The sequence below is a fragment of the Rosa rugosa genome, chromosome 7 (genome assembly GCF_958449725.1).
Source record: "Rosa rugosa chromosome 7, drRosRugo1.1, whole genome shotgun sequence".
Lineage (NCBI taxonomy): Eukaryota > Viridiplantae > Streptophyta > Magnoliopsida > Rosales > Rosaceae > Rosa > Rosa rugosa.
This window is the reverse complement of record NC_084826.1, coordinates 19529784-19580729: the sequence shown is the minus strand read 5'-3', so window position 1 is coordinate 19580729 and position 50946 is coordinate 19529784. Positions and strand designations below refer to the sequence as shown.

At 39.6% G+C, this 50946-nt stretch overlaps 5 protein-coding genes across 6 annotated transcripts; 4 read left to right on the top strand and 1 right to left on the bottom strand.

Moving 5' to 3' along the window:
- The first annotated feature begins 8483 nt into the window (after positions 1-8483).
- Positions 8484-10397, top strand: LOC133721720 (probable mannitol dehydrogenase). Its single transcript, XM_062148412.1, has 5 exons — positions 8484-8730; positions 8816-8929; positions 9032-9545; positions 9644-9797; positions 9917-10397. The coding sequence occupies exons 1-5, from the start codon at positions 8633-8635 to the stop codon at positions 10120-10122; spliced, it is 1086 nt and encodes a 361-aa protein (XP_062004396.1). The 5' UTR covers positions 8484-8632; the 3' UTR covers positions 10123-10397.
- A 14629-nt stretch (positions 10398-25026) lies between these two features.
- On the bottom strand, positions 25027-29741 carry LOC133722093 (uncharacterized). Of its 2 annotated transcripts, XM_062148911.1 has the most exons (10): positions 28861-29741; positions 28234-28713; positions 27893-27984; positions 27685-27759; positions 27546-27588; positions 27304-27341; positions 27106-27161; positions 25771-25829; positions 25501-25651; positions 25027-25102 (listed from the first exon to the last, which is right to left on the bottom strand). In XM_062148911.1, the coding sequence occupies exons 2-7, from the start codon at positions 28410-28412 to the stop codon at positions 27142-27144; spliced, it is 447 nt and encodes a 148-aa protein (XP_062004895.1). In that variant the 5' UTR covers positions 28413-28713; positions 28861-29741; the 3' UTR covers positions 25027-25102; positions 25501-25651; positions 25771-25829; positions 27106-27141. The 2 variants fall into 2 exon arrangements, with proteins under 2 accessions (XP_062004895.1, XP_062004896.1); XM_062148912.1 differs by lacking the exons at positions 25027-25102; positions 25501-25651; positions 25771-25829 and adding an exon at positions 27416-27456 and having other exon boundaries at positions 27100-27161.
- Positions 29742-37897: 8156 nt separating this feature from the next.
- On the top strand, positions 37898-38123 carry LOC133721678 (uncharacterized). Its single transcript, XM_062148358.1, has one exon. The coding sequence runs from the start codon at positions 37977-37979 to the stop codon at positions 38121-38123; it is 147 nt and encodes a 48-aa protein (XP_062004342.1). The 5' UTR covers positions 37898-37976.
- Positions 38124-38226: 103 nt separating this feature from the next.
- LOC133721677 (putative pentatricopeptide repeat-containing protein At5g06400, mitochondrial) lies at positions 38227-41387 on the top strand. Its single transcript, XM_062148357.1, has one exon. It carries the CDS (start codon positions 38227-38229, stop codon positions 41323-41325), a length of 3099 nt encoding a protein of 1032 aa, XP_062004341.1. The 3' UTR covers positions 41326-41387.
- Positions 41388-42331: 944 nt separating this feature from the next.
- LOC133722988 (uncharacterized) lies at positions 42332-44497 on the top strand. The gene has a single exon (XM_062149825.1). The coding sequence runs from the start codon at positions 42332-42334 to the stop codon at positions 44495-44497; it is 2166 nt and encodes a 721-aa protein (XP_062005809.1).
- Positions 44498-50946: the final 6449 nt, after the last annotated feature.

The following is a 50946-nucleotide window of genomic DNA, read 5'->3' as shown; positions in this document are numbered from 1 at the left end:
ATAAATGATTACATGAATAATTTACTGCCTTCTTTTAATGATTTGAAATAAATGAATATTTGAATAATTACTGCCTTCTTTTGTAATGTTGTTTTGCTATATAATCACTTCAAACTGTTTTGCTATATCTCTAATCCCTACTCCTAATGTAAATTCATCAAAAACCAAAATTAAGAACTGAAAACTAATATCTGATACAAAAATACATGGATTTATCAGCAATGATGGCTGACTTTAAGATTTAACTCTAAAGGCTGAATTTCTGCTCTATCACAATGTCATGAACTAAAATTCAAGAGATTTAGTTTTAGAGAACCCGGAACAACTATCAGAAGTGCCATATGAACTCCCACTAGAATAATCGATAGGGGTCTGGTTTAGACATTCTAAAACCAAATACCTCCGCTTTTGCAGCTCTATTGAGAAGGTTGTTGCCTCAAGAATGACAGGAACCTGTGCAGTAGAAATTATTAGTGACATTAAAAAGACATATTAAGCAAAACAGAGTATACACTCAAATAAACAAAATGTATGATTTCAAATAAATAATTTCATCCTGATTTTATTGTTATAGTATAACTTTCTAAGTTTCTCCCAGTTTTTCTTGTACTTTTGTTCTTTTGATCAATGATCGATTGAACTTGCTAGTTGTTTAGTAAAACTCTACTTGCATCCAACACCAAGTTCCAAAGAAGAAGGCCCAGTTTGTTTACGAGCTTCTTGTTTGGATCCAAAATAAACATTTTGGCCTGACAAGGCGTGTCTTGGAGAAATTGAGGCGTGTCTTGGAGAAATTGAGCCAATGTCAGTGGCTCAAGCTATATATTGTCGACAAGCTCGAAATATATATTTAGAGGCTAAATAAAGACTACTATGGAAGCATGGAAGCATGAAAAATTAACTTTAGCATATTTTCCTACTTCGGCTAGAAAAAACCGAGCTAGACAAGGAAGGAGGGGTGGCAGACTGACCAAATGAACTTGAAATGAGCTGAAACTCTGCAGATCCATTCTAGACAGCCCAAGGATAATTTCTTATGAAGAGTGCCAGAGATGTTTTTGAGTGGAAGACCTTCAAACAATCAGTCCAATCTTTTGCAGAAGCAAAACTGGAAAACTGGACCTGTAAGAGGTCCAGCAGCGTTTTCGGCCCAACCACTATACCAAAAATTCTGAAATTTTTCCAGGGTGATCTACACTCATAATGGAACATTTTTTATGAAGAGGTCATAGTGAAAGTTGGAATTCTTGTTGGAGAAATAATTGAAGGAATAAAGGGGCAGAAACTGACCTAAAACCAGCTCAATATTCACATGTTCATGTTTCCTACCCACATGAAGAAAGCTAGATGCTTTTCTTCTTTTCCTTGGATATATTTTTCAAGACAATCTCTTTAATAGATCATCATCACTTCCATGTTGTTGCACCTTCATGCCTTGCTTTCATTTCATCATTTCTCTATCTTTTCCATATTTTACAAATCACTTTCATATTCCACTTTCATTATTTTTCTTCCACTCATCATTTCACTCTTCTTTTTCTTCCCTATATAAACACCTTCTCTTCTCATTCTAAAACACACATTCACAACACAACAACAACATCTCTAAGATGATCTAAGTTCTCTCTAGAGCAAACCTCTCTAAGAGCAACTCCTCTTCCTCTCCTTTTCTTTCTCTTAGCGGTGATCTCACTCCTAGTCCTAGTCTTCTCAGAAGCCGACTTTCAGTGCCACCAAACCCTCTGTCAACGTGCTTCGGTCCTAGTCTCCTCGGGAGCCGACGGTAGTGCCGCGACCACAACGGTTACTGAACCAGCTAAGCAAGGGTAACGCCCTAGCAACCCAGCCAAGCTAAAGTCACGCTTTAGCAAGATCTCAACACTTCCCGGTGATGTCGCTCTGCTCGATCTACAATATTGAGTATCGATTGTGTTAACAAGAAGAAAATTCAGCAAAGTCCTCACCACGAGGCAGAAAGAATCCCCACGACGAGGTTGGTGCTCTCCTCGTCTACAATTGCTTGATAGAAGTCAGGTCAAGGGACACCCCCGACGACCGCACCCGAACGGTGCTGGCACGCCCGCGCAGAAAAGAGACTGTTGACCAGCTGCAGCAAAATTGGAGCCAAACATTTTGGCACGCCCAGTGGGATAAGGTTAGAATTTTTCAACCACCGGGCTTCAAAACAAACATTTTGGCACGCCCGGTGGGACAAGGTTAGAATTTTTTTTTTTTTTCACCATCATTGGGATGCCAAAGGAAAATCTTTACCAAAAGAAATTCCTGAAGTCATGGCGACGATAGAAGGCTATGTGCCCATTCCCATTCCGGAGAATGCGAGCATAGAGGAGCGACTTGCTATCTTTCAACAGAACACTGCTTCGTATTATGCGAATTTGAAAAAGGTCCTGGCGGCGCAGCAGAAGAGGAGGGATGAACTTTTCCATTCAGCCCAACAAGATTCGTGGCAGACTTGGGAACAGCTGGCCGACGTGACCCAACCAGCCCAAGAAAACCACCAGCAGTCGATGAATGTCGTTGCGACCCAGCACAAACAGACCTCATCGGAGTTCGCGACCTTGCGCAAAGAAGGTTCCAGCTTGGCTACTCAAGTCAGTTCGCATCAAGACAAATTGGAACATCAAGAAACTGCTCGCGAAGAGGTCGTTTCTGAGACTAACTTGCTTATAGGTGGCAATCAACCTAAGGGTCTCACTGGTGAGTCACAGCCTTACACAGAGGCTGTGCATGGAAAAGATCATCCACAAGATTGTTCTTCTGACAATACAATTGTCGCTGAACAAATATCTGATTTCTCCACTGATCAAGCCAAATACGTGGCTACTGATCAGATGCATGGGGGGCAAGATGGAGCCCATGTTCATTCTGTTGATCACCAAAAGGAATTTCTTAAAAATTCTAATAGCCAAGCGGTGATTAAATATGATCTAGGCGACCTAATTGTTGTTTTTGAGGCTCTTGATCATGAGAATTCAAACCAACAAGTGGTCGTCTATAATGGCCAATCTGTGGCTAATTCTATGCCAACAAAGATACTTGGGGGCAAGATTACTCCTCCTACGAGCCAAATTGCTTCCAATTCTTCGACGAGAAGTATCTTTGTTCTTTTCCTACAAGCTCTCACAGGAGGGATTTTTACCCTACAAATTTTGATACATCGGAGCTTGGAGTGAAGCATAGATGGCCTCCCCCGTGGCCTTCTGGAGGTTAGCCAAATATAGTGCTGCTAACTTCTTTCTTTGTTTTTAAATTTCCTGTCAATTTTCACTTTTCATTTTTTTTTTCGTCATTTGAGAATCATAACGGAATAGGTGAAGTCTCTTTTGTTAATATTGGCCTAAACTCCTTATTGGTGCCTAGTTCAGATCCCTTAAGGTTAAGGGCGGCTTTTATTAACACTTGTTGAACTGTCTTCATACTTATGACCTTTCTCATCTTAGTAAGTATAGCCTATGTGAAATGGTGTCTAGAAAGGGGACAACGTTCATGACAGGTTCTTGAATCCAAAAGTGCGTGCAAATGGGCCTAAACCACTATGTGGGAGTAGCTCATGCCAAAATGGATTCTGCCTCTCTTGTTCGCCCTCCCCCACCTGGCCATTTCAGTAAGGTTGCCCAAAGGATTTGAAAGAAAATTTGTGTCTAGACGACTATACTTGGGCCGCATGTCTAAACCTTGATTCACAATGTCTTATTAAAAAAAAAAAAAAAAAAAAATACAAAAAAAAATACAAAAAATTGTGTTCTTGCCTAATAGTGGCTGGAATTTGCTAATATACTTAAGAGGCCATTGGTATTGGTCTGGGCACATATACAAGAGGCATTTAATATGCCTAGTATGGTATTAGCAGTGGAGGAGGTCAAATCAATATTTTTGCCAGTAATTGTGGCGAAAGCTGGGTTGCGAATTGTTGGCAGCGAAGTGGTTTTAATTACATGGCCTTGCAAAGGATGGTTCGCGAAGGAAGACTGGCGATTAATATATGTATGCTCACTATGTATAATTAAGAGGGAGAGAGGCTACTGTTCAAGTAATTTTAGTCAAGCCAATACAAGTGGCTTTGGAGCAACGACATTATAAGAGGAGTGCTGATTCAAGACCTCTTTAGTCAAGACGAGGACCTTTGACTTCGAGGTCTGGGGGGCAATGTTTGGACCCAAAATAAACATTTTGGCCTGACAAGGCGTGTCTTGGAGAAATTGAGGCGTGTCTTGGAGAAATTGAGCCAATGTCAGTGGCTCAAGCTATATATTGTCGACAAGCTCGAAATATATATTTAGAGGCTAAATAAAGCCTACTATGGAAGCATGGAAGCATGAAAAATTAACTTTAGCATATTTTCCTACTTCGGCTAGAAAAAACCGAGCTAGACAAGGAAGGAGGGGTGGCAGACTGACCAAATGAACTTGAAATGAGCTGAAACTCTGCAGATCCATTCTAGACAGCCCAAGGATAATTTCTTATGAAGAGTGCCAGAGATGTTTTTGAGTGGAAGGCCTTCAAACAATCAGTCCAATCTTTTGCAGAAGCAAAACTGGAAAACTGGACCTGTAAGAGGTCCAGCAGCGTTTTCGGCCCAACCACTATACCAAAAATTCTGAAATTTTTCCAGGGTGATCTACACTCATAATGGAACATTTTTTATGAAGAGGTCATAGTGAAAGTTGGAATGCTTGTTGGAGAAATAATTGAAGGAATAAAGGGGCAGAAACTGACCTAAAACCAGCTCAATATTCACATGTTCATGTTTCCTACCCACATGAAGAAAGCTAGATGCTTTTCTTCTTTTCCTTGGATATATTTTTCAAGACAATCTCTTTAATAGATCATCATCACTTCCATGTTGTTGCACCTTCATGCCTTGCTTTCATTTCATCATTTCTCTATCTTTTCCATATTTTACAAATCACTTTCATATTCCACTTTCATTATTTTTCTTCCACTCATCATTTCACTCTTCTTTTTCTTCCCTATATAAACACCTTCTCTTCTCATTCTAAAACACACATTCACAACACAACAACAACATCTCTAAGATGATCTAAGTTCTCTCTAGAGCAAACCTCTCTAAGAGCAACTCCTCTTCCTCTCCTTTTCTTTCTCTTAGCGGTGATCTCACTCCTAGTCCTAGTCTTCTCAGAAGCCGACTTTCAGTGCCACCAAACCCTCTGTCAACGTGCTTCGGTCCTAGTCTCCTCGGGAGCCGACGGTAGTGCCGCGACCACAACGGTTACTGAACCAGCTAAGCAAGGGTAACGCCCTAGCAACCCAGCCAAGCTAAAGTCACGCTTTAGCAAGATCTCAACACTTCCCGGTGATGTCGCTCTGCTCGATCTACAATATTGAGTATCGATTGTGTTAACAAGAAGAAAATTCAGCAAAGTCCTCACCACGAGGCAGAAAGAATCCCCACGACGAGGTTGGTGCTCTCCTCGTCCACAATTGCTTGATAGAAGTCAGGTCAAGGGACACCCCCGACGACCGCACCCTAACGGTGCTGGCACGCCCGCGCAGAAAAGAGACTGTTGACCAGCTGCAGCAAAATTGGAGCCAAACACTTCTATAAGCAGCAACTTAATTGTGCAATTTTTAAAATAGGCTGCTTTTTAAAATTTCAAAAAACACATTTTGCTACTTAATTTATAAGTTAAGCAGATTTTTGCACAATATAAGCTGTCTCAAACTGGACCGAAGCCAACTGTAGCTTGCCACATCTATAATTCCGGGCCTAGATTCCATGTGGCAACTGGCAACAACCATAACATCAGCCATAATGTAACGCACTCAAAAAACAATCACTTAAACCAACAAATAATTTACAAAACAACTGCAAAGCAAGGTCGACACCCATCGGTATATCGTAAGAGAGCTCGCGCCAACCACCTCTAATTAATCTTGGATCTAGAACGGTTTTGCGAGTCTCTAAAAATCAATGTGAGAAACTTTCTGAATGGACCCATCAGTATTCAATACATTTTCATACTTTTTCTTTAATTTATAAATTAAATTACGTGATTATGTACGAAGAATAAAGGTAAGAAAAATGCATATAAATGAAGTATTTCTCTTTATATTCAAGTTTAAATGTTAATTTTCATTTTCTTTTAATGATTTTCCTATAACTACTGTGTTAGATTAAAAAGCATCTAAATTATTATATTTTGGAATTTATTTTCTCAATTTAGTATCACAAAATTAGTGATTTCAATTTATTTTGGGGGCCGTGACCACTTACCCAATTTTAGAACAAAAATTGCCCACTTACTCCAGCAAGAGTTTTTTAACCCCATTTACCCAATCTAACCTCTAGAGACAGTTTTGCCCCTATAATAACTCTTTCCTCTCAGACTCTCTCTCTCACTCTATCTCTCTCTGTGCCGCGCACCACCTCAGGCTCCCGTCTCTCTCTATCTCTCTGCTCCGGCACACCACACCAGGCTCCGGTCTCTCTCTATCTCTCTATCTCTCTGCTCCGGCGCCCCACCTCAGGCTTCGGGCCACCACCTCCATCCAGTCCCCACTGCCATCAGAAACGATCGTCAACCGTCATAGGTCCCTCAAGCCAGCCCCCAGATCGGAGCTCAACCCCCAAGCGCCGCCGTCACCGAACCAGACTCTCTCTCTCTCTCTCTCTCTCTTACTGCCATGGCTGTTCCGGCACCCCACTTTCAGCTTCAGGCCAACCTCGATCGATCCACCTCCGGCGTCACCAACAACCAAACCACAGATCCACCGATCCAAGGCCCACAGCCACAACTCAGCCCCCAACTCCGATCCGACTCCGAACCCAGGCCGAATCGACTCCGCTCCAACGTGAAACACGCTCCGACGACTCCTCACAGTCCGGTGGGTGCCCAGATCAATTCTTGGGTGCCCAGATGTTTTTTTTTTTGTTTTTTTGGTATAATGAGATTTTTTTTTTTTTTTTTGTATCTGTAATGGTTCATTTGAGGGAAATTATATGATTATTGGAGGGTAATAATATCATCATTGGGGCAATAACATGATTATTAGGAGGCAATAATATGATTATTGGGTGGCAATAATATGATTATTGGGAGACAATAATATGATTATAAATCGATCAATTATGCCTGTAGTGTATTCATTTAGGTTTTGAGAGTTCATACAATTCACTGGACGACAATAATATGATTATTGGAGGAAATAATATGATTTTTGGGAGGCAATAATATGATTATTGGGGGGCAATAATATGATTACTTTGGGGCAATAATATTGTTACTGGGTATTATTAGGGACCGGTCGCCGGATTCCGATCACCGGTCGCCTGATTCCTGTCCCCGGTCGCCGGATTCCGGTCACCGGAGTCCGAGGCCGGCCACTAGTCACCGGAGTCGGCGGTCGGCCGTTGGTCACCAAAGTCCGGCAAGGTGGAGGATGATTTCTCCCTCTAAGTGAGAAAGAAGGAGAGGGTAAAAAAGTCCCAAAAATAAATAAAAAGAAATAAAAAAAAATTAATTGGGTAAAGGGGAAATAATCCCTTAGAGTGTTTTTGGTAAATGGGGTTTTTAAACTCTTGGTGGAGCAAGTGGATAATTTTTAAGCTGAAATTGGGTAAATGATCATTTCCCCTTTATTTGGAGCGTGTTTTGGTAAGAGGTGATACAAATTTTTATTTATTTAAATTAATTTTTCATATTTTTTGAAATATTATATAATAATTTTAATTATCATGCCAACAACGTGTCGTGTCTAAATTTTTTCTAATGACATATCACCGTACTGTGTCATGTCGTGTCGCATCGTATCAGCTTATTCACGTTGGAATCGGTGTTTGCTAGACCACAAAAAGTCAAAAAGATTGAGGATGGGACAAGACAAAGATGCAGATAAGTATTTACACAATCCACGACTAATTAAAAACAGGTGAGAAAATATTAATTCCTAGCAAATGGAGGAGGACCACAAAAACTGAAAGAAAGAGAAGGAGTTATTGTCTTGTTCCTATCACGGATTGTTTTGTGTAACGTGCTCTCTGATGCATGCATGCATATCATGTTCCTATCGATCGATCTCGTCGCTTGATATATGGAGTTCATAACTTTTGCCGTTAGTGGAACGAAAAATTTTCTGTTTAATATTTACTACTAAATTGTAGTAGACATGCTACGTTAATTGGATGCAACAATGTTCACAAATGAATTTGACTAATGATTACGTTGAACCTCATCATCTTTTTAATCATACCTCTATAATTGTTATTTGGATATATGAATAGAATCACTCCATAAGATATTATCATCTTTTATTAAAAAAAAAAAATTAATGTAATTTGATCTGAATACATCAATCATGAGGTGAATCGCTTCTACTGGTCAAGAGGATAAAGTTATTTTCCATACGAAAGAAATTCCGTCATTGAATTTGCTTCCATTCATTGACCCAATACCCAACTTCTCATCAACAAATCATCTGCCCTATATATAGCATCTACCGCTCGAAAGATTTGCACTCCACTTCGAAATCTCTCTTGATCTACCTATCAAACATCATCTCTGTACCGTATTGAAGCCATATTATACCGAAAACTACATATTAGTCTGCATTGTTATAACTTATACAATCGAAACTCGAGGAAAAGAAGCAAATGGCACTGTCTCCAGAGCAAGAACACCCCAGGAAAGCATTTGGATGGGCTGCAAGAGATACATCTGGTGTTCTCTCTCCCTTCAAATTCTCAAGAAGGTACTCATTTGAAAAAGTAGTCGTTCAGTATCTCCGTTTTTTATTTTGTTCTCTGAAATTCAACTAATTTACAAATTTGCTGCAGGGAAACAGGAGCGACGGACGTAAGATTCAAAGTGTTATACTGTGGAGTATGCCATTCGGACATTCACATGGCCAAAAATGATTGGGGGATTTCTACCTATCCTATAGTACCTGGGTACGTTTATGTTCATACGGATTATGAGTGATATTAATATCTTAATTAATTGCCCTAGTTTAATTATGAAGTGTATCTTTTTAATGTACTTGGGATGTGCAGGCATGAACTTGTTGGTGTAGTGACAGAGGTAGGGTGCAAAGTAAATAAATTCAAAGTTGGAGACAAGGTCGGAGTTGGTTGCATGGTGGACTCTGACCGAACTTGTGATAATTGTGTCCACCACCTAGAAAATTACTGTCCCCAACTGATACAAACCTACAGTTCCAAGTACTATGATGGAACCATGACATACGGAGGTTACTCGAACAACATGGTGACTGATGAGCACTTCATTGTTCGTATCCCGGACAACTTACCACTTGATGGCGTTGCTCCGCTTCTATGTGCCGGGATTACAACCTACAGCCCGTTGAGATATTATGGACTTGACAAACCTGGTATGCATCTTGGTGTGAATGGCCTAGGTGGTTTAGGTCACGTGGCCGTGAAATTTGCCAAGGCTTTGGGGCTCAGGGTTACAGTGATTAGTACCTCCCCTAATAAGAAGAAGGCAGCTATGGAACATCTCCGTGCTGATGCATTTTTGCTCAGCACTGACCAAGATCAAATGGAGGTAATCATTCGATGAATAAAATCCGCGCCTTCATGATTTTAAGTTGATTCATCTATGCATGTTTTGGGTGAACTAATGCAGTTTTTATGACATTGTAGGCTGCCATGGGAACAATGAATGGCATCATCGACACAGTTCCTGCAGTTCGACCTCTAGAGCCTTTGATTAAATTGTTGAAGACTAATGGAAAGGTTGTTACCATTGGTATAACGGTGCAGCCACTCGATCTTCCAGTTTTTCCTTTGGACCTCGGTAAGCATATTTGTAATTACGTTGAGAAATAAAGTTAACGAACTGGTTTTACACTGCTGGGGACTAATTTGCATTATTGAACATATACTTGAGAGTTGATAACAACATTGCAATCACAGGAAGGAAGATGGTAGCTGGCAGTGCCTTTGGAGGTATGAAGGAGACACAAGAGATGATTGATTTTGCTGCTGAACATAACATAATAGCTGACACTGAGGTTATTCCGATTGATTACCTGAACACCGCTATGGAACGCGTTGTCAAAAAAGATGTCAGGTTTCGATTTGTCATAGACATTGAGAACACATTGAAGTCCGACTGTTAAGTTTCTTATCCAGATCAATCAATGATACATCAATAATTAACTTTCAGTATGATGGAGCTCTCCATATATCTTCACATTTCTCACATATAATGTGATAAGATGGGAGTAAATAAATGGAATTATTGTATAATTAATACAGATTTCAGTTGTATTGTTTTAAATAGGTTTATGTTCTTAATAATTATAGTAGTGTAATAATTCTACTCCTGTATTAATACTAAAAAATCACACACTCCATGGGTGTAGGAATGAGTGTGTGAATGGTGAGAAGTGGCTAAATAATTGTGGGAGGCTGTTTTTATTAACCGTCCCACTTTTTTCTTTTCTTTTCTTTGCGATCTCTCCCGCTCAATGCAAGAAAAAAATAGGTCCATCATTCACAAAACAATGAAGGCCCAAAACTAAATGTTGTGCTTAATGCATGCTGTCACCAACCAGATTACTTAAATAAAGCCTCTTGAACTAAGATTGAAGTTTGGAATCGGCTTTCATGGACGGGTCCGTATAACTAGGGATGACAAAAATCCCCAGCGGGGCGGAGCTCCATTGGATACCCGCCCCTAAGAGCATCAGCAATGGGGACCTATATTTGGGTCCAAACTCAAAATTTGAGTCCAAAGTGTAGGAACTGAGCTGCAGTGGGTCGGAATAAATTGGACCCAAATCTGCCGGAGACCCAAATTTGAGAGCAAATCTGATCCAGTCTTGGACCCAAAAAAAATTGGACCCAAATTTGTGGGACCCGCCACGTTGTGTTGCTGATGCATGCAAGGACATGCAAGTGGGAGTGGCAAGTGGGAATGGATCAGAAAAGGAGTGGGTCCCGCAATATTAAAAAACCAACGGCTCTTTGGTTTTGAAATCAAAGGTCATGATTGAATTATTAATTCAATCTGACGGTCAGAAAATAATTGAATAAAAATTTGACCCAAATTTGAGTCTAAAAATATGAGTCTAAAATATGGGTCCAAAAATAAGTCTTGCACCACTGCAGCACCTAATAAAAGTAAGTCCTGTTGTACACTATTCAGATGGACCCAAATCACTATTCCAGCTTATTTGGACCCAAATTTGAGTCTAAAAAATGAGTCTCCACTGCTGATGCTCTTATGGGGGGAGAATTCGGGGACAAATAGGGAATGGGGATGGGGATCCCCAATCCCCGCTATCTAAGATTGGGGATGGGGCGGGGATGGTATTGTGATCCCCATCCCCAAACCCGCCCCAATAATATATACATATATTTAACTTATATATATATTAATTTATTTTTTATAATATAAATCATAAATATATACATTTACTATTTTACTTTAATGGCTACACTTTTACTTTAATGGTGTTTTGACTTTTGCACCTACTAAATTATGATTTATGGATTTAATCATGTTTTAAATTTATTTGTTGTAGATTTTGATTTTAAAAAAGGCAATATGAGAAAAAATTATTTTATTTATTAAATTCTTATTAGGGATTTGGGGCGGGTTTGGAGGCTTAATTAGTCCCCAGTGGGGATGAGGACGGAGAATCCCCAATATATTTTTATTGGGGATTGGGGCGGGGATGGGGGTAGAGAATGACCTCGGGGATGGAGATAGTATTGTGATCCCCATCCCCAACCCGCCCCATTGCCATCCCTACGTATAACAGAGGTAAAGTTTATGAATGATTTGATATATGCCTCTTTAATTTGACTTTGTAAGACGCTCTGTATGCACGTTATCCTTTTGTTTCGAGTTGTTGGCCATATAATAGTTTTGTCCTTGGTCCCCTTTTGGGCGGGTAAACGATGATGTTTTGGAAGATCCATTCAGTAACTTCAGAATTGGGCAAACAGTCACTGCAAGGATCGTTGCAAAGACTAATTATTCAGATAACAACAAAAAGAGTTTCCAGTGGGATCTGTCATTGAAACCTAGTTTGTTAACAGGTAAAGTAATATCGAGTATTTCTTGCCCTGAATTGGTTCCACTACTTTTTCTTTCATCAGTATAAATTTACTTCTTCTATGACTCTTTGAGCCTCATCCCGAGTATCTGTAAATATGTATAGCATCTATTCTTATATAAAAAAGTGGATGCCCTCTTCCATCTTTGTACATTTTTTATTTATATATAAGCCATTTCTTATATCTAGAAATGTACCTTCTGTATATTTATGACCATCTGGTCTGCTACTTTGACTCTTTGAGCCTCATCATGAGTGTATACTATGTATACTTCTATTCTTATATGAAAAGAACGAATGTCCTCTTCTATCTTCGTACATGTTTTATTTATCGGTAGGGATGCTTCTTCTCGACAGATAAAGCTACTTACTAGAGTTCGGGTATTGAACAAACGGGTGGCAACTTATGCCATTTCTTTTGTCTAGAAATGTACCTCTTGTATAGTTATGGACCATCAAATCTCCATAAATTTAGAACTCTTCTCTTTAGGCATTTCTTTGGCTTCTATTGCAGTACTGACTATATTTTTCTTATCTAGAAATAAGATATTGCTCAAATATACTTCTCGTCAGCTGTATATACTCCTGTGATAGTTTCTGCGTTATGATGTTTACACCAGAGCATAGTTGGCCTTCATGATGTTTAGTGAAGACATGAATACATTTTGATTCCCTAATGCTACAGTGATATCAAATTTATTAGAAGTTCAATCAATCACTTGTGGAATAGAAGAGGTTGAGAATTTGCGTCAATTCTTCTTGAGCATATTCTTATTTTTATCAATTAGCTGGAGTCACAGTAAGGGCAGGGTTAGTTGAGCCTTATAACTCCTTCGTCAAGTGAAGAATAAAGAAGTCCCTAAATGTCTTTTGCTTTTGCTAGGACCCATTGAATTTTTTCCTCCATCTTTTTCCATGTAGAACTTGTTGTATTTATTTCAAACCTTTCTGATAAACCCTCGTCTGCGATATTTTTTTTGAAAGGATTTGATTTAATTAGATATCAAAGCCATGAATACAGGCCAGAGTCTAACATGCACTTACATAAGAATCCGGTGAAATCCGGAGAACCTATCTAAGCCAATACTAAACTCATTAGAGTCTAAAGGGACGCTCGCCGGAAAGCAAGCCTATAACGAGCAAAAACAACCTCGCTACTCTAAGGCAAAATCATTCATCTAGTCTAATTTGTCAGCACGCCATTGTGGTACAAATAACAACTAAAAACATCTTAGAACAACACATAGAGATTATCCTAACTCTACAAGGCTTGTAACCAGATGTCTAATAGTAGAGACCTAGAAAAATGCTAGCTCCTTCTCCTGAGAGTTGGAGCCAACACCCTTCTCGACCTCATCGGGAGCCAACAACCTCGGCAACAGGTTGGTCTTGCTCTTCTTAACCGAAGCAATTGCAACAAACTCAACCAGCCCAAGCTTGAGCGCGAAACCAGGCTCAAAGAACCAAGCCCAAATCTGAGCAGATGGAGAAGATCCCATCAGCCTAAGTTTAGGCCCAGGCCCACAAGCCCAAATCCATACCCGAGCAGACACACCAGCAACCCTCGCCTCCAGTTGCTTGGCCATAACCCGCCGCCGTCGCCGAGAAAACTGGGCAGAACCCCTAGGCCGCTCCATTGCCGCCGCCGTCGCCAATCTGTCCGGCGGCCGGCCTTGCCAGCATCCCATCAAGCACCGAAAACCTGCAAGTAATCTGCTGCCGATCGGTATCAGAACTGCTTGGTCTCCGACTGCAAAATCCAGTTGACAACCACCTACCCAAAAGCTGCGACAACCGATCGGAATCAAGGATCGAATTGCCTCAATTCCCGTCGCCAAAAAACGTGATCCCCGACCTCGAGAAGGCCAGCCAACCAGCCGCCGCCTCCGTTGATCAACCACCAAGCTGGTTAGCTCCGACCAAACCAGTCAACCACTGATCCCGAGATCGGAAGCAAGCCACCAGACCCGTCAAACCGTCTCCTACCTGTGAAACCCGTCAGGCTTGTCACCGACGCTGCACGCAGATGGCCGCCGACCCCGCCGCCTAGACTCGAAACCCTACGAGTTTCGCTTGAGAGACCTCGTCTGCGATATTGTTAAATCCTCTAGTGGTAGGATACATAGTTATTAATATTCTTTAAATGGAATAATACTTATATAATAATGAAAACTCCCCCAGTGGATCCATGGAATATTCACTAATAATATTGTTTAAATGGAATAATACTTTTATTAATAGTACTAATAATAATACTCTTTTCTACTGAAGCTTGTAATTTGTAATTGATACATTTTTAATAAAGGGCTGACATCTTCCTCTCAAAAATAATACTCTTTTCTACTGGCTCTATAACTCTATCATGGTAAAAATGTTTCCTTGTTGAATTTCTGCTAGTGGAGCTGAAGCAAATTCCATCAAAAGTACCTGTTGTCTTTTGTTTAAAGTACCCTTTTTTCTGCAATTTTTGTGTTCATGTTGATTAAGATATTTAGCTGCTCTTAGACCATCTCTAATGAATATGTCAAATTCACGTGGAGGTCTCTACTGGTAACAAAAGACATACCAAATTACTCCAACTCATATGTCTTATCCTACGTGTAAATGACCTATGGACTTGGGCTGTCAAATTTGACAGAGGCAAAGAAATTGTCATTTGTTGTAAAATGAACATAAAAATAATTTGAGAAAGAGAGAGAGTTTAGACGTAGAGAATGAGATGTGTGTGTATTCATCTCACTATGAGGGGGTTTATATAGGTGTACATAATGTATACAAAAAGGCAACGTTTAATAGCAACGTCAATTACTCCTATACACAATTCTATCAATCACTAATCTATAGTGAAAGGCACATATCACTTTACATCTATTTACATGATTTAGCCATAACTATTTACAACACTCCCCCTTGGATATTTCATGTCAATAGTGTTGCCTAGGCTGTGCGCTTCTAAGTTGCCTCGTTAAAAACCTTGCCAAGTAATAAAAACCCTGTGGGAAAAAACAACTTTGGTCGAAAGAGAAAAGGAGCACAACGTGCATGAATGTGGAGTAGTCATATCACAACAGAGATAGGTGAAGCCTTCTTATCAGCATCATACGTAGGTAGTATGTCTACGAGAGGGATGCAGTAGAGTTGCTACACCAAAACCTTGCCCGGTAAACCCTGTGGGAAAAACCCGTGGTCGAAGGGAAAACATGAGCAAATACATATATATGTTGAATCAAAGCATCTTCAGGATGTAGTACAAGTAGGGTGACCATGCTAAAGATGTGCCTCGTTAAAACCTTGCCAGGTAACAAAACCCAGTGGGACAAAATAACCCTGGACGAAGGACAAAAAGAGTACACGATGGTCAAGTGAGTATGCTTCAGGATACTCCCCCTGAAAATTACATGTTAGGTAATTCAGATAGTTTACGTAGACCAATACCTTGGACATGCTTCTGGAATGTCGACTTTGGTAGTGACTTGGAGAAGAGGTCTGCACGATTGTCTTTAGATCGAGTCTGCTTAACTTCAATCTTCTGATGCTTCTTGTTGTTGATTGAAGAAGAACTTCGGTGCAATATGTTTGGTGTTGTCTCATTTGATGAAACTCGTCTTTATCTGCTCTATGTAAGCAGCATTATCCTCGTAGATAATGGTCGATTCATCAGTGGTGGAAGGCAGTCCACATGTGTTTCAAACATGCTTTTGTGATGGCTCTCAACCATATACATTCACGTACTGCTTCGTGAAAGGCTAGAATCTCAGCATGATTCGAAGAGGTAGCAACAAGGGTCTGTTTAGTAGACCTCCAAGAAATTGCAGTATTTCCAATGGTAAAGACATAACCAGTTTGGGAACGCGCCTTGTGTGGGTCTGATAGATAGTCTATATCAGCATATCCAACAAGGCGATCATCATTCTGAGGATTAAGGGGGTTTGATCCATTCCTTGATGCATAGGTATAGAAGAAGCCCATATCTGCGGTACCTCTAAGGTAGCGAAAAATGTCCTTTATGCCATTCTAGTGGCAGCGCGTTGGCGCAGAGTTATATCTAGCTTAACAAGTTCATATCAAATGAGATGTCTTGTCTAGGGCATTGAGCCAAGTACAATAATGCGCCTATTGCACTTAGATATGGGACTTCTGACACCAATATCTCTTTGAGTCTTCGTTATCATCTGCAGGACGATACGGTTCTCTCTAGACTTAGGACGACCATGGGTGTGCTTGCTTTTATCCTCATTAAAACGTCTTAACATCTTCTGGATGTAATTTGGTTGATGGACCAAAATTTCATCTGCATTGTGCTCGGGCTCCAGGTCGAGACAATAATTTGTTCTCCCAAGGCCTTTCATCTCAAATTCTAACTTCAGGTGCTTTGCGGTTTCCTCAATCTCTTTAAGAGTATCAATCAAATTCATGTCATTGACATAAACCGCCACAATTCCAAACTAGGAACTTGTTTCCTTAATAAACACGCATGGACATAGTTTATTATTCACATATCCCATCCCGATCAAATATTCACTTAGACGGTCATACCACCTCCGTCTAGATTGTTTCAATCCATAAAGTGAACGCCTTAAAACTATAGAAGAGCGTGTTCCGTGGTCTAGAACTATTTACATCGGGTATATTAAGTCATTCAGGAACTTTTATGTATATCTATGTATCGTGATCCCCATAGAGATAAGTTGTGACCACATTCATAAAGCTGCATATTCAGTTTTTCAGAAACTACCAAACTGATAAGGTAGCGGAATGTTATGACGTCCATTATGGGAGAATGCGTCTCCTCGTAATCAACCATAGGGCGTTGAGAAAATTCTTGCGCCACTAGACGAGCCTTGTGTATCACAATCTTGTTTTTCTCATTACGCTTCCTTACAAATACCCATTTAAATTCTACGGGTTTAACATGGGGAGGTGTAGGAACAATAGGTCCAAACACCTTTCTCTTTGTCAAGCAATCTAATTTGACCTGGATTGCTTATTTCCTTTTTGACCAGTCGTCTCTTCGTTGATATTGATCAACAAAGTAAGGTTCGAGGTCATCGCATATTATAGTTTCGGTGGCCACCGCAAATACTAATATATCATCGATGATAATCTCAACCCGATTCCAAATCTCACTAAATTTACTGAGATTTCTCTATTCTCGGGAGTGGGTTCAAATGTTGGAGCGTCCCCCAACATGGTCTCTTCTAGGACGTACCCATAATTCGGATTTATCTCGTGAGATGAATCAGTTTGAGATTGAGATGTCAAGAGGATTCGTTTGTGCAAAGTTTACCCTCTTCTGGGGATAAGAATCCTTCGAACCTAATGGTCTACCTCGCTTCTGGGCAAGGACATATGACTGGATAGCCGCCATGGTCGTACCTCGTCCATCTGGGACGACACATCCTACATGGACTTCTATCCTTGCAGGCACATTTGCAGCAGATATATATGATCTCGTCACTTTAGCTAGATCAGAGAAAGTGTCTAGCATATTGTATTCTATACTCTATAGATCTAGAATTGTCCACACTTCACTATTTTTGTGCGGTTTGGGGATCAAGATGAGACATTGTGAGGACATTCCATGTTAATTCACGTTGTTCATCAGGAATGGTCATGTTCTTATCTCCCCCTAACGGTGGGAAGACTATCTCATCAAAGTGACAATCCGCAAATCTAGCGGTAAAGAGATCGCCTGTCAAGGGCTCTAAAGAGCACATAATGGATGGGACTCATAATCGACATGTATGCCCATCCTTTGTTGAGGACCCAATTTTGTACGTTGTGGCAGCACAGTTGGCACGAGGACTGCACACCCAAATACGTGTAAGTGCGAAACTTCAGGTTCGTACCCAGTCACTAGCTGTAACATGGAGTAAGGTTGGGTAGCAGTGGGCCTCAACGGGACCAACATAGCTGCATGCAAGATTGCATAACCCCATGCAGAAATTAGAAGCTTGGTGCGCATTACCAAGATTCTATCTGTGAGACCATCTTGGGTGTGAACATAGGGAACTAAATGTTTAGCATCAATCTCAAGGGATATGCAATAATCATCGAAAGACTTCGATGTAAACTCTCCGGTATTATCAAGTCTTATGAACTTTATGGGATAATCCGAGTGGTGAACCCTCAATTTCGTGATCTGGGTGAGAGTTTAGTAAAAACAGCGTTTTCTTGTGGACATTAGTATAACATGTGATCACTTTGTCGATATATCAACCAAATTCATTAATATTTAACTGGTTCGCATGGTGGTTGGATATGTCCACAAATTTTCCTTGCATTATGTGCAGAAAAATAGTGGTATGTGTACTAGTCTTTGCATATGATGGTCTAGTATTAAACATTCCTAAAGAGTAAGCTTGGCATAATGTGTCATTATACACAAGACCCTTATTCAGAAGTGATGCACCTGTGATGAATTGAGGATACGGTGCATCATACTTTGACCTGGGTGTCTCAAATGGTCATGCCATAGCAAGTAGTCGCTTGAATTATTTAGCTTCTAGCTAACAGATTTCACTCCAATGTACGCTTCTAGCCGCACACTCGGAGGTTATGCAAAGATATTCCACTCATTTTTCTCAATGGTTTCAACGTGGTAACCGTTGGTTCGAATATCCTTAACACTCAATAACGTTCTTCTGGAACGTGGAGATTATAAGGCCTCATTAATGGTAGCTAGGTGTTTGGACCCAAAATGAACATTTTGGCCTGACAAGGCACGTCTTGGAGAAATTGAGCCAATATCAGTGGCTCAAGCTATATATTGTCGACAAGTTCGAAATATATATTTAGAGGCTAAATAAAGTCTATTATGGAAGCATGGAAGCATGGAAGTATGACAAGTCAACTTTAGCATATTTTCCTACTTCGGCTAGGAAAAACCGAGCTAGACAAGGAAGGAGGGGTGGCAGACTAACCAAATGAAATCGAAATGTGCTGAAACTTTCCAGATCCATTCTAGACAGCCCAAGGATCATTTCTTATGAAGAGTGCCAGAGATTGTTTTGAGTGGAAGGCCTTCAAACAATCAGTCCAATTTTCTACAGAAGCAAAACTGGAAAACTGGACCTGTAAGAGGTCCAGCAGCGTTTCCGGCCCAACCACTATATGAAAAGCTCTGAAATTTTACCAGGGTGATCTACACTCATAGTGGAACATTTTTTATGAAGAAGTCGAAAGCTCATTCTGAAGTCTTGTTGGAGAAATAATTGAAGGAATAAAGGGGCAGAAACTGACCTAAAACCAGCTCAATATTCACATGTTCATGTTTCCTACCCACATGAAGAAAGCTAGATGCTTTTCTTCTTTTCCTTGGATATATTTTTCAAGACAATCTCTTTAATAGATCATCATCACTTCCATGTTTTTGCACCTTCATGCCTTGCTTTCATTTCATCATTTCTCTATCTTTTCCATATTTTACAAATCACTTTCATATTCCACTTTCATTATTTTTCTTCCACTCATCATTTCACTCTTCTTTTTCTTCCCTATATAAACACCTTCTCCTCTCATTCACAAAGACACATTCACAACACAACATCAAAACATCTCTAAGATGATCTAAGTTCTCTCTAGAGCAACCTCTCTAAGAGCAACTCCTCTTCCTCTCCTTCTCTTTCTCTTAGCGGTGATCACACTCCTAGTCCTAGTCTTCTCAGAAGCCGACCTTCAGTGCCACCAAACCCTCTGTCAACGTGCTTCGGTCCTAGTCTCCTCGGGAGTCGACGGTAGTGCCGCGACCACAACGGTTACAGAACCAGCCAAGCAAGGGTAACGCCCTAGCAACCCAGCCAAGCTAAAGTCACGCTTTAGCAAGATCTCAACATTTCCCGGTGATGTCGCTCTGCTCGATCTACAATATTGAGTATCGATTGTGTTAACAAGAAGCTCAGCAAAAGTCCTCGCCACGAGGCACAAAGAATCCCACGACGAGGTTGGTGCTCTCCTCGTCCACAATTGCTTGAAAGAAGTCAGGTCAAGGGACACCCCCGACGACCGCACCTGAACGGTGCTGGCATGCCCGCGCAAAAAAGAGACTGTTGACCAGCTGCAGCAAAATTGGAGCCAAACACTAGGTTCAGTACCATTGGACAACATACAGTGGGTTTTGCTATAACCCTCTATCAGGTTGGATTGGCCTGATACGATTGTCACAGAGGTATGAATAGACAATAAGTTTGAAAAATATCTTCGATCTAGGAGTATGGTGTGCGTAATAGCCCTTTTAACCAGACAACAAACTTTCCCACAGAATATGCCTATTTATTTATTTAATTCAATGGATCACATGTATAAATAAGTTTATTAAATTAAATATATTCGAACATAACCACATTTTCATAATCCAAAATAATTGAAAACATAAATCACCAAAATCTGAAGATGTTTCATTCATTAAGATGAAAATATGGCACAAGGGGCCAATTATGCCCATGTCTTCGAGTTCTAATTCTCGGTATGTTTAGTAACTGTTTGAACCTATATTTGGCAAGGCCTACGTAGCAGATAGGTGGGCCCGGCCCGCAAGGCCTAATGAAGGACCGCGGCTAATAAAGACCGCGGCCAATTAGCCGCGGCACATTAAAGATTTACAAAGTTGATTCTCAATTAGCCGCGGCACATTAAATGTTTATTGTCAAATTTATGACCGAAGATAACATGTGCAGAGAGCCATTATTAGATCGGAAGAGACCAAATGAATCACAAGGCGTAATGAATAACCGCGGCTAATTCAAAGAGATTGATTGTCAGGAGAGACGTTACCAAAGTTTGGGGCAATTAACTTGAATGAGCATCAGGAGGTGTTATTGTCAATCATCAGTTACAAGACCTGATTGATTGCTCATGAAAGAATCAATCATTGATAACGTAAAAAATATCACAAACATGAATACTGTTCTATTTGTAATCAATGCGGTCTTAGTTGTAAAGATTGGGATTGTTTCTTTTCCTTCATTCAGTAGTTTAGCTTCACTATAAAAAGGACCATAGGATTCATTGTTAGAGGTCCTTGACCAAACGCTCTACGCGATTACTCAAATTTTATCTCAATACATTTCAACAATTCAGCAACACTTATCAATATTTACGTGTTTATCTTATCACTTTCTTTACCGGTATTTATCTTTCCTGCACTTTACTTTGTTGCTCTTTACATTCAAACAGTTTATCTTCATGCACTTTCTTTACCTGCACTTTCGTTTATGCTATTTATTTGTTGTTATTTACTTTACGTCATTTACTTTATACAAAATCACAAAAAGAATTATCATCACTTCACTTTCACCTTAATCACCGAGTTACACAGCACGAAGACTGCGGCTAGTTAAGGCCGATCCGTGCTAAAGTCCTTGCATTCAAGGTAGAGAGAACCCCGCAGCCGAGATCGATCCTTCCTCGGCCCACAATCAACTGATCAGAAGTCAGATCGGCGCAAGATCTACAATCTAGAACAAAACCTCGCTTGGCCTACCGGCCTCGAGTTGGCACGCCCGCTCACACGTCACCACTCCAGAAGGACACGTGTAAGCCAAAGAAGCCCTCGGCCCGGTGACACGCGGCCGAGACGATTTTTGAGCGAACAGTAACGGCCTGAAAATCCATGATCTCTAGTGTGGATGGAAAATGACCCTTCAATAAAGTTGGTATTTCAAGTTCCGCGACCGGCGTAATACTCATCTACTGCTTCGGCTATCGCACAGCAGGTGCGGGACCAGCAGTTAATTCCTCCACATCGATAACAAAGATCATGCTGATTTTGGTAGCGGCGGGCCGAATCAGTGTTCCTTTCCACTTTGGCTTGTTAGGCAGGGGCACTATAACATGGGGCCATGTTTTGGGCCGGTTATATGGGCCATTTATGGGCCCACCTCTCTTTAATTGTCTCAAAAGATCAGACTTTTTGTCCCTTCCATGGTCACAATTTCTCCTTTCGAGATTAGGTTTGCGATGAGCAACATCAATTGCTTCAAGCAAAAGTGCTGCTTGGGTACCGATGGCCTTGGCTTGATCATTCCTCAACAGGAGGTTGTTGTTCATTTTAGTGAGCAACAAGATAGTGATAAATTCTAAGAATTAATAAAGTGCCTACCTTGTATTGTTTTTGGGCAAATGGGTTTGTTCAATATTTTGCTAATCATGTCTTGCTTCAGGCAAGAAAGCATGTCAACTTTAGATAATTTCTTCCAGAAACTTTCAATTGCTAAAATTTGATATTAAAGAACAATAATCGTGGTAAGTGCTTTTTGGAAAAATCCATGAGCAGCAAATGGGAACTTCGAGTTCTTAAGACATGGTATGACAAATCAGATTAAACATGTAAAATCTACTGGTTTTATCATGTGTGGTGAATTTATGAAGGAAATTTCAAGTTTCTTAAATGACATTATCAAAACTACAAGTTCGATTCATGTATGAACTACTGGTTCATCAGGTACCTGCATTTTCTACACATATATTCTAGTGCGAAAATTTAGACAAGTAACACAATAGTATTGAATAGAGCAAATTGAAATAATATCTCACAAATTGGATAAATGGAAAACACAAATCAATTGAGATATTAATTGCATGCTTGTAATATAACAGATTAATTATCACACAATTATATGAATAAATGCTTCAGGAAATTAATTACAAATATTAGATATGGTGAATCTATTTACAATATAAAATCATTTTTCCTTTTATTTTGATTCTGCTGGACCAAAGAAGGAGTGGGCTTGATAGTGAAGCCTATCGGGCTTAGTCTGTGGACTTGTGAACCAGGCTTTCATGCGTAAGTCAAATGGTGTGTGAGACCTGCTGGGCTGCTAGGTCCCACGGAGGGAGAGTGGGCCTGCTGGGCTCAAACTGGTCTGCCAAGGAATGAAATGCTATTAGTCGACCCTTTTGGTAACTCCAATTGAATACGACCAGGTAAGGAATGATGAGGTTTAGGTGGAGCGAGGCTCACTTAAGTACACAGCCTCATCTAAACCTTACCTAGACATCGCATCCAACTGGATTAGCCTAGTTGGAGAAGATTCATAACCATTGTCATGACAACACGTGGCGAGCTTCTATGCTAGCCTTGCAACTTGGGCCTGAGCTTCTGGCTCGGATTTGTTGTTATGACTTTTGGCTTGATTATTTGAGCTTCTGACTCAGCCACATTTAATATTCAAAATTATAACATAACCAAATTCAATATATGTTGTTAAATTGTATCGTAAATAAAGTAATGCAGCGGTTATGTACCTAAGGAAATGGGTTCAAATCCCATTAATGCTTCTGGCATTTCGTATAGGTAATAAATTGGGCAAATTCTTCTGGCATAATGTTTATGTAATAATCGTGTAATAATTTAGCCCATAATGCTTCTAGCATAAGAAATTATAATGGCAAATTCAAATTTGTGTAACCAAAAATTAAGCCCATAATTCGCGTAATACACAATATTAAAATGTAGCAATAAAGGATACATTGTGAAATTATTATGGTAATTGTTTTGGATAAATGTCAATCAAAACCAAAACATGAATTGAATCAACTGATCAATCACCAATTATATGGAGTTGAATCTGCTTCTGGCAGTATTAATATTAAGGGGAAATGATCATTTACCCAATTTCAGCTTAAAAATTGCCCACTTGCTCCACCAAGAGTTTAAAAACCCCATTTACCCAAAACACTCTAAGGGATTATTTCCCCTTTACCCAATTAATTCTTTTTTATTTCTTTTTATTTATTTTTGGGACTTTTTTGCCCTCTCCTTCTTTCTCACTTAGAGGGAGAAATCATCCTCCACCTTGCCGGACTTTGGTGACCAACGGCCGACCGCCGACTCCGGTGACCGGACTCCGGTGACTAGTGGCCGGCCTCGGACTCCGGTGACCGGTGACAGGAATCGCCGAGTAATCATATTATTGCCCCCCAATAATCATATGATTGCCTCCCAAAAATCATATTATTGCCTCCAATAATCATGTTATTGTCGTCCAGTGAATTATATGAACTCCCAAAACCAAAATGAATACACTACAGGCACAATCACTACACCAAAAATGTTATCAGACAACGGCAGAAAACCGTTGTGGGATTTGGAGACCCACCGTTGTAAGCGAGCCGTTGTCTGATGAAAAATCAGACAACGGTGGAACACAGTTGTGTGATAAACAGAAAGACAACATGTATGTGTTATAACTGTTGTGTGATAGCTCGGCAGATGGTTCGGCAGATGCCAAGCGCAGTTGGCAGCATTTGAGGCGCTGTCTTCAAACAACAGTGCCAGTTTTAAGCTGTTGTATGTTAAGCGTGTCAAACAACATTTTTTTATTTTGTCTGTTGTCTGATTGATTTTCAAACTTCAATTCTTGGACTATATCTGTTGTGTGATTAACTTTAGGACAACAAAGTTCAATTGCTTCTGTTGTCTGAGTATAAATTAGAAGACACTGATTTGTTAAAAACCGATGTGTGATATGAATGATTGCAATGTGTTTCTATCCCATTTTTGGCCATTCAGACAACGGGCAGTCATCTATATCTAATATGTTGTGCGATCATTTGAACATCTCATTCCTGAATTAGAGAGTACGCCATCAAATACAAACATTGCAAACCATCAAATGAGAAATCTAACCAATACTCCCCGCGTGATGCTGCGGGTTTGCATTGAAATTTTGTACGTAAAACAGTCATAATAATAAGCTAAGAAACATTAATTGAAAATGTTATAACTTTACATATTACAGAAGTGGTGTTTAAACCAGACTCATATTTTTACATAAGAAGTTAAGCTCTCGGAGGAGGAGAATTATGACCATGACCATCACTTAGTGCGTCTTTAACAGGGATTTTAAGATTCCAAGTTCCTGTTGAAGCTCCAACAAACTGTGAAATCCCTTTTAATAATTCATCAGTTGGAGTCATCTTTGTGGCTGTTTGAATGATCAGTATAGGGTTTAGGTCAGGAACCGGAACAAATTCAGCTCCATAGCTCACATCCCACCCAACTACAGAGTTCCCATATGATGGTGCACTTCTGCAATTTATTGACATCCAATTCAATAATGTAAGCTTTGATTCATCATCAGACATGCATGAGTGGGATTGTTTGGCAGTGCTTTTATAAAAGAGCCTTCTCTCACTAACATAATTTTTTTTATAAAGTGCAGGCGCTTCATGTAAATGCACCGTGAACATTTCTTAATGAAACAATCAATCATTTTATATATGAAAGCACTATAAGCTATTTCTTCCAACTTTCAAACCACTCCAAAAAGCTCTGAAGAGTATTTGAAAGCTTTTTTTACCATCACTAAAAGCCTGAAAGTATTGCCAAACAGGCCCCAAGTCGTGGACTATAAATTTTGTGCTCAGAATGCAAATAGATAGTATATATCAAATAATAATATAACAACAAAGAAGAAGCAATCTAACCTCATAAATTATAATTTCCAGAGTCTTCTTTGTCCCAAGTTTGATGGTTACTTCAGCGACCGGATCAGCAATGGTGAATTCTGGGTTGCACTCACAGTAATCCACACTCAAACCTCCATATTGTATAGGAACATGCTCAGCAGAAATGTACCTACAGCATCATGTGAAATTTTAACTTCAAATCAACCAACTCTATAAAAGGGGATATACTCTACAGAAACCCCTATTGATCAAATCATGCAATGTCAGATAGACAGAAACTATACTAACTTGAAAAGGATCTCTGCAGATTTGGCTGGGCTTGCAAAGACAAACTTGGTTTTGGTCCCCTGTGTCAAGAAGGGGCTTATCAATATGTAGAATGCAAAATACCAACCATGCATGGAGCAGTCTTCTCACCACATACACAACAGATCATGCAAAAGCAGTTATATTTCACAAAAGCAAGACTGAAACTAATCAAGACTGGAACTATTTCCTACTCCTTACAGATGAACAAGTACACAAAAGCATCGCATTTCAGAGATCTGATTTCACTACTAACCACCGAAAGCCATAAGTCGCGACCCTTAAGACCCAACAACAAAATCAGGAAGAAAAGAACGAATCCGATGTAAGTGACATTAACGAACTGAAGCTTCTAATAAGACTAACACAGTTCACAAATATAACAGGAATGTATATTCTCAAAAAGCTCTCAACATAGATAATTGCAAGACCACAAGCAGAACATAAAGATCAAATAAAGGGAAAGAAATAACAGGTTCTCTACTTCTCTTTTGTCTAAGTCAGAATGGTAAATTAAACTACTTTTCAAAGTATAATCAACAACCTGTCCCAAAATAGCTTTACAAGATGGTGCGTGCTAAACAATCAAAAATACTACAGCTAATCACTATTAATTCTAACTAGAACAAATAAACAACTTTATACCCAACTTTTCCTCAAACGTCAATTTAGAACAAGGACATCAAAGAAAAGAAAACAAACAACAATTGCATATATAACCAACCAAGAAGCAAACAAATTCTAAGAACTAAATTAATTAAAAGAAAAGCTTAGATTTCATCACACTAAAGGAAATACAATTTGCCAAAACTTGTTCTTTGACGAAGTAAAGAAAATCAACTCAAAAAAATAAGCAAATGGTTTGCTGAAATCAAATAAAAACTACTCCTCATCACCCAAATCGATAAACAGCTAATAACGTAATACCCAGACCAATTAACAAAACAATCAAATCAGTGAAGTACGACCAACATAGTAGACATAATGATCTTGCACAAAACAGCACCCACATTTGGACAACTTTCTCAGCAAAACAAACTGAATTAGACCTTGTTCTTAACATCGAGACATTTGTACATAAAAAAGGATCATAAGATACAACTCACCCTCTAATTTCTGCGAGATCACCAGTATATTCATAGCTAAGAGAGTAATAGAAGTAAAGCCTTGATGCCAGGACGTCAATAGTTCTGAAGTACATGTTCTTTAGTCATGAAGCCATGAAGAACAATCAGAAACATGATACCTGATAAACAGGTGAAAGAAGAGAAAGGAAGAAACTGTTGTAAAGAAATGGATAGATTGCTGTCTTTCTACCTTATGTACTGCTGAAACTTCCCCCTTGCATCAAATTCAGTTTTGTTCACTTAACCCTGCAAATCAACAATAAGTTTCTCTATATTAGAAGAATAACATGTTCCATGCACTGTAAGTTAAAGATTATGTCACAGGTAGAGAAAAAAAGAATAGAACAAAATGTAGAATAACAGATTCGAGTACTTAGAATGTATTTACCAGCACAGGACATTTCACCAGAGGGATTTATCAATGTTCTGCACAATAAAAAAAATCAGGTCCTGACACATACACAGGCATTAACATTATCTAGATAGAGTAATTTTCATACCCTAAAACATTATCAAGTCTTTTCCAATTATTTCCAGACATCTGGAAATATACCAAATTGAAACATTAGCACAAGGATTGCACATTGCTTTGAATACTTTAATCATCTAGTCCAATTTTCTGATACTCACCCTTGCAGAGCTGTAGGCCACCGGAGTAATGCAGTTACAACACCTGTTCACAAAGAATAGCTCAAAATTACAACAGCTTTAACAACAAGCCAACTCTTGGGCTAATAATCAACTAGATAAAGGCGATCCTTTTCCATACCTGAGATATTTCTTGAAAGTGGTACAGCAAGGGGGATTAAACCTTGCTTTGCTCCTGGAGAAATAATAGAATCACCTGTTTCATAGTAATGTATGTAAGAACTATGTATTAATCTACTGATGCAGAACATGGCAACATTAAAATAAGAACTATCTTTCTATTGCTTCCAAATTAGTAAACGGTAAACCACTTGCAATCTCTTTAACACCTTGCAAAATTGTGATATCCTTTCCCCCATGTTTGTTGAGAAAGAATTTATATGATGGAGGCAAACTCTCCTGCTTCAATATGTAAGCAGACCTGAAGAAATGAATTTTTATCCAATATCGTGACTTAGTAATCTGCTTTCACTATCAACAAGATGAATTCATAAAAACTTCAAAGGTCAAGATACCATAAGTTATTCCCACATACATAATGCTTGGCAGTATCTGTCCATTATTGCCCCAAGACAATTTAAAATATGACAACGAAAAAATAAAACACACACTGCATACACTGGCTACACCAGTACTAAATATGAACATTTCTACAACAAAGTATACTTACAGAATTTGCGAAGAGGAGAGACACATAAAGAAAATGTCACCGTGCTTCCAAGTGAGAGGTCTACAAACACGACCAAACCGTTTGCTTTTAATCCCACAACGCGTGGCCAACACGGCAGCACGCATAAGTATGTATACAGCCAAGCTCGTATGCTGCGTGTTATGCCCGGTAAGAAGCATAGACGGTCTTGCTATAAGCCCTGCTAACAAAGCCCTCCACTTAGCTGTCCTGAACTAGAGTAACACCGGAACATAATCAATTAAACCAGAGCAAACAGCTATCTCAAATCTCAATCAAACAGACCATGCGAAGCTGAATATAAAAGAACAAGGAACATGCCTACGGTGGCCTCCCAAAGAAGCAATAATCTCATCCACTGAAACAAATGTGCCTGCAAAAGTCCCAAGAAACAGACCATATCTCAAGGTCTCCTTCAAAACAGTAACAATTGCTTCATTATTCGTAATCGCACCCTCAGTCCTGAACAGATACACATCAAACACTTAAATTATAACCAATAAACACATTAACAAGTTTGAATTGTTCAAATATTCGATATAATTAGCACATTAATCACTTCAATTATGACATAATTAGGTTTGAATTACTGAAATATTAACTTTTTACCTGAGAGAGGCTAAGAGCTTTCTCTTTCTGAGTCTAGCTAGGATGGAGAAGACGGCAAGGCCGCCTTTGAGGCCGACGCCGATGGTGAAACCCTTAATCGAAGCAGTCCACAACCCGCCGTAGCTTCTCGGAATCGCTCGACGGCACAGGAACGTATTTGAGCGAAGAGGAATAGCAAAACGACGACGGAGAGGGATCAGATTTCCTGTAATGTGCGCACACCAGATCTTCGGCGTGATCACCGTTGGAGCCGCCATTCTCGCCTGCGCAGCAGGTGCAGACGTCGCCGTCCGGCGACATGGGAGGGCGAGTGGATTAGGTTTTTGCGGGAATGGGGTGGCGCGTGGAGACGAAAGAGGGATTCAAAGGAGATTGAGAGGTGGATGATCGTCGATTAGGAGGTCGTGCTTTAGCCAAACGACGGCGGCGCCGGTTTTCGCTCCGCTGTTAGTTGAAATTTGAACTCGGAAACGGCACCATTTCGGCGAGTAAAGGTGGGTTCTTGGGGAGAAGGAAAGCGAGGGAGAGTGATGGAGAGTGAAGAGTGAAGCCATTACTGTCCAGATTGAGAGAAGGATTGTTCCCCTTCTTTCAATCTTCTTCTAAGATCTGAGATCTGTTAGAGAGAGAGAGAGATCTGTGCCAAAGCGCGATGTTTAAGAGAAGTCGAGGTTTTTGGGAAGGGACTGTGAAGTGTGAAGAAAGTGACGGAGAAGTCTTTGATGGAAACGATTCAAAGAAAAACCCTTATTTTGTCTAAGTGGGAGTGAGAGGAGACAAATAGCTATGGTGTTTTCATGAGAGGCCCATGGTGTTTTCATGATGTTTAGAAGAGAGCTGCTCGACGAGTTCAGGAAACGGCTGTTTTTGACAAAGTGTTGACGGGGAGACAGCAAATCCAATAAACGTACCTAGCTATCCATTTAAGTTATCAAAGGCGGGCTTTTAATTTTTGCTTTATGAATCAGACAACACAAAGATGAAGTTTTGTTGTCTGATTTTGAACAAATCAAACCTCAGCTAAGGTTTCAAAGAGGGAAAAGTTCCCGCTATAATATGCAACCAAAGTAACATGCTAGGCAATGCTCATTCACACAACGGAAACAACTCATTTGGTTGTGGGATCATCAATCTGGTGCTATATTTCAATCAAAAGTTGGAGGTTTTTGGGGGGCTTCAGTGCCATTTTGGGCCAAATAAAGGCACATCCAAATATTTCCCACTTTATCACACAACAAAAGGTAAAAAACCGTTGTATCATGTTTTGCATGCTACTCTCACACAACAGATACAACTATACTGTTGTACTATGTAGTACCAATTTGGAGCCAAATTTGAGTCGATCTAGGAGGGAAATCTGCCGCTATTTTTTTTATGATTCACACAACAGATTATTCTTGTAACCGTTGTGCAATGACCTTCTAAACAAAAACTTCAGAATTTTAACCACCTTATACAACGGAAGTTTAGTAAACATGTTGTGTGATTCACTTTTCTTCATCACACAACACTTTTTTTTTTTCGTTGTGCAAAAAGTGTTGTGTGTTAACGTTTTTGGTGTAGTGAATTGATCAATTTATAATCATATTATTGGTTCCCAATAATCATATTAGTGTCTCCCAATAATCATATTATTGCCCCCCAATACAAAGTCCAATGTCTCTACTGCCTCCCAATAGACCACCAAAAATGCACCATTTTGTATGATTCACTGATAATTTGACTTTAATACATAGATTACAACAGGTAACTTATCAAAACACCACACTATAGTGATCCATGTCCCTCGTATCAAAGTCTACTGGGGGCCAATAATGTGTCTACTGCCCCCTAGTAGACCATCAAACAAACCCCACAGTTACATTGCAATCTCAGGATACCAGGGGAAAAAAAAAAAGTGCTCTGGGCACCCACGTCTAAAGCTGATCGTGATTTCTCGCCGGTGCTAGTGTAAGAGAGAGATAGGTGATTGTGCTTGGTTGTATTTGAACTCGTTTGTGTACGAGAGAAGCATGGGGTTGATATCGTCAGTGTCGGGGCGAGAGACGGAGATGATGGTGGTGGTGGGCAACTCCTCCAAAATCCTCGGGGACTGGAACAACGGTTGCCGGAACGATAGAGGCCTAAACCCTCAAAACCCCAGAACCGAAACACCCAGAATTCCAAACCCCAAAATCGAAACACCACCCAGAACTTCAAACCCAATGAAAGGCCCAATCTTTCGAAACCCCCTTTTCCTTCACTCCCTGATGTCACCAGGAACAGTGAAAAAGCAAAGACCTTTGAGAATCTTCCGAAGCTGCCGTTGATTTCAGCCACCAACATTGGAGTTTGGTACGAAGAAGCTGAAGAGTTGGAAGGCAAAGTGGTCGGGAAGATGAAGAAAGCCGAGGCAAGGAGTGACAAGGAGTGGCGATGGTCGGGATCGCCGATCAATGGAACGGCGACGAGGACGTTGGAGTGGCTGGATCGCCGATCAATCGAACGGCGACGAGAACGTTGGATCGCCGACTGGAGCTTCATCGTCGTCTTCAGGTTTGGACTGCATCTCCGGCGCGGCGATCAGAGAGAGAGATAGACCGGAGGTGGAGATCATGGGGAGGAGAGAGAGAGAGAGTGGAGGTGGAGGTGGAGATCGGGGGGGAGGAGAGAGGGAGTTTGGGAAGGGGAGAGAGACTGATAGGAGATGGATGGGTTTTAATTTAATTAACAGGGGCTAAAATGTCAATAGATGTAAGATTGGTTAAATGAGGTTAAAAAACTCTTGCTGGAGTAAGTGGGCAATTGGTAGTCTAAAATTGGGTAAGTGGTCACGGCCCCTAATATTAAATGGTGTTGATAAATTTTAGCTTGTCATAGTGGTACAGCGGACAACATGTTGGGTTGGTTCCTATTTTGGCTGGGTTTGAATCCCAGCAACTGCACAATCTGTTTTTGTTGCAATCCATAATTTTTTTTCTCTTTTCTTTTCCAATCAAACAATCCAAAGCCAAACAATTCAAGACACATGAATGAATATATACAAATATATATACCAAATATTAGGGTTCATGCATCATGGTGATTTTTCATATTCAATCAATAGGCTCAATAAGCATGAATATAAAATTAGATTTTGGAAAGAAAAATACTTAATGAAGAACAGTCGAATCTTCAGTTTATATGTGCAGAACTGAGAAGGTTGTCTTCTCAGCCAATCCAATAACTCAGGAGTTATTCGCCTCTTCTCTTGATTGAATGATGAACCACCTCTTCTCCGCAACTTGCAATTTGAATCCTAGAGCTTGTCGTGCTGATAACGTGTTGTAAAATGAACATAAAATAATTTGAGAAAGAGAGAGAGTTTAGACGTAGAGAATGGGATGTGTGTATATTCATCTCACTATGAGGGGGTTTATATAGGTGTACATGATGTATACAAAAAGGCAACGTTTAATAGCAACGTCAATTACTCCTATACACAATTCTATCAATCACTAATCTATAGTGAAAGACACATATCACTCTACATCTATTTACATGATTTAGCCATAACTATTTACAACATCATTTTGTTTTTTTATTGTTTCTCTCTCCTTCTCCCTCTCTCCCTCTCTTCTTCTCTTCACTCTCTTTCTTCCGGATAAAATATTTGTAAATAAAATAAGTTTAAAAAGAAATAAAATATTGATATTATTTGACATATCTATTGGAGAAGAAATTGAACAAAAATGACATTGCTACATCATCCTTCAAATTCAATTTTGACACACTTCAATTGACTATACCATTGGAGATGCTCTTATAGTTTAAATTACGGTGGTCGGTCAAATCACTGTTTCATTTATTTTACCTACTTGAACCTCAATCACTGATGAAGTATTATAAGGTCTAGAATTAATGTGTTCTTTTCAGGTTCCTGTGAAATAGAGGAAAATATTTTGAAAGGACATATCGATCTCCCAATTGGAAAACATGTCACTGGCTATGTGTACAAGGTGGATGCTGAATGGGTCTGGTTAACAATATCTCGAAATGTTAGGGCTCAGCTTTTCATTCTTGACAGCGCTTTTGAGCCTAGTGGACTTCGAGAGTTTCAGAAATGCTTTCATGTGGGAAATGCTGTATCTGGTCATGTTTTAAGTGTTAGCAAGGAGAAAAAGCTATTACGGCTGGTTTCATATCCTTTTACTCCCGTCTCTGATAAAGCTGTTGATAATGAGGTGTCAAAGACGGATGCAGATGTTAGCATGTTGAATGCAACTGCTCATATTCGCGAGGGATGCGTTGTAGGTGGGAGAATTATTAAAAAACTTCCAGGTGTTGGTGGATTGACTGTGCAAATTGGTCCCCATATGTATGGCGGGGTTCATTATAGTGAGCTTTCTGAATCATGGGTGTCCAACCCATTGTCTGGATATGAAGAAGGTCAATTTGTCAAATGCAAGGTCGTTGAATGTAGTCGCTCTGGACAGGGAACTTTTGAGTTGTCATTACGGTCTTATTTAATTGGCACACTTTGTCAGGATTCCAATGAACCTGACATTAATGACAAGTAAGTCATGGCCATCCAGATATTCTCGTCTAAAACGCAAGTTTAGAATAGCCGATTCTATTAAGAATAATAAGAAGACTGGCGATGATGGCTAAACTTTTGGTTGAGAGGCGGGCTACTCCCCGAAAATGCTCGTTCCTGTGTCGTTGGGGCTTACATTTTGTTATGTCAGAAGAGAAAAGCAATTCAAAGGTTGTACGTGAACGGAGTGAAGCTGCTCGAACCTTAGTGAGAGGCTCCAAAGGATAAGTGAAGAAACGAAGTGAAGGTTGCGAAGCAAAGGCACGTACTGAGCGTGGCGATCGAGGTGAGGCTATGAAGTAGGCAGTGAAGAGAGAAAGGTTCTTTTTTAGTCTTTCCACTCATAGGCTCATGCAACTTATTGACATGCTGGCGTCAGCTGCACGGCGAGATCTTCTATAAGACTCGAGATCGGGATGAGAAAGAGAGCGATTTATGTGTTTATGACATGTGCTTGTTTGTTAGTATATAGATTGCTCTGGCCTCAATTTGGGATACCTTTTACATCTTTCTTATATTAACAAAGATACATTCACCTTGGATTCTGCTATTATATTAATACGGATCCAGCTCCTCTGCAGTGCAGAGGATGTGCAGTTATGTAAATTTACTAAAATATGGAGCTTCCAAGTGATCTAATGTCTAAAACATAGCCACATCAGCTCATATCATTGGGTCTTTTTCTTCTCAACTTTCCTAACGCTGCCGTTAACTCCTTGAAGACGAAAAACAAAAAAAATTTGAACGAACGAAGAACTGACGAACTGGGATTTTCTCAGATGCAGTTGCAGTAGAGAACAAAGAACACAAATGCTAATGATCACCCTTAATCCCTTAAATCATTTCATGAAATAGGACCTAATATAAAATTATAAATTATGGCAACCGCCTTAATTCTCATGCCATTTCAAAACAGAGGTTGTTCATTACCATCTTCATTTTCCCAAATCCACGAACAAATATGGGTAACAGACTAACAACAGCTTTAAACCAATAAGCTTCAGGTATATTTCAATGGCAAACCCCTCTAATATCTTTGGAGAGTTTTCATCTCAACCTTCAGGTCTTTTTCACATGCTAATACTTTGATTCCGAAAGGCAGAGGAGGAAAAAGAAAGGAGAAGGAGAAAAAAGACGATAGAGGGGAATTCAGTTCGGATTTTAGGGTTTTTTTTTTTTTCCTCCTTGTGGAGTTGTGGTATTTTAACGATGTTAAGATTCATTTGAGAAGAAGAAAAGTCCAAAAAACAATGTTAGCTTATGTGGCACAATTTAATTCATTGGATTAGAAGGAGAATTAGGATTTTATGAAATTTAGGTAAATTAACTTTAGAGGATCCAAATATGGTCATACCGAACGGCCGGAAAAGATTGACGATCTGAAACCTAATATGGTCATACCGGTTGTAGAAATTTCTTAGCTGTTCCTAACCTTTGCTTGCAAATTGTTTTCTAACTTATTATACATGCAGTCTTATGTGGATTAATTTTCTGAATCTGATAGGGTTTGTTTCATCAAAAGGATGTTTTATTTTGCTTTCACGGAAGCTTGATGCCAAAATTCTCGTCTCCGATTTATCCGATGGATACGTTGATGATCCTGAAAAGGAATTCCCGGTTGGAATTTTATCAAGCTGGTGCAAAATAGGTGTACTTATTGGTAAAAAATTAAATCCAGTGGTGAACTCTTACTAAGAATCTCAAGTGCAGGGTGTCATCTATGGAGCCTTTATCAAAGAGAGTTGAAGTTACCTTGAAGTCATTGAGTGCAAGCAGTTTGCCACAATCTGCAAGGAATAATTTGGATAGCTTGCATGTCGGATATTATTTCTGGCAGGGTAAAACGAGTCGAGTCATATGGATTATTCATCACAATTGACAATACAAACGTGGTAAGGATGAGTAGCATCAAGCAAAGTTCATTTCATTTCTAACATCTAGTCATATGTTGTATTTATACATGAGGCACTGCTTTTAATCTCCTGTAGAACACTGAATTTGTAATGACATATACTTCTCATAGGATTGTATAATCATATCTTCTGTTTGCACTTTTGTTAAAATGTTTTTTGTTCTCTTTTTTGTTTTTAGGTTGGATTATGCCACGTGTCAGAGCTTTCAGAAGATAAAATGGACAATTTTGAAACTAAATACAGAACAGGAGAGTGGGTGTCAGCAAAAGTATTGAAGGTACATTTCTTGTCTGTTAAGTATGGCTGTAAATTATTCCTTTGAGAGAATTATCTGTACTATGTGAAAACTGCATGCAAGGTTTCCATTAGAATAGTTTGTGCGACTTTTTTTTACGTGGTATACTGGTATATATATATGCATTTCATGATAAGTTAATTCACCTTCCTTTATCTGGCGGACAAGGAAGGCACCGAGTTTCTCTCGGAATGAAGGATTTGTATATTATGGATAGCGATCAAACACCTCCAAAACAAGATCTTGATGAACCTATCAGACAGACTGATTTGGTGGATGATTCTAAGTCAGTAATGTGTCCTGTTGGCAGTTTCCTTGGGGACCAAAACACGGACATTGAACATGAAAATGCAGAGTTCCAGTTTCTTGCACAAGCAAAATCAAGAGCTTTAGTTCCTCCACTTGAAGTCACTCTTCATGATGTAGACCAAGGCGATGATACTGTTAGCCAGGATCAAGAGCTTCCTGATGCCGAGGACACTGTAGATGACAAGAAAAAGAAGCTCACGAAGAAAAAAGCAAGGGATGAGAGGTCTAATGTTTGTTTGGCTTTTGTTTTCTTGGTTTTCAATGAACTCCCTGCTTATCCTTCTGTTTTTTACATGTAAACAATTTGTGCAGGGAGCGTGAGATAAGGGCTGCTGAGGAAAGATTGTTGGAGAAAGATGTACCTAGGCTAGGACTGATGAGGAATTTGAGAAACTGGTTAGAAGTTCTCCAAATAGCAGTTATATATGTTTGGATAAAATATATGGAATTTGTGCTCTCTATGGCTCTATGGCTGATGTTGAGAAGGCACGCTCTATTGCTAAAAGGTATTTAGCTAGAAAAAACACCTGTTGCCCATTTACTACTATTACAGTCCTATCATATAATTAACTTACCATGAGAGGCCCCTTTGAGTCATAAACTGGAACTCTGCGAACCTCCTATGCCCCCCCCCCCCCCCCCCCGCCAGTTTGTTGAAATACAAAAGACTTGAATCCAGATAACTAATATGCTAAATGTTTATTGATATATCATTAATTAAAGTACCACTACACAATAATGTCTTGGTTGTTTTATGGTGCTTTTAGTTTCTAGGATGTCCAATGTGTATGTGTGTCTGTGTGGGTTCATGCATGTTCATAGGTTAAACTTGTTGCTGGAGTATATTTAAATATGTTGCTGCTCCAGTTGTACCAGTACAAAAAAGGGTAGCTGCTCCGGTTGTAACTGTACATAATAGGTTAGCGTAGCGAAAGTTGCTGCTGGAGTTGGTTCAAAAAACTGGCTGCTCCAGCTGTTGTTGTACAAAAATTGGTTCAACAAGAGTTACAATGATATACACGTTCAGTCATTCTTCTGCTCGCTAGGTTGTGCTTTGCTGCCGTTGATGATGTTGCTGGCTCATGGTCAGCTTGCCTGTCACTTTAAAACGAAGAAAATAGAGTTAGAGGTTAACCTAAGAGCATTAGTGTGGGAGGATGTTTATAATGAGGATCTGTGGATTGTTTATGAAGACCGCATTGACATATTGGAAAGAGCTCTTATAGTTAAGTTAGTTGAACCATCTTGTATTGAAAAGTTAACCGAAAATAACTGTAAGTTAATGAAGAAGAAACTACATCACTCCTAGCTTTTTTGTCAGAATCAGAGCTGAATAAAAATGTGTATGAATGCAATTATGATCATTATTGGCTATGGCCTTTTATTTATTTACTTTTTTTTTTCTAAGATATTTCAAGAAGCAAGACACATAGGAGGTTATCATTTCTCTCGGGATTGATTCGCTTTGCTCTCCATAATCTGCATGAGAACTCTGATTTTGAAGTTGTTTTCGTGAGGTTGCATCTCGTGAATTAGCACAGATCTCATTGTTTTTTGAGCTGCAAACAATACACGGAACATATTTAGCAAAAAAAAAAAAGAATATTTTATCTCGTTACATGGAGCTTTCTAAAACTAAAGGATTTTTAGATGTTTTGATAGGGGAAAAAAGGAAGTAAAAGAAATAGGAAAGAATGATGATGATTGTAAAAGTTTGTGACTGTAAAGCTCCATAGATAATTGAAACTATAGAAGCAAATCCAAATTTCCGACTCATAATATTAAAAACCAAACAAGAATAAAACACGCTCGGAAGGACTCGAACCCACAACCGTGTGATTAGGAGTAAGACGCCTTATCCACTCGGCCACGAGCTTCCTTGCTTGTAGAGCCAAAAAAGAATCAAACTTGGTATTTATTTTCTTTGTTTCCACCATTAATTAATATTAATTAGGATGCGTAACCCAACAAAAGAGCTCTCGCAAAATTGGACTTTTGAGAGGAGAGGAAAGAGACCAAAGTGCAGAGACAGAGAGAGAGAGAGATGGCAATGCCATGGAACATGACTCTCTGGATGGCCGAGATGGTCTGGTTGGCTCTCACCGGCTGGGTCTCCTCTTGCTTGACTGTTGCCGACGAGCTCGCCACCTCTCTCAGAACAGGAGATATCGGCCCTTTCAATGTCGGCTGATATTCCCCGATCACTCCCTTCCCTATGTAAGTTGATTTGATTTCTCTTGGATTTTGTGTTGGGTATTTCATTTGTTATCCACCAAATTGTAAAAGCAATAGGCATGCGAGGCTTATCCGCCAAATTACAGTCCTTGTGTTGGAGCTCAACCTCTAAAACCCTTCATTTCCGATTGTCTAAATTTCAAAAGATTGATAACTTTGCGACGCTTACTAAGCCATCTAAGCCCAACAAAGCCCACTTGAAACCACAACAAGAAGAACCCAGCTCGTTTGGATCGTTGTTCAGTGAAATAACTGGGATTTTAGGGGCTGAAAATGTCACTGCGGATAAAACTCCATCTGGGTTTTTTATTTCCAAGGAAACCCTTCTTGGGGTTGGTGAGGTTGGGGAAGAGAGGACACCTTGCACCGCAACTCTGTGTAGAAATCCCAAGGTTGACGCACTGGAAGAAAAGGAAGATGTAGCTGAAACTGATGTTAGCCCAGTAGTTCATGAGGTTACGAAGATTGTCAGGGCGGAAAATGGTTTGGTTTCGATGGAGGAGCGGTTAGACGAGTTGGGTTTTCAGTTAGATTCAGAGATTGTTGACAAAGTTCTGAAGAGGTGCTTTAAAGTGCCGCATTTGGCTTTAAGGTTCTTTGATTGGGTGAAACTGAAAGAAGGGTTCTGTCACACGACTAAGACTTATAATACCGTGCTGTGTATAGCTGGGGAGGCAAGAGAGTTTGGGCTGGTGGAGAAGTTGGTGGAGGAGATGGAAAGGAACTCGTGTGAGAAAGATGTTAAGACCTGGACCATTCTTATCCAGATGTATGGGAAGGCTAAGTTAGTTGGAAGAGCGTTGTCAGTCTATGAGAAGATGAAGAAATGCGGTTTTGAACCAGACTCGGTGGTTTTCAGAATGATGATACGTTCACTTTGTGCTGCTGGAAAAGCCGACGTGGCAATGGAATTTTACAAGGAAATGGTACAGAAGGACATTGGACTTGATATCAATATGTACAAGCTGTTATTGAATGGCATAGCTAGCTACGGAGATACTGCTGCTGTGGGCTTGGTTTCAGATGACATGATGAGAGTCTCACAGATTCCTGAACATGTGGTTTATGGTTGTGTCCTGAAGTCTTTCTGTATCTCTGGTAGAATCAGAGAAGCTTTGGAATATATTCGTGAGCTCAAGAATAAAGATGTTATGCTTCTCCCTGAATATTTTGAGACTTTGGTGAAAGGACTGTGCAGGGCTGATAGAATTGCAGATGCTTTGGAGATTTTGGATATTATGAAGAAAAGAGATTTTGTTGATGGAAATGTGTATGGGATTATCATCAATGGATACTTGAGAAAAAACGATGTTTCTAGAGCACTTGATCTGTTTCGTAGTATGAAAGAATGTGGATATTTGCCTACTACTTCTACCTACACTGAACTGATGCAGCACCTCTTCAATGAGAATGAGTATCAACAAGGCTGTGAGCTGTACGATGAGATGCTTGAAAGAGGAGTTGAGCCAGATAGTGTGGCCGTTACAGCCATGGTTGCGGGCCACGTCCGCCAAAACCATATATCTGAAGCATGGAAAGTATTTAATGATATGAAGGACAAAGGCATTAAGCCCACTTCAAAGTTGTATTTAGTATTTATCAAGGAGCTTTGTAGAATTTCAAGGACAGATGAGATTCTGAAGGTCTTGGTTCATATGCGGGCATCTGATATGCGCATTAAAGATGACATATTCAATTGGGTTGTACTTCATATGGAGAAAGGGGGAGAGATGGATAGCCTTGAAAAAGTAAAGCAGATGCAAAGTCTTTATAAATTGCAGCCTCATGATGGAGAGGTATCAAGTAGTGATGCATCTAGTGGAGAGAGGACCAATACAGTGTTGGAGTTGCTACCAAAGAAGATGGATCCCTTATTGAATTCTGATGCTTATGATGACAAGGATTTGCAAGAAATTTGTAAAATTCTGTCCTCTTCAACTGACTGGTGCTTAATTCAAGAAGATTTGGAGAAGTCTGCTGTTGATTACACTCCAGGACTCGTTCTGGAAATTTTGAGGAATCACAGTGGGCATGGTTCGGTAGCATTACAGTTTTTCTCATGGGTAGGAAAGCAATCTGGTTATTGCCACACTACTGATACTTACAACATGGCTATCAAAATTGCAGGGCGTGGGAAAGATTTCAAGCACATGAGGAACCTTTTCTATGAAATGAGGAGAAACAGTTTCTCAATAACACAAGATACATGGACAATAATGATAATGCAATATGGTCGAACAGGTCTCACAGAGATTGCTCTTCAGTTTTTCAGAGAGATGAAAAGTAATTGCAACCCAACTGGCAGTACCTATAAGTATTTGATCATATCTCTTTGTGGGAGAAAAGGTCGAAGGGTAGATGAAGCAATTAAAATATTCCAGGAGATGATCCGTGCTGCACATATACCTGACAAAGAGTTGGTTGAAACTTACGTTGGTTGTTTATGTGAAGTTGGTAAGCTGTCAGATGCTAGAAGATGCATAGATTCTCTTTCCAAAGTTGGTTTTACCACCTCTCTTGGTTGTTCCTTGTACATTAGGGCTCTTTGTCGAGCTGGGAAGTTACAAGAAGCTTCTGCATTGATGGATGATATTGGGAAAGAGCGATCCACATTGGATCGGTATACTTATGGGAGCTTCGTTCATGGACTTTTGCGGAGTGGACAAGTAGAAGAAGCACTGGCCAAGGTGGCGTCTATGAAGCAGGCTGGCATGAAGCCAACCGTTCATGTTTATACATCCTTAATAGTTCATTTCTTTAAGGAGAAGCAGATCAAAAGGGCATTAGAAATTTTCAATGAAATGCAACAGGAAGGATGTGAACCGACGGTTGTTACTTATTCCGCGCTTATCCGAGGGTACATGAACATGGAGATGATTGCTGAAGCTTGGAGTGTCTTTCACAACATGAAACTGAAAGGACCATTGCCGGATTTCAAAACTTATTCAATGTTCCTTCATTGTCTTTGTAAGGCAGGGAAATCAGAAGAAGCCATGCATCTTATATCTGAAATGTTGAACAGTGGGATTGTTCCCAGTGTGGTCAATTTTCGAACTGTATTTTACGGACTTAACCGAGAAGGTAAGCAAGATTTGGCTCGCATTGTAATGGAACAGAAGTCATCTTTGATTAGAAAACGTAAGTTCTTAATATCATGAATATTGTGGTTTCTTGGTCTAACTATCTTCATCAATCTATCTTGGTTTATTAGGTTCTTGTATTAGAATGTCAGCTCCTCTATTATCTATTATATACGAACGTCCTTCTGAGCAACCCAACCGGGTCTTCAGTCAAAACCTACTTGTAAATAGAGAACTAGATCAAACTACCGTTCAAACATTTCATTTCTGAAATATACACTACTCACTTTTTTCATTAAAACTTGTACTTTCCAATCATGAATTTAAATTTTGTTTGCACAAGAACCATATCAGTTTCACATGCCCCAGCCTGAAAGTTGCTAGATGATAAGTCTTACTAGTGATACCCATTTGTTAAGTAAAACATAAGAGATCCAGCCTTCACTAATACCAAATTTCTAGGCATACAAACCCACGATTCAATATCTAAGCTATTACTTGAAATTACACGATGATAAGTTGACAACGTAACCGTATAGTCTTCTCCTGAATGCATTTTTCTACAGAGAAAAATGTTATTTGAAACTGATTTTACTTCTTTTAGTCTAATTATTCCTGTTTGTATATGGAACCCCTTTCTTTAAGTCTCTTGCATACTATTGCATATGCTACAAGACCAATCCGGCAATCCCCATCATATATTTAAATTGTTCGTCTCATCAGCTTCCTGGTAAAACAACCAACTACTATTACAATTGAATAATCAAAGTTGGCAAGCAATTAGGCACATAGTTTGCTACTAGTCAAAAGAGAATGCTCGATCGGAGATATTTCCACGTGCATAAGCCAAAGTGCCAAGTCCACCACAGTCAATGTACTCAAGATTCCACCAAACAGTTTAAAGGCAAGTCAATCATTGCATATACTCAAACAAATTGAGTAGTCTTAATCTCAGACCCCGCTGCCCCGAAAAGGTACTGCAGTGATCTTGAATAGGAATCCTAGAGCGATAGACGCTTCCTTTCAATCATATCAAGGAAGAGTGCTTCTTTTATCACCACCCAGTACTGAAATATAAACACAAATGGGTAAAAATATGGAGCTACCTATACCCAGAGAGGTGAAGAAGATATGGGACGTGTGGAATCTGCGGGGCTGTATTCTCTTAAGTCTCTCACTGCAACTTTCTCTGCTCTTGGCATCATTTCGGAAAAAATGCAGAAGCAAATTGCTACGAGGACTCATCTGGTCTGCGTATTTGCTCGCCGACTGGATTGCTGCTGTTGCAATAGGGATAATCACCAAATCCCAAGTTGACATTTGCGACTCGAAGGGCAACAAAGACCTTTTGGCATTCTGGGCTTCCTTTCTTCTACTCCATCTTGGCGGCCCTGATACCATTACCTCTTTTGCTCTTGAGGACAACGAGTTCTGGGTTAGGCACTTGGTTGGACTAATTGTTCAAGTTCTTGCAGCTGCTTATTGTTTCTACCTGACACTTGTTGATAACAAGTTCTGGGTTCCGACGGTGCTAGTCTTTGTTGTTGGAACAATCAAGTTTGGGGAGAGAACTTGTGCTCTGTATCTTGCAAGTGTAGACCATTTTGGGGAGACTGTATTGCCAAAGCCGGTCGCTGGACCTGACTATGAAGAAACTGTACAAATCCACACTTCAATGAGGTCAGTTGAAGTCCTTACAACACAAGTAGTGGTGCCAATCAAGCCATATATTGGGGATGCACATAAAGAATCTTTAAATGACATGCAATTGCTGCAAGAAGCGTATTACCTCTTTGAGAGCTTCAAAAGACTCATTGTTGGCTTCCTTCTCAGCTCCAAAGACCGAGAACTGAGTCGAGCTTTCTTCCTTAAAAGAACCTATACTAGCGCTTTTCAGTTGATAGAGTACGAGCTCAGCTTCATGTATGAGGTTCTTCACACCAAGGTTATTGTGGTGCGTTGCAAAATTGGGTACACCCTCCGCTTAGTAAGCTTCTGTGCAACCATTGTTGCCTTGGTGTTCTTCTTTTCAGTTGAAAAGAAAGAGTTTGCTAAGTTTGACATTGATCTTACTTATGCTTTGTTTAGTGGAGCCATTTTCCTGGACATCATATCTGTCTTTACGCTAATCTTCTCTGACTGGACCCTCATTGCCTTCAACAACACTAACATTTGGAGCAGATTTATTGCTGCTGTAATAATGAAAGGAGGAAGGTGGTCTGGATCGGTATCCCAATACAATATGATAAAGAATTGCCTGGATGAGCGTCCAGAATGTGTCTTTACTCTTGCCGGTTATCTGGGTGTTGGGGGAATTCTGGGCAGAATCAAAATTGTCTACTATTCGTCCTCGGAAGCAGTCACTGAAGAGCTCAAGTACTTTATCTTCAAGCAGCTGAGGTTAAAATCTTTGAAAGCAAACAACAGAAGGGATGGAATGGAGGCATGTTCACAAAGAGGTGACTGGGCTCTGCTGCTGAATTCAAACTATCAGGACCTCAAATGGAGCATTGGGGATTATCAATATGCGGAAAGTGTTCTTCTCTGGCACATTGCAACAGAACTCTACTATGCCGAAAGTGGAACCAAGCAATGTCCTCATAGTTATGGTAAACAAGCAACACAAAGGGCATGTGATAGTGACGATCAACTAACACTTTGCGATGCTTGTGAAAGTAACGCTTGGCGTAGTATTTGCAAACTTCTTTCAGATTATCTGTTTTATCTTCTGGTGATGCAGCATCCAATGATGGCCCCAGTTTTGGGGAATTGGCATATAGTGTTCCAGGACACTTGTGCAGAGGCCAAGAGATTCTTTCGCAAGCATTCAGTGAAAGATCATACGAATGCCTGTGAAGAGATTACTGGTGTGAAAGCCAAATACAGATCGGCGACTATGAAGGGAAGTAAAAGCAAATCTGTGCTGTTTGATGCATGTATGCTTGCAGAACAGCTTAAGGAGTCGAAGGCAAAACAGCTTAAGGAGTCGAAGGCAGAACAGCTTAAGGAGTCGAAGGCAGAACAGCTTAAGGAGTCGAAGGCAGACCCATGGGAGCTAATGAGCCGGGTGTGGGTGGAATTATTGTCCTATGCTTCCATTAAATGTAGACCGATTGTACATGCTCAGCAACCAAGTAGGGGTGGAGAACTGATCACTTTCACTTGGCTACTGATGAATCACCTGGGCTTGGGAACACAATTCTACGAGCTCGAAAACCAAGCTGGAACAAAATGGGTGGCAGATAAGTAAACAGAACTAGGAAGTTAAAGGATGTGGAGGTGAAATTCACGTCTTTGCTTTTGTTCTTGTTCCTTTTTTTTTTTGGGTAGGGGTCCTAGGGGATTGATGGATGCATGAAGCACATCTTTGTAGTTGTTACAGTCTTTTGCTTGAGATTTCCATTTGTTTTTCTTTGAATATGTGAAATTTAATTAAAATAAATTCTGTATTAAGTTATTACAGAAAAAAATTCTCTACTTTGTCGTCCAAGCAACTATGAGTTCTACAAAAATAAATTAAACCTATTTTATGAGTTGAAAGTGCTTCTGATTGCAATTTTAGAGATCAAAAACTTTTCTGGATCTGACCACAAAAAACTCTAATGAAAAAGCTCAGGTAGAACATATTGAAAATACAATGAGACAGTGAATTGAAGTTGCTTAGCAATACAATCAAAACTAAAACTAAGCAAAAATGACTGGTCATCACCCTAATAAAAGAGCTCAAGTAGAACTCGTTGAAAATATAATGATACAAAGTCGACTGAAATTGCCTAGCAAAACAATCAAAACTGGAACTTTGCATAAGCACCATATACCCATCGCTGTGATGTTTTATCTCAAAAGTCCTCAACGCTTTTAATAACGGATGTCTTCTAGAGTTTTATCTGATGTGAGACTAATCTCTCTTTCTCACACATGGTTTTAAAAACTGGTGACTAGTCTACAAGGATAGAATATTCGACTGAGAAATCTTTCTTTCTAGATCAAGAACTAGCTTGTCATATAGGCCAAAAAGTTAAAAAGACTCGATAATATTGACCAGAAAACAAAAAAGAAATTGTAATACAAATCATAAAGACTTGAGAGCTTAGAATTAACCTCGTGAAGTTGCAGAGAAAGAGCATTGTGGGTTGCATTGCAGGAGACTCTGACTATATGAAAGTCTTCACTCTTCATAAGGCTGTTGCATGCCAGAGTATCTTAACAACATTAGGAAAACATCTCTGCAAACAAATCCTTTGTAGATCAGCAACTCTTTGAGACCTTGTTTCTCTTCATTTGGTTATTCAACTCCTTGTTGCTTTGTTATCCCCCACAACCACCCATGTCCAGAAAAACCCTTGTCACTACTTCATTTAAGACACTTTATGTGTCTCTGGATCTTCTTTCGTACTTGAAATCTAAGCAGGTCACACCATTCCAGATTTTCAATGACGTTATCATGCCAGATTTTGAAGACCATACATCCAACGGAAACCACAGCACCAATAGTGATGAAATGAAAATGATACTTCAAGAAATCCAGAATGATCTCATTTCCATCAGTGGGGCCTGTGGGGGATTGCAGAAATGGGAAGATGATGTTAAATGTGCTATCAAAGAATTAGCTCTCCAAAGCTTAGATGATGCCTTCAAAGAAAGAACAGAGGCACTGAAAAATTCCAACAGTAACACATTTTCTTCGGAACAAGCTTAATAGGACTCATAACATTGTGTCCAGGCTAAAGGAATTTGTTTATTCACCTTCAGTCAAGTTAAATTCTGAAACCTTACAACTTTCAAATACCCCTACGCTGGTGAGGAACTACGAGGTTTGAGCATTGAGGACATCGAGGCAATCTACGATGGTCTAGATGACACGCTGAAGCGATGCTTCCTCTTTTTCTCAGTATTTCCTGAAGATGCTGTCATAAAGAAGAATGTTTTAATCCATTTTTGGGTTGGGAGGAGTTCACAGATACTTTGAGCAAAGAAGGCAAAACTGCTAAGGAGACCGGGAATGAATTCTTTAAATTGTTTATGGAGAAAAGCCTTATCCAGCCTGTCTACGAAAAGCGCAGGCTAAGTGCAGACAGCTGCAGCATGCAGCCTAAAACTCGTGAAGCTGTGATCAAGCTTGCAAAGAAAACCAGATTCTTCACAAATGGAAATTCAACGAAAGATTTCTCTTCCTCTAAGAGGACATGCCTGGTAAGAACTGTAGAAGGATCTAATATACGCGAATTGCCTTTTCCATTCAAGTCAAGAAAATGTCCAAAGTCTGATCAATGTCAGCGAGCCTAATCTTTATTTTAGACCAAACTGGTTCTCCAAGATGGAAAACATCAAAGTTTTGCAGCTCGGGAGATGGCAAAGCTCAGCAAAGCATCTCACTGAAGTAGAGGACAGTGAATTCCTAAAAGGCTTGAAGAATATGAGTCATCTCTGGTACTTGAGCCTCCAAGGAGTCTCTAGAATCACAGAGCTTCCTGCTTCAATTTGCAAAGCCCGCAATCTAAGAATCCTGAACCTGAATGGATGTTGTGATTTGGAAAAACTCCTAAGTTGGATATGTATGAGTGTTACCTACTAAGTTGCATGCCCATGGGACTTGCTTCACTCTCACAACTTCAAGTCCTTAAAGGGTTTGTCATTAGTAAATCAAGGTCTGGAGGCCATGACTGTAAGCTAGATGACTTGACAAAATTGGAAAATCCAAGGAAGCTGAGTATCCACATAGACAGAGAGCAAGCTGAAACAGCTGAAAGAGAGCTGAATTCTTTGGCGAAGTTCAATAACCTCCGGTCACTATCCATATTATGGTCACAAATATATGGCAAGACTGCAACTCGAACTCTCCAGAGGACATTCACCGAGAAGGTGCAGAGGACACTCACCAAGAAGCTGACCAGAATGAAAAAAGTAACAAAACTGCTTTCAATAGCTCCGTTAACGGTTCCATCAGTTACTCCAGATTCTCCATTCACTGTTCTTTTGGAGAAACTTGACCTCTATTACTTCCCTCAAATCTAATATGCCAAATTGGTTGAAGCCAAATCTACTTCAGAACCTAAAGAAGCTCTATATCAAAGGAGGAAGCCTATCAAATTTTTGTCACAGAGGCATGGAGTGTCAATGGACGACTGTCCAAATGGGGCATCTAAAGTTGTTGGATGAACTGCAGATGGATTGGGGAAAACTGCAAGGCTTGTTTCCGAACTTGAGTTACTTGGAGATATTCAAATGTCCCAAACTTAGTTTCGACCAATGTGATGAGAATGGAGTGCGGAAAAGGGAAGACTCAGAACAAGGAGAAGCATCGAGTAGTAATACTCAGTAGATTTCATATTCCATATCTGTCATATCCTTGTCTTATTTGTTTCTGCTAGTGAAATTCTATAACCATTTTTTTTTTTTTTATTTAAGAATCAAATTTGAAGGTTACAACTTTAAGCAACTAGATAAACATATATTAGTATCATCAATCCAGTATTTCGCATTTGCTGAATCCTTGTCTTACATGTTTCTGTCTTAGTGAGATTTCACGACAAGTTCAAGTTTTCTGAGGACTCAAGGTTTTAACTTTTTGCTATTTCATAACTAATTAATCGCTTAGAAACCAAACAAATCTATAATCCACCAACAAATAGGAAGAGATTTCAGCACAGAAACGTCAGAAAGCTGAGCAAGAAGAAGAAGAATAAAAAATAATAATAAATAAATAAAGGAAGAAACTTACCTCCTCTGCTCACTGCTGTTTGCTTTGGGACTGGGATTGAGGTGTTGTTTGCGTGCAATCGAAATCAAGATTTCGCTTTTGACTAGAAATAAAACAGTGAAAGCACATTTCTTTTTTTTCTTTTTTTTTCTTTTTTTTTTTTGAGTAAAAAAGCACATTTCTTTGATCAATGCTATTTGGATGGGCTGCCAGTAGGAGTCTTATTTGGGAACCTCAAGGCTGGGGTTTCTCTTGCTTGGGCCTTGGATAAAAGGGTTCCGGGCCGGGTTTTCTATTCTACTCGGCTATTCCTCGAGAAGGTGCACGGCAAAATAATGTATTATACTTAGGGCTGTCACTCGGTCGGTTTGAATCGGTTATAGGTATTACCAACTTCAAAACCAAAGCTTTCGGTCTCAAAATTGAGTTACCAATTACCAACCAAAATTTTCGGTTTTTAATCATATCTACCAAATTCGGTATTTCGGTTTTCAGAATTACTAACTTTAGAACAACTAATTATTTGTAATAAAAATTAGAATGAACAAAACTAGATTCTTCAATTTTATAGTCGTAAACTTTGTATTCATCTCCTAATTATAGCTTTCTTTTGTATATATGATATCAAGTTTTAGCCATTTTCAATAAAACTAGGTTATTTAACCATCTTTGACTAGGTTACTTAAAATAGTAAAAATACATGTAGTATATGTAGTAATGTTCATACTATTATGAAATTTTGTATGTTTATTTCTTAATGTACATGTATGTGTATTGAAAACTATAGTATATAAAGCTAATATTTAGATAATCGGTAGATTCGGTATTTACCAAAACCAAATCAACTTTTTCGGTAATTTTTTATTTCGGTTTTATTTGTCTCGGTTACCAAAAAGTCGGTTTATCAAACTTAAAACATCGTTTGGTATTCGGTCGGTTTGGTAATTACCAAACCAAGTGGCAGCCCTAATTATACTCTATCTTAGTTGTTTGTTTGATTATCCTTTTTAATTTCTTTAAGTATTCGGATTGAACCTTAGATATACATAAATATATACACACAGCATATATGCATAAATGATACATGAGAGAATCATATAGTAAGTTTTAGTAACTTGACATGAGCAGCGGAAACAAATTATTTTAGATTTTTAGTAATCTTCTGTAGTTAAATTAACATATTGTTTCATGCGACAACTGACTAAGGACCCAACAAACTGCCACAACTTTATGATGTTCCTGCTTGTTGTAGCAAAGAAATCAAGAGAATACAAGACTTAATTGGAAATAACTTACAATATGAAAGGAAGGTCTATACTTTATGGTCACATACATGGATTAATCTAACAAAGTTCAATGATTTAAGCACAAACCTAAAGCTTCATTGGAGCTTGTTTCCATTAACTATTGAGATTATGACACGGGAAAAAATTGACTAAATAAGTGGCTTGACATGATTTGACACTTTAAATATGTTATAGGGACACTGGTGGTATGTCATGGCATGTCAAAACATGTCGAACATTGTCAACATATTTTTTTATTGAATATTGCTCACAATTGGTAACATGAGTTTTAGGAGCTTCTCCAAGAGACGGACCTAAAAAATTGTGATACTTTTTTTCTATTATTATTTACAATTTTTTATGTTTTCCAACTTTGAAAATCATATAAGAAAATCAGGTCAAATTTTTGAGTTTCATAGACGTTAGTTCTAACATTGCTTAAAAATCATGATTTACGGTGATAAAATAAAAAAAAATCAATTTTAACAAAAAAGCTGTGTGCCATAGTCCACAGTTTTAGGTTAAAAATTTTGGTCTCCAATAAAAATATATATATAGAGGCCGGTTCTGAAGCGGACGTCCGCACTTCGCTAAAGTGCGGACGTCGATGCAGCAGGGGGCTTCCAGGCGGCGGCGGCGGCGGCGCGGGGCTGGCCGGAGGGAGGCCGGAGGCGTCCCAGACCTCTTCTGGGCGGCGTTCGAGGTCGGAGAAGGTCGGGCTTGCCGGTTTCTGGGCAGCCACCTCACCTGCAGTTGCAGGTTCTGTGCAGCACAGCAGAACCGTCGCCGGCGACTCCACCGGACCGCAGACCCCTCCGCACGACCCCCAGCGTCCCTCCGGCAAGCCACGCCGCGCCGTCGCCGCTCGATTGAGGCCGGAGGAGCGACGTCCGCACTTTTTCTGGGTTGCGGACGTCCTCTTCAGAACATTTTCGTGTATATATATATATATATTAGAAAGTTTCCGGAGTACAACATCTTTGATGTGATTAGTCTCGCTTGCATAAACATCATGAACCAATAAGAATCTCCTTCAATCTTCTAGAAATTATATGTAATATATTGTATGCACAATCCACTGATCTAATATGGTATATGATCTCACATAATCTCCTCAATTGGAAGGGCAACAAAGATCTTTTGGCATTCTGGGCTTCCTTTCTTCTACTCCATCTTGGCGGCCCTGATACCATTACCTCTTTTGCTCTTGAGGACAATGAGTTCTGGCTCAGGCACTTGGTTGGACTCGTTGTTCAAGTTCTTGCAGCTGCTTATTGTTTCTACCTGACGCTTGTTCAAAACAAGTTCTTGGTTCCGACTGTACTAATGCTTGTTGTTGGAACAATCAAGTTTGAGAGAGAACTTGTGCTCTGTATCTTGCAAGTCTAAACCATTTTGGGGAGACTGTATTGCCCAAGCCGGTTGCTGGACCTGACTATGAAGAAATTGTTGTAATCCACACTTCAATGAGGTCAGTTGAAGTCCCTAGCTACAACACAAGTAGTGGTGCCAATCAGGCCAAATATGGGAATGCATATAAAGATCCCAAGTTTACAGTTGAGGGAAATCTAGAAGAATCTTTAAATGACATGCAATTGCTGCAAGAAGTGTATTACCTCTTTGAGAGCTTCAAAGGACTCATTGTTGGCTTCCTTCTTGGCTCCAAAGACCGAGAACTGAGTCGAGATTTCTTCCTTAAAAGAACCTATACTA

Bases quoted from the DNA above. Each gene is read 5' to 3' on its own strand.
- LOC133721720 (XM_062148412.1), top strand. From the start codon at position 8,633: ATGGCACTGTCTCCAGAGCAAGAACACCCCAGGAAAGCATTTGGATGG. The intron at 8,731-8,815 runs GTACTCATTTGA...AATTTGCTGCAG, and splicing joins CCCTTCAAATTCTCAAGAAG to GGAAACAGGAGCGACGGACG. The intron at 9,798-9,916 runs GTAAGCATATTT...TTGCAATCACAG, and splicing joins AGTTTTTCCTTTGGACCTCG to GAAGGAAGATGGTAGCTGGC.
- LOC133721677 (XM_062148357.1), top strand. From the start codon at position 38,227: ATGCGAGGCTTATCCGCCAAATTACAGTCCTTGTGTTGGAGCTCAACC.
- LOC133721678 (XM_062148358.1), top strand. From the start codon at position 37,977: ATGGCAATGCCATGGAACATGACTCTCTGGATGGCCGAGATGGTCTGG.
- LOC133722988 (XM_062149825.1), top strand. From the start codon at position 42,332: ATGGGTAAAAATATGGAGCTACCTATACCCAGAGAGGTGAAGAAGATA.
- LOC133722093 (XM_062148911.1), bottom strand. From the start codon at position 28,412: ATGCTTCTTACCGGGCATAACACGCAGCATACGAGCTTGGCTGTATAC. The intron at 27,985-28,233 runs GTAAGTATACTT...TCATTTCTTCAG, and splicing joins CTCTCCTCTTCGCAAATTCT to GTCTGCTTACATATTGAAGC. The intron at 27,760-27,892 runs GTGTTAAAGAGA...ACTATGAAACAG, and splicing joins GGATATCACAATTTTGCAAG to GTGATTCTATTATTTCTCCA.